Genomic DNA, 55,943 nt, shown 5'->3' on the forward strand with positions numbered 1-55,943 from the left:
AAACGTGTTGGTGATGAAACTGGTGTCTATTGGCAGAGCATGAAGGTAGAGTAAATCCTTGGGGCAGAGTCTGGCAACTTGGGGATGCTGGGGATGATTTGTGGCTGTTTAATTCACTGTTGGAGCCAGCCTGGTGCCCTGCAAGTCCCAGGACTGAAGGAGGCAAAGCCACTTCAGCCTCTTCTGGGCACCTATCAAGAGAAAACAGCCCATTTAAAACCTGGAAACAACAAAATCGATTGTTTCTTGGAATGGGCAAGGCTGAATTACACAATTTGGGAAGTTAAAAGTGGGTGCAAAAGAACAGTACTGATGCTGGGGGTAGAGGAAGATGCTTGGGGGCCAGCACAGCTTGTTTGTGAGGACAGACTACACAGAGAAAATGCTAGTTGACAGACTAAGTATGGAGGTGCGCATGTGCTGCTTGCCACAAAAATTGCAGGGAGGAGGAGGTCAGAGCCATTTTGCTCAGTACACGTGCGGGATGAGGAGCTGCCTTTCAAACCAAGCTGATTTGTAGTGATGATGAATGGGGAGGAATCCCTCTGGGGAGAGGAAGGAGCTTCCTACAGCCAAACTCTATATCAGAGTTTTCATCGTGGAAAACACCAATTAAATTCATCTACAAAGTGACTGGGTTTGTATTGGTGAGCTCCTCTCTGCAGAGAGGGATGAAGGCTACCTGGGGTCTCACCCCACAGCTCTGGGGCCCCAGGCGAAGAAAACACGGCCCAGCGCCAGCACTATTTTGGCCTATGCCACAACCATGTGCTCTGACCCTTTTGGCAAATGAAGTATTTGTTTAAAGCCACAAATGACTGCTTGAAGAAATGATCATTGGATAATGGGTCTTGCTCTGCAACTTGTCTGAGCACGGGGGATGTGTCACCCTAAACCAGAGCAGTTGTGGCCAATTCTAAGTTATATTCTAGAGTGAATTTTTGCTGTCTTGCCGCGCAGGACCTCTGGATGCCAAGTTCTCCAGCCACGCTTGTTGCTTCTCTTTGAGCACATACCCTGAAAGCAATCACTGAGGGTGACTGACATACTCAATACGAATTTGTCGGTCTGCACCACAAGAGGCTTTTTGCGTATAATGTATGCACCACTCACATATATTTTCTATAGAAAATGAATTTTAAGTAGAGAAGAGGCTCCTTCCTGTAAATTAGCAACTAACTAGCAATGTGTGTATGTTGGTATATTTTTCTTTTTTCTGTGTCAGTAAAACTCAGTAGGGAATATGTTTATCCTTCTACAAAGGAACTGTGTTTTTAGTCTTCCACGAAGTAATACTGTATGGACTAAGATCTGGGTCATTTCTGACTCAGCAGAACTTGATGGGGATTTTGCTGACTCCCACAATAGCTGATAATTCCACCATCTAATGCGGCTAATAAACTACCTCAAAAAAGACTAAATACTATATGTAAGAGATCTTTATTAAAAATTTTGTACATCAAAGGATTAACTACTACATTTTAAACAAGAAATAAGATTTTACATATTACAAAAGTTGTTATTAGTTCTTGAATTAGAAATAAATTTTATGAACACTGTACATGATACATCTAACTTGTAAGTGCAGGAATAGGACCGAGTGCCTGAAAAAGATATAACTTAATAAGCAAATGCACTCAATTCTTAGTATACAACATAATATTTCTGGAAAAATAGCATGTTAACTTCTGTCTGAAAATGCCGTATCCTTCTAACCAGTAACTACCAACAGTGTTCTCAGGAGAAAACGCCGACACATTTGCCCTGCAGGGTGATTTTTCCACTTGGAGTTTCTTTCGTTGTTGGAGATATTTTCTTTCTATGGTCTATTTTACTTGGAGAGAGCAGAATGTTATTCCACGGTATGGTTAACACAATCTGCATATAAAAATCTGATGCAAAAGATTTCTCACAAAGTAGCTTTACCTCCAACCCAGATTAGAAAAACCAACTGATAGCACATAAATGTCTACAGATTTTTATTGACTGTTATCTTGTTACAAAGTAGTTAAAAAGAAATATATTTTATCTTACCAGATAACCGTTACTGTGTATCATTCACGCTATATAATTTTTTTCTTTTTGAGATTGTCAGTGTAGCTGCATTAGAATTTAAAATAAAAACAACACAGATCACCTTTTAATTGCATGACCTATTTGGCTAGGAAGGGGGTGTGAAGTTTTACTGGATAGTATGAACATACAAAAGTGTAGTATGTATCTAGTCCAAGAAAGGTAATAAAAAAAGATTTAAATCTTTATACAGAAAGTGACAATGCCCATTTTATACTATGGAACACTTCTACTAATTTTGAATTACAGGTGTAATGTGTGGATTAAAGATACCAACTTACTAAACAAATCTTAAAAAAAAAAAAAGAGAGCAAAATCTATAAATAAAATAGTAAGTGCTTTCTTTAAGATAATATTCTTTGGCTGCTTTAAGTGCCAGTGAAGGGTTACTGAAAACCACTAAAATGCGTAAGGTCCCACTATTATTGTTAGTCTTAACACCGAGCTTGTACGATAATTCAAACTGTTGACTGTTAGCATCTCCAGGTCCACAATGTGTTCTCTTGGTCCTGATAGTGATTTCACCAGTACAAGCATTGCACTTACGGCGCTTGTTTGCTGAAAGAAAAACAACAAAAACGTTTAATTCAGTCAAATCTAAAATGATTCCCGAGCTGCGTCGAGAGAGTGCTTGTGTGTTACCACACTGTAAAAATGTTCTGTCTCAGCACAGAGATACACAATGCAAGTATTCTTTTAACGTTTTTAAATGGCCATGACTAATCTCACACCTGGCTTTGCTGCAGGGAAAACTTTACCTGACTAGGGCTCAGAGGAATAAACTGCACTGCAAAATCTGTTCCTGGTTATGCTGAGTCTCCTAAAGGACAAAAAAAGTGGTAATCTATCCCAGGATGGACTTTGTTTTTAATCCCCATCTATCAGCTTTTAAAATATATAGAGAATAAGTAAAACAAGAGAGACCTAATGTCTTTAACAGTGATGTAGGTTGTTCAGTGGAGGGAAACTTTATCTTGTGGCTCATACTCCAGAAGTCATGCTCCCCTTGTAAACCCAGGGAATTTTTGCAACTGGTATGCCTGCTGCCACCCCCCTCTTGTACTGCTCTGAAGCTTTTTTTCCAGTCTGGGATCACGCTGCTGGGGAACATTGACAGGCCTTGTCTGTGGCGTGCTGCTAGTTTGTTAAACAGCTTTGTAATTTACAGATAATAATAAAAAGGTAAATTCCATCTCTCCCTTCACCTACTACAAATATTTTCTCACTGTGTCAAATAAGTGAGGTATACAGATGAATCCAATCCATCTGCTGCATCTAAGACCCAGCTCAGACTTTTACTAAAACAACAGGAATAACTTCTAAGTAAGCCTTTGTTTACTGCAGTCTCTTGGCAGGAATAAACACATGCTTCCTTATTTAAGGCCTGCGATTCCCTGTTGGGTGGCAACAGAAGCTTGGAATTGTTAGTCTAAAGAAAATCAGCCCAAAGACTAGGTTGGGGTCTAACCCAAACTACAGCTGGAGCGATCTTTTAAGCAAACAACAGTTTGTATTTTGGTGGTAGGTATGGATTTTTGATGTCTAATAAATCCAGGGAAAAGTACAGGATTGTACATTATACCAGAACAAGTCAGATGCCAATGAGTAGTTCCTTGTTCCCACCTTGGGGAAACCTGGTGTAAGCAGGCAATGCCATATCCTGGCACACTTTTTGGATGTATTATCAACCCCCCCCAATCTTCAGATTTTAAGAGAGAGAAAAAAAAAAACCCAACAACAAAAACCCACAAAAATGAAAACATTCCTATTAATATATTTCTGATTAATTTTTTTTTGTGCTGATTCTGTTTTACTGAGTGTAAAGCTACATATGAAGCAAAAGGATTTCCCAGGAATTTAAATATTACAAGTGTCCAAGAAAATTGGATTTCTTCCAGGGAAAAAAAAAAAAATCTTAAAAAGCAGGTGTTATAGATGCTTTCATTCACTTCATTGCATTATACCAACAGGAAATACTGCTATTGTAAGTCATTTGAACTTTTGTGGTTTTTCCGAAATAGTTGCAGCACATTAGGAAAGTAAAGGTTTAAATAAGTCTCAACACAAAACCTATGCAAGTTGGCCTGAACTTATCACTCCAGAAATCCGTACCCCATCGCAAGCTATTATTCTTTACTTTGTCACAAAAAAGAAATTTAATAAAAGTAATTGTACAAGGAATCTTTCTATAATCCTCTCCTAAATATATATATATGGGGTGTTTGTACAGAGAGTGAAAAGCATAGAGGTATCTCATTTGTATCTGACATGGGTGTCACAGGATTACTAAATATTCATGATTGGTACTAGTGTTGTATTCATTTGAAAGAAACAGTTTGATTGTCAGTGTAGAGTTTTCAGGTAGAGAAGTAAAAGGCATTTACTTCCAAGTAAAAACTTGGAAACCAAGCATGTTTGATAAGGAAGTATTAAAAAGTTTATAAACTTTGGGGTGCTGTGATACTCTTACGGGAACATCCGATGGATTTGTGAAGCTGGCAAGGCACTATAACACCTTGGCAGCACCAGTGGTTTTTATACCCTGCTCGAGGTCCAACTCCCACCAATACTCACTCTCAGGTAAAATTCTCCATTTTCGTTTCCAGACTTGATCCGGAATGTGTTAATAGTATTAGGGTAAATAGTGGTTGCCTGAATCTGGAAGATATCGGAGGGCACTGTTCTGTCTGAACGGATGCTCATGTATTTGTACACAACAGAGTAAGGCAGCTCTCTGCAAATGGCATTTGAAACTGGGCAGACACAGCGGCTGAAAAACAAAAATGGATGAAACTGTGATAGTTGCAAACAAATGGTACTTGCTTTCTGTTGTATTTGATCATGTTGCCTGTTGAGGAGGATCCTAAAAAAAAAAAGAGACTAATTATTCTCTTACTTCTCAGATGTAAGGACATAGGGCTCTTGACAAGGATTTCTTGGGTAACAACGAAATCCTCCATGGTAATTCCAGCAAATTTCATCCTCTCTGCATTCATTAGTGGTCTCACACTCATTTATATCTAGGAGGAAGGAAAAGTGACTGTGTCAAAGCAGATAGAAATGAGTTTGCTACAAAACCAAACACAATGTTTTCAAAACAACCAAAAAAAGCCACCTCCTTGTCTGTTGATACCCAATAAGTTTCTGTGTTCTTTACCTGTTTTTCTGGGGCCTGACTAGAAAGGATTTCTCTATACAGAAATGGAATAAATTTGTATATTGAGTGTTAATTAAGTCTAAATGATTTTTTAGTTGACTAAAGATACACATTAACCATACGTAATGCAACTGTAGAAATAGTATAAAGTTTCTAATTAGCAAAGAACGGTTTTGTAGCAGATGTCTTGTAGACAGAGGAAAATGGTTTTGAGAAAGAATTGTGATTTTTTTTTTTTTTTTAATTGCCTGAAGTTTCATGGTCTAACTAAAATGCTTAGTTAATGGCTACATTTTAACTAAAATAGCTTTGAAAGGTATAATGAAAATTTGTATATTCTGCAAAGTAGAGCTTGGGGTTTTTTGCCTGGGAAAATACCTGTGAACGGAGGTAAGAACTGTCAGACTTGTGCTGTATTAATGCTCTGTTATCCTGTCAGTGCCGGAACCCCACTACTGTGTACCTATATGGTCTCCTGAAACTAACACATCACAAAAATAGCTTATTCAAATGTAATCTCTTGGAAGGCAAAAACAGATATCTTTTTTTACATGGTCAAACTAACTACCCCACAATATTCAGTATCAGCTGCTCTTCTTAAGAAGGGAAAGAAAATAATCTGAATTTTATAAAAAATACTAATAAAAAATCAAGTTATTTCCTTATCCCTTCTGTCAATAATTAGCACGCTTATTTATATTTCTAAAAATAATGACTGTTAAATCAGTTTCTGGATTACATAAGCAATGCTTCTTGCACTTTATATGTTGTTCTGCAATATTGTCTAATAAGATGCAGAGACATTTAGCACCAGTGAGGAAAACCCACAAACTTTAAAACTGGCATTCAGTGGCACCTGACCAAAACACTTATTTTGTAAACACAAATTATCGAAGATGCTCAAGTCTTGCATTTTTTTTTTCTCCTGTTACCAGAAGAAGCATATCTTTCCGAAATCCAGCCACAGTAGAAATGAACCTCTATAAAATAGAACATAATATAAAGCCATGTTTAGCCTCTGCAAAAACTGGCCTGATTTTTTTTTTTCCAGAGATGTTTATCTCTGAAACTTAGAGTCACTACCTAGGCATCCAAGACAAGTTTTACCTGAGGGTTCCAAAATCTAAAATTCTGTCCAAGCAGTCGGAAGGACTTAGAGTTTGAGCTCAAGAATTCGAATAACAATTAATATAAGATATGCAATTAATCGTCAAATGCTTTATCAACATATCTTTCGCTAACATAATGGTAATCCTGTCGTGAGATAGATGGCAAGCATTCTTAGTCTTGCCTGAAATGGTGGTGTTAATAATGCAGTATTGAGACTGCTAAGGTGAGGGCACTTACCTTGACATGTTCTGCCTCCTACTACCTGGTATCCTTCGGGGCAGACACATGAGAATTTTCCTGGTTCATTGACACACTGATATTGACATATATAACTTGAGGTTCTGCATTCATCAGTGTCTGCAGAGAGCAAAAAAGCTTAAAGTTATTATATTTTTTTAATATCTACTTAGTTACAGAACTAAATATAATAGCTAAATGCTGGTTCTAACAGGGAAAAAAAAAAAATCCTGTGTAAAAAGAATAAGTTATCAAAAAACTGAGATGTAGTCCTTAAATCCTCAAAGTTGCAAACAGAAGGGCTGGTTGTACTTGTGGTTTATCAATAATCTTCCAAAATGAGAATTTTGGATTTGAGGAAGCAAAAGCTAAATTAGATTTCAGAACAGGTTTGGGAAAATACCTCTTTAAAGAATTTATACTTCCAGTATTCCAAAATGTGATTACTTTCACAAAACCCACATGTGAGATTAGTAAGGCAAAAATACTGCCTTTTGTACTTGTGCCCTACTCTAATGGAGTAGATCTTTGGAAAGAGGGGAAGGCCTCTTTTTGTCTTCAAATAATGTTCAGTGCATACCGTTCCCTCTTGCTTTTTTATTCTTGTGTAACCATCAGTCCCTTGCTAGAGAAGTGCACTATGAAGCAGAATTTAACAGCATATTCCATTAACCAAAAGTTAAATTAAACCTATCAAAACTAGGGAATGGCTTGGAAAATAGCATAGCTCCCTCCTACTACCTCTGAGGCTTGAGCCTTGTTCTTGATTTTATGTCAGGGTTGTCCTTGGAGGCTGCATACTTGCTGCTCCCTGTTCTGTTCACTTGCAAGTAGGATTAGCGTAAGAAGCTTGGAGAGGGAGCATCTGTAATAGCTTTGCTGGCTTGTTTAGGAGGGCAGTGGTAAACCAAAAAGACCTCTTTGGCTCAAAGAGTGGTAGAAAGGATATGGGCTTTAAGGGTGAGATCATCATGTGTCCAAAAGGAGATTAGAGGACCCCTGTGGAGACTCTGGCAGAGGAAATAAAGTGTTGATTGTATAATCATCAGGAGACCTGCTGTTTGTATACACAGGCTTGAAAGCACCTCAAAAGCACAATTGTCGCTTCCTTAAAATCAAAAATTTGATGTTTTATTTTCAGAGGAGCCTACCACCACACAAAATTACACTTGTTTTTGGTTTGCATTCCTTTACGATTCATTTAATGGTCATCAGCATTAGACCACACACAATTCAAGTGCGTTTGTGAAATAAGTATTCAGAAGCCTTATTCTTCCCAGCTGTGATCCGAAATGTAGCAATGTCTGTCCTGTTTTGCACTTTCTATTAAAGAGAGAGACACATATTTATGTGTACCTGAATGCAGCTACAGCTACTAAGGCGTGTATTAGCAACATAAAAAAATGTCTTGAGAGTTTTGGGTACAGATTGCACCCACAGTGTGGCTCCGCTTGAATTATATCCCGTAATTCACAGAAAGACTTCTGGGGAAATAATTAAAGAAAAAAAAAAGGCGTTCTTCCGAGACAAAAAATTGCTTACCTTCACAGTTGATTCTGTCACTGCTTAACTCAAATCCTGGATTACACTGACAGATGAAAGAACCCAGTATATTGTAACACTGTTGTGCACACGGGTTATTGGCATCACATTCATTTATGTCTGAAAGGAAAAATTACAGATTTTCATCTTGTGTAGCTGGTAATTAGGCTGATTAAGTGGATTAGTCCTTAGCCTGGGTCTATTGCTTAGCAGAAGCTCAGTTGACTATATCAATATAGATCTGCAGTCACTGGAACAATGTCAGATCTATGCTTTACATTCTGTGTATAAAAAGAGTATTTTTCCAGGAATGAGAGTTATTCTAATGTGTGATGAATTCTTCCAAAAATGTTTAGTGTGGCTATCAAACTCCGCATTCCAGCGCCTTTTTTCAGGTATGAAATGCCAAGTCTCTATAAATAATTGATCTAAGGAACACATACTGATAAGACCTCTCAGCATGCAGTGGTTAAGATTTATTTGAGCTATTTATTACTCTTAAAATTTGTTCTTTTAAATTCCATTACAATTATAACATGAGCCTTTGAGGCCAATAGAGTTTTGCAATGCTCCAAGGCCTAGACCATGTTGGGGGAAGGTATGTTTCTATGCTAGATTTTTCCATGATGTGCCCATCCTAAGAACATATGTGAGAACATTGTGGTATGAGAAGAGAAGCAATTTTTAATGGGAAGTTTATATAACTGTAATCGCCTCTGGAATCTATAACACTTGTTTTTCATTGGCTGTTGACTAACTGCTGCTGATCTGTCATTCACTCTAGTTTTTAGTGTATTTTCCCTTGTTTTCCTCCCCTGCATGTTTTCCATTCATATTTGTGTTTATCAGATATAACCATTAGTAAAGAGCTGCATTTGGGGAAAAAAAAAATATCTTGAGTTCATGGCTTTTGCAAATGCTTATAAATATCAGTAAGTCACTTACAGATACAACTAAAAACTGACAAAGGCAACTAAGATTAGGCATTCATGAAAATTAAACCAATGAGGGGGATGTTAATCCTCCCTATATGATGAACCTTCTAGTCCTGAAAATGAATGGTAATAGGGAAAAACTGAGTACGAAGCTTTCTTCCTCCTTTTACTTAATTTCTGGCGATAGTGTAAAGAATGTACCTTATGACAATGCTACCAGAGAGAATAAATAAGCTAGCCAAAGCCACAATTCTGTTTTCCTTCTGAGAAATATTGACCCACTTTCAATATATGCAAAATTTGTAACACAAATGTAATCGGTACAGCTGTCATGTATCACTACCACCAGAGGACTGTTGCAGCTGTTAAAGTCTGCCTTGATGCAGCAACCATTAATTTACAAATTTCCTTCTTAAGATTTACTTTACCCAAGTGTCTCATTAAGCTGGGAGGCTAGCAAAACTCAGAGAAGGGGTGTTTTGGTGAAGCACCTCACAAATTTGGAGCTGTCTTACAGATTTGTAAGTGTAATTGAAAGAATACACCTTGTATTTGAGCCATGGAAAGGGTTAAATCAGTAGCAATTTGTCATGTGGTTATGTTGTGTCCATGTGCAATCTTTTATCCTATCATCTGGTGAAAACCAAGAAATGCCTCTGTTACTTCAGTGCTAAGCAGTGTGCCAGGGTGCTTGATAAGATATGGCAATGCTTGGAAGTAATGGTAGAAGCTGGAAAACACAGGCTGATTTTTCTATACATAAAACCTATATTATATACATATATATGTTATAGCTGTAAAAAACTTCTGACAATCTCTGTCACCCATCTCTTGGTTTTTGTTGGTTTTTTAATGGCCGTTCTCTCTGCACTTCAGCAGAAATAGTTTCCTTTTTATTATTACTCTCATTCTTCTGGAACAGAACTTATGATTTCAAACTTAACACCAGTCTTAAAGTTTTACTGGAAGGCTTCCTTTAGTGTTTTACTTCTAAAGGGAGGATCGCTTCTAAAGGGTCACTCTTCCTTAGTGACCCTCGTTTTCATTTTTAACGTTATTTTCTAGATATTCAAATGCAACATTTATAGATGCTTGCTTTCATCAGTACATTTATCATGTGCTGAGGATAACTGCACTTAACTGCAGTGGTATAGTATTGCTTCCCCTGGTTTCCAGTTGCACGAACTGGGAATAGAAGCCAATGCTAACACAAAGTGATCCACGAGAACTGAAAGAATAAATAAATCTAAGCTAGAATAATTAATATAAACCTCCAGGCTTCCAGTTGCCAAAGTAGATGCTCCTCAGAAATCTGCTACGCCAACAAAATAACAGGTTTTCAGTAAGGCTCCAATTTTCTCTTTAGTCCTCCTATACTTCTCAAATCGCTTGCAGGAGAGTCTCAATATAGCAACTGGTATGTCTTATTGGTTGGTGTTTATTTCCTTTAAGTTGGGATGAAGATACTTAAATTTCAGCTGTGGCAAATCATGTGTCGGTATTTGTCTCTAGACCAAGTGAGCTCAGTGCCGAGTGTAAGTACATGCGGAGAAGTTCTTACCTACACAGGTGTGGTTGTTGGATGCTAACTGGAAACCGGCATTGCACTGGCAATAATAGGAACCAGGAGTGTTCACACATCGATGGTGGCAATATGGAGGCAGAGTGCATTCATCGATGTCTGAGTTACCAAAAAAGAGAAATTAGTTCAAATGGAATCATGGCAGTTCACTGTTGCTGTCTTGTGTCCAAAGAAACTACAAAGTTAATTGCATTTGATTAAAAGCAGTAGGGAAAAAAGCTTATGTGAGCTAGGTACTGCTTCTTATGAATATTAATGGAAATACTATTTTTCATTTTCAAGTAAATTGTGTAAAAATATGTTTTATGCGGATTCCAGTCACTGAGATCAATACACATTCCGACTTCATTTTTTTATTCACTTCCAAAGTACTGTTTAGTCTTATTTATTTCGTATAGGTAAAACCCAGAATGTTTTGTTCTACTTTTCAAACAAGATTTCTCCTTATCAAACATAATGCTGATCAACATGGTGAATGTGGCTTGTAGCTCTTATTTTTCCAAAAGTTCACATGTACCACACTTAGCATGTAATAATCTTCTCAACTCCATTAGAAAAAGTCCAAACTTTCTGTGCAAATACAAGGGGAATGGTGAGGATAGAAGATTAACAGGCCTGAAAAGGAACTAGGTGGTTGTGCTTCTGCAGGGATCCCTGAGAAACTGGCTTGCTCCCCCAAGGGGCTGCCATTTCTCCCAGTCCCCTCCCTGCCTCTCCCGCATACCTTTCCATGCGGCAGCACTAGCACCTTCTGGCTGTGCTCTGCCGTGCCAAGTAAGGTGATCAGACTGGCTGAAGTTGGTGCTATCTCAGGCAGTATTAACTTTGCACAGGCTCTGCCTGCAAATTAGCCCTAGTTTTGAGGTGGTGCAGGCTGCCTTTCCAAGTTTCGGCATTCCTAGCGTGCATTGGAGCAGGGTTTTCACCTGCGAACCATACAAAACGTGCAACAGCCCATTCTTTCTCCCTTCATTTTAAAAGGTTTCCTTGCATTCTGGATGGGATACTGCCTCTGTTGTCTGAAAACCACTTTTTTTTAATTATGCCACAATAATGATCATATATGTATGTGCAGCAGCCATTTCTAGTTGTGGCCTGTTTGAGCTTGGTAAAGAAATCCATGCCATGTTCTGTACATGTACACAATGTGAGATTTCAAAGGCTCAACACTCAGACAAATAAGACCAGTTTTCACTGGAACAAAGAAAGGCACTTCCCATATCCATGCCAGATCTTGAGTTTCCTACCTCCAGCTGTTTCCACCATAGATGTGTTTAAAAAGAGGCCAAGACTTGTTTTTAATAATGAGGAAAGTGTTTGTTTTAATATCAAGTGAAAAAATAATCTTTAGAAGTTAACCCTTGCTCTGTCAAATTTACAGTCGCTGTTTGGGACTAAACTTAGAAGTGGAGTGTCTTGGATGGTTCTGAATGAAAAGGCTTACACTGGAAAATTCCTGGCTATCCGTACAGTAGTGATTGTTGCTGTAACTCTTCTGTTACAGAGAGAAATTTGGAAGTAGAAATGGAATAAATTAGGAGGCATGATAGATTTCTTCCCCCCTCAACTTTTACAGGACTAAGATCTTACAAATGCTGTTTAAACACCCGATTATACAATATAGGCAATAAGCAATGCTTTACTTAGGCACTGCATTTGTGCACATAAATGCTTCCAGGATTTGACTCTAATTCAGTGGGACTTTTCCTTGTGGGATTAGGCACATCAGCTCCATGCAGATCTAAGGGCTAAGCATCATCTAATCAATTTGGCCAAATCTTCTGTTTGAAGTAATGCTGGAAAACAATTAATTCTGTTTGCACTCCCATGTTTCAGAAAAGACTAATTTTGCAATATGTGAACAAGCAAATTAAAAAAAAAAATAAGACAAATTATTAGTGAATTTAGATTAAAAATCAGTCAGTTGTTAGAAATGAGTCTTTTTCTCCCGCTACCTTGAAGCCAAAATAGTCTGGAAAAATTTCTTTCAAATTTGAGAAACATTTCCTCCCATATGGAGAACCTCTATCAAGATCTGGCCCCAGGAATGTTTTCTGGCTAAGTTGTTATAAAATCCCCAAAGACAGGCTTTATTCTGAAATGCTGACAGTACTAAGCATAGGGTTGTACTTATAATGTAGGTCAGTGTGTAATACATAACACAGGTGTTATTTTTGGTTTTGACCTATATAGGAGAAGGGGAATTTCACTTTCTACACATCTTCATGTATAGATTTAGATGCATAAATGTATTCACATGTAGGTATAAGGGTGTATCATTCTGCTGCTTTTCTTTTGCATGCTGTAATGCGTTCCGCAAGACTTTTAGTTAATACCATGGGTCTTGACATTAAAAGTGCTATTGCCTAGCAGTAATATACTTTACCTGCTCTAAAAAAATCTAGATAAACCCCAGATATTTAAAAAGAAAAATAAATCAGTGACCTGGCAAAACTATTCCTCTACCTACATTCCAAACTACTCATCCTACTCTTGCACAGAAAACTGAGAAAAATCAGATACATCTGTGTTTACACCAATTTGACAGTTCAGGGCATGATCCACATCTCTTAGGAAGGAGATAAGAATTTTGGGGTTGATTTCTACAGCCCTTGGCTCAGAACCCTAAAGAAGGAGCCATGGCCGGAAATTTAAGTTAGTCTGAACGTATACTGAAACTTCCGCAGTTTCCTTCCTGCAGCTCTTGTTAGGCAGTGACTACCTATAGTCTTTGCAAGGCTTTTGAAAAGCGATTAAAAATAAAAATTAAACACTTTCAAATGCAGTATCCCTAACAAGAAAAATAGGAAAACCTGAAGCTTTGTTGTTCCTGTTCTGCTAGGGACACAGAAAAAGCATTTCTCCTAGGCTGTGTAAGGCCAGTCTTGTGTCTGATAAGAGGTGGTCTTGAATATCAGTTCATGATGTATACATTTGATTCTCTTATTTCATAGTTGTTTTTATCATCTCTGACAAACCTAAAGCTTAAGGCTGGAGTGCCTATAAAAGCAATTCATCCATTGAAATCATGATTAAAGAGGTGAGAAAGGCTGAAGGAGGACTGAAGGAACACAGTGATGGCACTTTTGGATAACATCCCCAAATGAGGATGGAATAGGAAAGATGCAGTGTTTGCACTGCACTTGGATTGGATTTAATTTAATTTAATGCATCCAAGGGTGCCGATAGTTTATTTTGGCACAAAGAATAAACTGTAGTGGTTTATAAGGTGCAAATATCACATACCTGCATTCAGAGTTTCCATCTCTTTCATTTATACTCATAAAACTGCGTACTGAAACTGTGAAAGGGGGCTCTGCAGAGCAGGGATTAGGTCTGTGTGAAGGTAGTGCTTTGTCCTACAGATCTGGAGTCAAGTCTCAGGTCAGTGGAAAGACATGCTTTAGTTTGCCACTGTTAGTAGACTTAGGACTATATCTGGGACATATACAATGACCCCAATACAAACAATAAGCACAATGGGTAACTATTAGGAAAATGAATCTTGTGAAGTGCAACTGCAAGTGTTGATTATACTTAAAATGGTTTCTAGTTCCATGTTTTAGTGATTAATTATTGTGATAGTGATTATTCCATTGCATTTCAAAGTTGTATAGCTATTTTACAGTACACATACTGATACACTTTACCATCAATATAAAGTTTGCAACTGTAGATAAAGTGAGAAAGCTTAGTCTAGAGCAACACTTACCAACGCACTGGTCCCCTCGTTTCTGATAGCCTGGAGGACACTGGCAGCTGAAGGACCCTCTTAAGTTCACACATACTTGGTCAGCTCTACAATTATGGGTTCCAGTTGCACACTCATCTATATCTTTTTATAAAAAAAGCAAAGACAATCTTAGTCATAAAGCGTACTTAAAATATTTAACCTGTTGAAATGTTCTATGCACCTTCAAGCTACCTATAAGTGAAGGCAGCAAAGTTCAAATATACTCCAGAGATGTCATCTCAATGTTTATTCCACTTGCAGGACGTAAAATGTTATCAGGTTTCTAATAGCTTTTAATTCTGATATACTGCATTTGGAAATATTTTCAGATATGGTTATTTTAAACAATCAGATACTTATATTTGTCAAATACCATTAATATTTTGTACTTATCACTATAAAACTATCTGTAAACTTTTTGCAACTTTATCATATTTTTATCAGTTTACTTTTTTGTTTTGGTTTATTTTTTTTCCCCATGGTTTCCAGGTTGTTTGTTGCATCCTGAATTACTCTGGAAAATTTCAGCAAGTGTAGTTCAGCCCTTTTTCAAGAATGAGATGAGGTAGAAATATGTTCTTTTGCTGACACTAAGAAGACTCTAGTGGTCTATTTTGCATGGTTCCCGTGCTCCATACTCTGGAAAGGGACTTGGAACTCGGTATGTGGTGGCCTCTTCATCACGTAGACAGATCTGCCACTTGTCATTCCCATGAAAATTCAGTCAATCTGTTAAAGTCTTTGGAAGCAGTTTAGTAGGTTTGTATTTGAACAGTACAGCTAAAAATGCAAATACTAGACCAATATTTCTCAGTGTAATTCAGGCAGTTTTTTTAGTTCACACTAAATGCAGGTTTATACATGCATAAAACAGCATTTTCATTTTGCCTATTCATTATAACTGCTGGAGGTACTTAATTATAATTAACTGCATGTGCTGACAAATAGGTTGCTTAAAATGGAATTACAATTTGCTTTCTCATCTGAACATCCAAAATGTTGGAGAGCTTTTTATTGTAATCTGATACAGTACAGTGAAAGGACTTTTTAATTTTGGCATTGTACACAATTTGGAGACTCTAGGCTGAATAAACAAATTCCTTAAAACTTATGATCTCTAGTTTACAAATCTCAGCTGACCTTTCTATTTGTATAGGCACTGGGGACGTTAGAACATCACCAGTGGCAGATTCTGGGTGGTGCTTTGGAAAAAATGATGGATTCTTTCTCATAGCAAATGAAAACAATGTTGACCACAAGATTCAATAAAAAATAAACCATCAACAGTTTGAATTAATTCTCAGTGTTTGCCCTTTCCCTGAATGTCCAAATATTTTTACATATATTTTCTCTTTATCTGACATTAAAAATAAAGTCCTCTTATGTTATCCTGCTCTCTGCATTTCTGCATAATATCAGTCCTAAAGCTGCTGTGTTGATGCAGGACTTGCTGACTGCATTGTTCTGTACTGACAGCTGAAAAGCACATTCTCAGGTGTAAAGACTTTCAGGGACTGTAGCTGGCTGCCTCATACCAACCTGACACATCATTAAATGCTTGAGCCAAAGCATGGTGGAGTTCAATGCAAGTCTGTGTGGGGACTTCCCTGGGCTTTGCATGTACTCCTAGTTTCTACAAAAGCTGAAAATAAAAGGGCTTTGGTACTTATACAGTTCAAATCCTTTTTGTTGCAGAGTGTACTGGAACAAAGAAAGTTTATTTGATCTTTGGGAACTTCATATATGATTAAACTTAATGTGAGTTACCTTTCAAGATCGACAGGTAAAAATGGATGAAGTCCTTTTGTTGCCATTTGCATCCACGGCTTGATTTCTGTTTACCTTAATTTCTAAGGAATGGTAAGCTACACCAGCTAAAATGAGGCAAACTAGATTGACTTGTGTACTCCAGGTCTTTAATTTTTCCAATGGTAAGTTTGTTTGAAAGACAATGATTCAAAAGCAGTGTTTGACTGCTAGCTGTCTTCTCAGTTGGAAACTCTTGGAGGATTTGATATTATAGCCATAGAGACTTGTGTTTATAAGAACAGCCTTTTCTGGACGCTTGTTTCAAGGAATCCTTTAGAGCTCTCCTAAGCTGCTTATTCAAGTTAGGACTGGGGGGTTGCATATTAGCTGTTAATGTACGTCCTGTGTGTCTTCTACATGCCATGAAAATGCATATTGGTATGTGGCACATGCTTGAATTTCAGAAGAGTTTTATCAGTGTTGTTACTCTGCATCATCACGGTACTTTTTTGCTTTTGTTGATATGTGAGTCCCTAGGCAAGCTAGGGAAACAGATACATGGAATGTAATATTGATGTGAGTTCTTTAAAAATTCCACTCTTTTTTTTTTTTTTTTGGTGAATGTTATTGAACTGCCTAAGGTGGGAAATGAAGGCAGACAGGGGAGCAGCCTCTAGCCTTCACTGGGGAAGGCTGGTAGGTTGCCGTACCTGGAGCAGTTCTGCTCACATCTGTGCAAAGAAATTGGTAATGTTAGAGTAAGGCTGAATGCCTGAAGATCAAGTTGAAGTGCTTCGAGGAAAACATTGTGGGAGGAGAACAACAGGCACCTAGAAAGGCTTCAGTGCTGGAACATTCAGTTCTGAAATCTCTAGTATTGTGATAATTACAGGAATGTCCACTGTTATGACTTATACAAGGGTGAGGAAGTGAGTGGAAGATTTCAGTGCTAAAAGCAGTGCCAAATGTGAATTGTATCGGTGTGATACCAGAAGCAGCCCAGCCCATGTGGAGTATGGAAAGAAACACTGGTGGATTTATCAATGTGATGTTGCTGCACAAATCTCTGCACCTATGCTTTTGTTATGAGGCCCAAAGAGAAGTCAAACTTCTTGGCACTAATGTGACCTGAATCATCCTCCATTACAGAAACACTTTTTTCTTTCTGTCCTGAGAGTTATTGGAGCAATAGAGGAGTGGAAGTCATAGGAAGGAAGCAACACTGACGCTGGAGGCCTCCTTGGGATGAGGCAGATCAGCTCCATTTTTCTCCGAGCTGGTAGAGTTATGTACCAATACATACACCTGCTTCTCTCCCAATATGGAATAGTATAATCTTATACTGGCATTGCTAATATTGATCTGGCATTCCAACTTACATGTTTGTTCATTGCTCTTGAATGGGGAGACTATCTATCTGCAGTTGGTAAGGGTCTGACTGATCTGAAGCTTCCAGATTGTTTTCCCAGTTACGTCACCTCTGTATGGAAATCAGTAAATCCCAGGTCTTCACTCCATTATTCTAAGAACTTTTTCCAGTTTAAATCAGACTTTTCCAATCCATTAGATTCCTAGCTTGTTTATTATAACCTGCATGATGTCCTCTGATTCTGTGACAGTGATCTGGAAGCTGCATCAATTCCTGCTTTTAGTCTGTACCAAATGCAGTAATACTGGGATGAGATGGTGGTTATATAAAGCATGGGTTTTTCCTTAAATCCTACCATTTCATTCCATTTGATCTTTATTGACAAAATCCCTGGACTTACGTGTGAACTCTAGATGAGGGTATTGGGTTTATTTTGGTTTCTTCCTACTGCAGATGCCTATGACCAGACTGATTTGGTATCTGTGAAGACCCAGCAATCTGGGGCAAGAGTGGGATAGAAACCCCTATGGGAACATCACAGAGCTCACCAGCTTTAATCCTAAGAGCAAGACAAATTTGTCTGACCTTTCCTCTCTAGCACGAATGTTTAATAATGTGTTACGTGCATGTGTATTTATAATAATTAAAAAAATTAAATCAAGACACTCCACTGCACACACTTCTCTCTGGGGAGAGGGTGAGAGAACAAACATGTGACAGATGTTTGTCATGTTGCTTAATGCACTACTGGAAAGCACTCAAGATACCACAGTGATGAGTGCAGTATAAGAAACAGATCTAGAAAGAAAATAGGCTTTTACAAGCTCATTCTTGAGCATCTTTCCTCTGCATCTTTATCGTGATGACACTACATTTGGAAAAGCTTGTTTCTGTTAAGTGTTTCAGCAACTGATGCCATAACTGATGCTTCTACCTTAAGCAAGTATCTTGTAAACTATACCTGAAAACACCTTCAACTCATTCCTCATCAACTTTTGTATTTCATTTCTAGATGTCACATGTACATTTGTTTGCTCAGGTAGGCAATTAAAATTACATTGGTAACCAGTAATGAAAATTTAACATTACTCTTTATTTCTTTGTATTTTCTAATCTCGGCTAACACTTTAAAAGGTTCTGCTGTTCACTACAGATAAACAAGAGCTGTAACTTTGTACTAAATTGTTTAAACAACTTGAATAGTATTTGATTATTGATGCATGAAACCTGTGGAATTTAGATTAATTCTTAAAATAACTGTGTATCTGAGTCTGATCTAAGATGGTGCTCAGATTTTTATTCCCAGTCATTCTCTGGACAGTTAGTCTGTGTAGTTGGAAAACTTCCTTTGAAATAGCCTGGGTGTCCCTAACAATTCTCTTGCAGATCAATCTTTCTTGAAAATGGAGCTGGGTTACCTTCGGTGTCTTGATCACTGTAATAATAGTTGCTGTCACTGCTATAGATCACTGTAACTATAGCTCTAGGTGACCCCCTTCTTGGGGAACAGAGGGTCCAATGTGCTGGCCAGAACCTCCTCTTAGGGAAGTCTGGTACCACCCCGGGGCCTGGGTTAAGGACATCACGAGGAAACTTCCTAGCCTGGTATGGCCCTTGGACTATTACCTATTACTGCTCTTCCATGATAAAGCCGTAATGTGTAGTCCAAGGGCGATCAAAAGAGACTTTGGGGCCTTGGGATGGTTGGTAAGGGAATCTAGAGCACAGGTTATTTTTTTTCTTCGCTCCTTCCGGTTGTGGGCAGTGACATTGGAAGAAACAGATCGGCCCAGTCTCTTCTATGAAGACAGGCTGAGAGAGTTGGGGTGGTTCGTCTTGGAGAAGAGAAGGCTCTGGGGAGACCTTATAGCAGCCTTCCAGTATTTAAAGGGGCCCTACAGGAAAGATAGGGAGGGAGTGTAGCAATAGGATGAGGTGTAATGGTTTTAAACTGAAAGAGGGTAGATTTAGATTAGATATTAAGAAATTCTTTACTCTGAGGGTGGTGAGGCACTGGAACAGGTTGCCCAGAGAAACTGTGGATGCCCCATCCCTGGAAGTGTTCAAGGCCAGGCTGGATGGTGCTTTGAGCAACCTGGTCTAGTGGAAGGTGCCCCTGCCCATGGGGGATGTGTGTGTGTGTGTCAGAACTAGATGATCTTTAAGGTCCCTTACAACTCTAACCGTTTTGTGATTCTATGAACCAGGGATTCTATTAATACATGGCTCTGTGGCTCATGTAACTGACACAATTCTGGGTTTTCCTATAACGAGATGGCCTACATGGCACCAGGTGTCAGGTGGGATTCACCTTTCTCAAAGCAGCAAGAGGGTCTTTGCTCACAAGCTAGCAGGGCTCATTGACAGAGCATTATACTAGGCTCGAAGGGGGAGGGAGACAATATCAGGTTTGCCTGTGACAAGCTGTGGGATGATGTGCCAAGGTTAGAGGGGTGGGGTGCTAGCAAGGCTCTGCAGCTTGTCGCTCTGAGACGTGCTGGCTACACTGCAGCGCACTTGAAGTCTTACAGAGATGAGCCAGAGGCTCCTGAGGTAATAGGAGCCAAGAGGGAAACACCAGTGAAATACCCCGAAGGAATTAAGGGATGTTCCTCTAAGAAGGTGTCCTGAGAGAACTGGCTGAGAAGGTGTCCTGAGAGTCCTGAGGGAACTGGCTGATGTAGTTGCCAAGCCACTCCATGATATTTGAAAATTCGTGGCAGTCAGGTAAGTCCCCGGTGACTGGAAAAAGGGAAACATTGCACCCATTTTTAAAAGGGGTAGAAAGGAGCACCCTGGGAATTACCAACCTGTCAACCTCACCTCTGTGCCTGGGAAGATCATGGAACAGATACTCATGCTAAGGCACGTGGAGGACAGGGACGTGATTCGAGACAGCATGGCTTCACCAAGGGCAAGTCCTGACTGACCAACCTAGTGGACTTCTATGATGGAGTGACTGCATCAGTGGACAAGGGAAGAGCCATGGATGTGGTCTATCTGGACTTCTGCAAGGCCTTTGAAGTGGTCCTCCACAACATCCTCCTCTCTAAAGTGGAGAGGTAAGGATTTGATGGGTGGACTGTTCAGTGGATGAGGAATTGGGTGAATGGCTGCATCCAGAGGGTAGTAGTCAATGGCTTAATATCCAGATGGAGGCTGGTGACAAGTGGTGTTCCTCAGGGGTCTGTATTTGGACCAGTACTGTTAAATAACTTCATTAATGATATAGACAGTGGGATTGAGTGCACTGTCAGAAAGTCTGCGGATAACACCAAGCTGAGTGGTGCAGTTGACACACCTGAGGGATGGGATGCCATCCAGAGGGGCCTGGACAAGCTTGAGAAGTGGGCCCATGTGAACCTCATGAGGTACAATAAGGCCAAGTGCAAGGTCCTGCCCCTGGGTTAGGGCAACCCCTGGTATCGATACGTGCTGGGGAATAAAGGGACTGAGAGCAGCCCTGCTGAGAAGGACTTGGGGGGACTGGTGGATGAAAAGCTGGATGTGAGCTAGAAATGTGCGCTCACAGCCCAGAAAGCCAACTGTATCCTGGGCTGCATCCAAAGAAGCGTGGCTAGAAGGTCAAGGGAGGTGATTCTGCCCCTCTACTCCACTCTGGTGAGACCCCAGCTGGAGTACTGCATCCAGCTCTGGAGCCCCCAACATAAGAAGGACATGGACCTGTTGGAGCAGGTCCAGAGGAGGGCCACAAAAATAATCAGAGGGCTGGAGCACCTCTCCTATGAGGACAGGCTGAGAGAGTTGGGGTTGTTCAGCCTGCAGAAGGCTCTGGGGAGACCTTATTGTGGCTTTCTGTACTTAAAGGGGGCTTGAAAGAAAGATGGGAACAAATGTTTTAGCAGGGCCTGTCATGATAGAACAAGGGGTAGTGGCTTTAAACTAGAGGAGGGTAGGTTTAGACTAGACATAAGGAAGAAATTTATGCTGAGGGTGGTGAATCAGTGGAACAGGTTGCCCAGAGAGGTGGTAGATGCCCCATCCCTGGAAACATTCAAGGTTAGGTTGGACGGGGCTCTGAGCAACCTGATCTAGTTGAAGATGTCCCTGCTTATTGCAGGGGGGGTAGACTTAGATAGCCTTCAAAGGTCCCTTCCAACCCAAGCTATTCTCTGATTCTATTTCATAACTCACCTCAGATAATTATGTAGTCTTTCAATAGGCCACTCAAAAGCAAACTTATCATGGGATTTATTTGTAATTTAAATAACTAGAAAAATTTAACAAAATTTGTGAAATGTATTTGGATTGAGTATTTTTATTTCCATATGGTTTTTTATAGGTTCTATATCCAGAATACTGCACTGAAAGAATGTGACAATTTCAAATTATTAGGGGATCACAAAACTCAAATTCTATGAACAATCTGAATTCAGATCCTTTACGTGTCATGACACACAGTTGTTAATTATATGAACCTCATATTCTGTGTTTCCCACAGGCTTGGGCTCAGTTAAACCTTACCATTCCCAAAATGGGTTACATGGTATGGTTCTCTATCAAGTTGCAATGATTATTGCTATATAAAACTTTAAATTGATGTAAAGAGTCAGAGTCAAGAGAGGAGTAGGGGGAGGAACATTACACTTAAGGACACCGGTCTCTCAATTAAATTACATATAAGCCACACTGGTCTTTCAGAAATGTTTATGGAAGTCCTCAGCTGAACTATGGTAAATATGGCCATCAGACCCCAATGTCGCATCCTAATATAAATACCACCTTTTGTAGCAATCTTCAGGGCTATTCTAGAAAGTTCATTTTAAGACTTTCATATTGATGGCTATTGATAGCAGGTTAAGGTAATGCTCTGATTTGCATAGGCTGCTGTTTGAAGTTTGCTGGGTGCTATGGATATAATGTGAAACCCATGGAGGGCAGCAGAGCTTATTCCTGTATCCCTTCAAAATATAAATCAATTTGCATTTCATAGTTTTAATTCCACAAGCCTCACTAATATTGGTACCCAGTGATTCCCTCACTTTCTAAAAATGTACCTACGTTCCCTCTTGAAGTGATTTACACAATTATGTCCTTCTTTTGCTGACTTTGGCAGCCTGCTCTATATTTCAGCCACTAGTTGTGTACAAAAAAATTTGCCTGACCTGCTTTTTAGCTATAGCTTTCTGTAAATTTAGTGTATGGTTCCCTGTTTTAGAGCTAGTTAATTTTTCTACTTCTCTACTGCAATCCGTTCTGTCAGGCTCTTATCTACATCCATAAAATTCTTTCCTTGTCTCTTTTCTGAGCTACAAACCTGGCTCCATTCCCTTCATGCTGTGACTCATTCTTCCCAAACCCCCTGACTCATGCTGCTTGCTCACTTATGCAACAGCTTAATCTCTGTAATTTTCTTCATATCATTAGGAGAAGTACGTAAATTCATGAGATGCATTTCACCAGTGCTTCAAACTCTTGTAGAGGAAAAAAAAATGCAATCCTTCATCATATTTAAACCACTTGAACCTTTTTGTCTTCTAGCTCGTACCTGTATGTTATGCTCAGGGCTGGAGAACTGTATTTTTAACTCAAGTATATCTTACTCCTGGGACTGAAGTGCTTCTTGCTGTTCACTGGTGCTCAATGTATTGCAATTTACTACTGCACCATCATGCTCTCCTTGTTTATGTATACATTCATCTGTTCAAACAAGTCACAGAACGTTTGTAGTTTGCTTTCTCTATTCTGGTCTGTAGCAATCTTGTAAGCAGAATATTCCACCAGATCAAAAGGAGGGCTTTTAATATGACCTTATGGGATTCAAATTCTTATTTCTGTCCCCACTGAGCAGTATGAATGGACCAGCTTCTGAACGGTTTATAGAAATCTAAACCCAGAATGATTCCATCGATGTCAGTGTTGCACTTGTCATTGACTCCAGTGAAACTGTTCTCCATTTGTTTTGAATGTAAACTATAAATATTTTATTTAATGAGTTTAAATTTTTTGAGTTCTCAGTGTGAGTGAGACCAGAAAATGACTTGTGCTATTTTTCTAATAGATTCATCTGAACTGAAAACACTGCATCTCACGTAAGCAATGGCACCAGTGAGTCTGATATCAGACATACAATAATCTGCATGGTACTGCAGGTATCGTGGACAATTTACTTCAGAATTCTGTAAAACCTTTCACTTTCTATCCACTTCATTAGCTTTCCTTCTTTCTCGAGGACATTTTGTATCGGTATTTTTCAGCAATAGCCAGCTGAAGAAATTGGACCACTATACTTCTTCAATGAGTATGGGCTTACTTTATTTTACCAAATGAAGTATTCTGCTTCTTATTTATGTTTCTTATATTGTTCTTGCAAGTGAAGCCAAGCTCACTGCTATGTCGTTTCCTGGATCCTCCCTGATCCTTTCTTACACATAGGAACAACATTAGCAACCTCCAAATTCCCTGGTTGCCTCCCCAGCCTTAGCAAGCTATCAACAATTTCTGTCAAAGGCTTTTCTATTTCCCCTGCTACTTCCTTCAACATTTGGGATGTTATTCATCTGGGCTGGATGCCCAGACAACTTTTAACTCATTGCTGTTGGGAGGCCACGCTTTGTGGTGGTAAATACCAGCAGAAAATCTGTTATGTAACGCCAGGTCAGTAGGTACCAAAACCCTAAATATTTGGAGAAATTTCTCACTTCTGGAGTGCTAAAACCTGTTAAGATAGAGACCTGCGCTCTAACAGTGCGGTGACTATACAGTAGTGTCATGAGGTAGCATCTGTAATTCTGTACAACTCTGTAGCAGCCCATAAACTCCCTCTTTATTGCTGATTTTTCTCCTTCCCTTTTAAATTTTCCTTTGGCCCTTTCATGTTAAGTATACTGGACTGATTGCCCTGGTAACAAGTTTTCACAGTTGAGCGAAGGTAACCTGCACAAATACTTGTTTGCACAGGAAAAATATATGTAAGAGCCAAGACCTACATTTAAGCAAATATGTGAGGTAGAATGTTTAAATTAATGAGATTTTCATGAAAAACAGCACGACTTCTTTTGGTGTGCCAAAACATTTCCCCTCGCAAATTTGAGAGTACAGCAAAGTAAGCTCCTTGTAGATTTGTCTGTTAATACTCCTGTACATCATGTCACAACAAAATAGAAGTAATGTAAAATATTCATGTAGAAAATGTACCAAAAAAAAAAGTCTAATGCAGTGCAACTTACAGTTCCTTGTGTGGTTTCTTTATTTGGACTGCAAAAGCGTTAGCAACTATCATGAACTTGGGACAGCTACACAACCTCAGTGCCTTCATGAATATGAAGGTACAGAAAAAGCATCTTTCTATCTACTCAACAGAGTTAACAAGGGATCAAGCTGTAATAATCAAGTCTGGACTGCAGTACTTTGTCACAATTATGTATTATCTTTGGTATGTCCAAACTGAATCGACTTATCACATAGAATAGCTAAATAAAGGAGTGAGCCATAGCTTTCAGCACTAGAACATCTCCCACATGTTTGTTTGGGAGTGGCAGGCAGCTGAAAAGGAGAAAAAATAAATGAATGGAGCTTTGAATTGATGCATTACTTCCTTTCCCCTCCACTTTGTCTCCATCTGTGATGCTACCTTCCTTCTCTAGTGCATGCCATGCAGTCTTTAAATTACACTGCAAAAGGTAAATGGCTTTTAATTCTGATATATTTTTTTATTTTTTTTTTTACTTCAAAGACTAAGATGCGGTATGCAACTGAACATGATTCTTCTATCCTGTATCTTAACATAAGATGATACTTACAATTGTTACATTCAGGACAGCATTTCAGTGGTGACAAGGTAAGGATGCTTAACATGAAGCAGCACCCGAGCATGTATTCTGCTCCCATGCCTTCTGCACGGTAGCTGTCCATGCTGGAAATGGTATGGCAAGTTAAAAAGCCTAATGCTGTATTACAGCTTTCTGTGCTGTGCTCTGTACTTTTCCAGGCCCCTACCGGTACAAGTCATGCTTTAACGCAGCGTGTAGGAATGCGCTCTGATAAAAAGGTATACTTGATTAGCAGATCACAACCATAATGAATTAAACAAATGTGACACGTAAAACGCTGTTCAAGTAATACAGTAATGAAAGTGATTATGACAAATATAAAAATGGCATGGCTAATATGACAACAATATTAGTCTGATACAAGGCCACAAAAACTATTCCCGGAAGACATTTAACAATAGTATTTTCTATCCAATGTTACTTCAACATGTATTCTTAAAACACAGGTTTTAATATAGTGTGTCTTTGTGTTTAAAGTTTCTCAAAGCGAAGAGTACTTTTTTTCCCAACAGAAGACCATTAATTATTAGTCTTCCTGCTCATCAAAAAGAAAAATATTCCATGTTTTTGACTGATCTATGTTAATTTAAAATTTGTATTTTTGGCTTTATTTCTGGTGGCACCATAAATGGAGCCATACTTGCTTTCAAGTTACAACCCAATAGTTTAGCACAATGTATCTGCAAGTCTCAGTGCTTCAAAATGTGAGTTGTTATAATGGTAAACGTTTTGATTTACATTGTAATAGCTTATTTTTACTTTCAGTAGAATATTTCCTGCTGTTGTTTTCTTGTGACTTTATGCTAGAGGTCTAACAACTTGTGCTTTTTGGTTCATGCCTGCCTAAGTGAGGATCACCCACCCATGATGACCAATACACTTGGACTATACTCAAAAACAACAAGGGTGGATTAAACTATTCCATTATTGCAGATGAAAGAGTTCTCCCCGACATCTGGCATATCATCTTCAAAACTGATATGGAACATTTCCATAAATTCAGCTTAACATTGTTTTTGTGAGTGTTCCAAAGTATTTTTAACATGAAGAAATAGCATGCAAACTAATTTCCTATTTGAAAGTAAATGTCTTGTTCTTATTTCTAATTCACCCAGTTATTAAAAAAGAAAAAAAAAAATGTACACTTAACTTGAAGCATACTGTTTTGTTTATTTAAGTTAATGGAAAAGCTAGTCAGTGTTTGATGTAAAGCTGCCCCCTTGCTTGAAAGAAAACCAAACAACTGGTTATGAATTATGAATATCTCCTAATAGTTTCCAGAATTATCTGAAGGATGTATTTTTTTTTTTAATTACATACACTTAAAAGTTCCAAGTTCCCTATTCATTTCCATTTTGTTTATTTCTCTCCTTGGAAACCTCATAAGCATTTTCCTTTAGCTAGGCTTGACTGAACAGAATAGTACTGCTACAACCTGTAATATTAGGGAAATAAAGGCCTGAAAGCTCTTTGTGGTTTTTAATTAGGAAGTTGGAGAATAACTCATTAAATCTTTGCGAGCCTTTTCACAGCACTTACACTGGCAGCTGCTTGGTCCCTGCAAAGGGATACACAAACTTCTACCTAAAAAGTGTGCTTCGCAGCACACTTTAAAAATCAACTTTTATTCTGAGACAGCACAGAAAACGGTTCCTGCACAAAATATTGCTTTTCTTGTGTGTTGGCATGGCTTCAACTGTTCTAGTTCTAATCAGACTGTTCCCCTTGTGAGGAACCACCGTGTCTCCTTACAGTGAGGGAGGCATCTCCACGTGGGAGTTGCTGGCAAAGGTACTGCAATGGGGGATGCAGTCTAGGGAAAACCTGGTCTGCCTGGGTGGCACTACCATAGTCTGCATGTCCTTCTGAACAGTAAAAGCAGCCAGTGATCAATTGAACAAAGTTAACGCAGCAAGCAAACCAATCAATGCACTGAGCATAAACTAGGTGATATCCAACCCCAGCCTGAAATAAAATAGCCTGGTTTGGGTTTTTTGGTTTGGTAGTGAATGCATAGCTCAAACTAGCGAAGTGTGCACTGATAAGAAACGTGGCACCTGAAGATATAAGGGCCTTCAGATATAAGGCAAGGGACTTAAAATATTTGATATAGGGACCAATTTTATCAATAAAATCTTATTCTCCTTCAGCCTTTGCAGGCTCAATGAGCAGTTTTAGGAATTACAACTGTAGTTCCCAAGCTGAGAACATTTAAGTTCAAGTCGAGTTCAAAAGCAACTATCAGAAGGAGAAGGCTTATCTAAACGATGATATTGTTTTTAGCACTAATCATCCTATCTGTTGGCAGTACCAACATGCTGCAATCTCCACAGCTCCCTACGTAAATAAGCAGATTCCTGATGCTGTTCCAACTTCAGAAATGCCTTTGAAGGCATTATTTAGTTATGAATTTCTTACATGGTTATGTGATACTTTCAGCGTGTTGCTGTATGTAACCACAGATACCTCATTTTGAAGAAATGTATCTAAAACTTATTTACTTTCAAAGTATAATCGATGGGCATTGGTCTTTATTTTACCTTCTTGTGAAACAAAAAATGCAGTGGTTAAAAAAAAAAAAAAAATCACTTTCACGCCCTCTACAACTTTTGAATGATAGAACAATAAAAGCAAATTATGGCAATAGTACTTAAAGAAACATCAGTTGATTTGGTCCAAAATATACTCTAGGGATGGGAGGGGATTGGAAGAGCTGGGATAGAAAAACACAATGTTCAGGTTGCACAGTTCAAGAAAAGTGAAGTGAAATGGATGTGCAGAAGTTAAGATTCCTGTGGCAATATCAATTTGACCATGCTATAAACAAGTAACAAAACCATCAGGAACAGTATCTTGTAAACTTTTGTTTGTCTGTCTTGCCTTAAGAATTCACATTAGCTGGCTCTCCATTTGAACTTAAATGGAAAATACAATTTTCCATGTAATTCTTAACATGAAGAGGGCTTAAAATGAAGTTTTAAAAATCCTTTGTTTGAAAGAGAATAGATACAAGAGGTGAAGCCAGGCAGGACTGAAAGAGAGGCAGAGGCACCAGGAAAAAAGAAATCTATTCTTTGAGGGTAAAACGAAAAAAAAAAACCAACCCAAAAAAACCACAACAAAACAAAAAAAAACCCCAAAAAACAAAAAACAAAACACCCCAAAAACAGAGGCAGTATGGATTTTTATGAAGGAAGAAAAATGAGCTTCAAAGTTAAAAAAGGTGTATCGTGATAGAGGTGGCTAAGTGGAGGCTAAAGAAAAGAATGGGGGGGGGGAAAAGCAAGGCACTTACATAAGCTAGCTGCTTTTCACTTACAGAAGTAGTGTTCGTTAAACACTTTATTATAATTCAAGACTAGCAGTGAGATCTGGTTAGATCACCAAGGTGTTTTCAATGCTCGATTTTTGACTGGAGAGCTGGTAAGTAACTGCCAATGTCTATGTTTTGCTGCTGTTTTTCTGATTCAAAGGATAATTGGCGCCAATAGAAGAATGCCTAAATAGCAAGTGCTGAGGTGGTACCGTGCACCCTGTGTAGTGCAGAAGAACGTGTCCTGCTGTGGTTGCATGTGTCTGGGACATGGCGAGAGAAAGACAAGCGTCAAAGGGATGCCATGGTGGGCTGTGAGCAATGACGGGACGGACAACAAGGATAACTCAAATAAGTTGAGGGTGTGCAATCTACTGAAGTTTGTAAGTTGGAGTGGTGCTTGGGAAGTATTTGTTGTTCTTTCAAAAACCTGACAAAAGAAATCTTAAAGCTGAAAATTATTATTATTTTTGGCCTCAAACAAAGATTTTTCTGGGGTTTAGCCACATTTTTTTTCTGTGTTTGGGAACAAAAAAGAGAAGACACCAAAAAAATACTTTGTTCTTTCAATGAGCCAGTAATAAATAAAACCTAACGTTTTAAAAAACAGAAGTTTCCTTGGGAAGAGAGCGCTATTTTTTCTTCCAAAATTACTTTGCCTTAAAATTGGGATCAACTCTGCTCTCAGGCTAAGGATCTGTCTTCCCAGATGCCTTTAAGCAATCAAATAGAAGTAGCAATTGGGACAGCTTTCCTCTCTTTTTTTTTTTTTTTTTTTTTTTTTTTTTCTTCCCCCTGGTCTTTGGCTGGGATGTTACATGGGTTTGCCTATGAATAGATGCTGTGCTACCATAGTCCTGGCACTTTTCACTGAAAATGAGATTTCAGCAGTGTTTCCTAGAGTAAGTAGAATACTCCTGAAGTCTGCTTGCAGGGCTGTCGGGATGGTGAAATGCAGTAACCTGCTTTTGTTTGCCTGAGCATGTGATTTTTTTTTTTTTTTTAATACCTTGTGATCTTCACAGACTTCTGGCGAAGCTTAAAAGGTTACTTTAAGAAGGGAGTAGCTATCATTTGTTTAGAAAATAAATAGAAAAAAAGTAGGCCAAATACCAGTAAAGTTCCTGTTTTAAAATATTAAACTAACACACAACATTGCTGGCCTAAAAAGGTCACATGAAGTGGGAGAAAGGATGTATTTAGACTGATTGCCAGGCAGGACGTGGGATCTCTCACTGACTTGGCAGTAGATACTTCAGCTCTATTTGCTATTTGTGCTGTTTGTAATGCTCCTTATTTGCTAAGTTCTTATGTTTGACAAGATCCATGCTTTATTTTCCAGTATTTACATGGTATTAAGCAAGTGTGTAAATCCATTCAGAGAGTAACCAAGGCCTACCCTGCCCCCTTTTTTATGTTTTTTCTTTGATTAGGAGACAGGATGCTCAGAAACCTGGGAAAACTGAATTTTCAAGGGGTTTTCCTTTGGGGTATGCTATCAGACAACAAAGTTATTTGTAACATGTTTAAACTTGCTAAATATGGTGGAATGGGGTCCTTTGCTTCCAAATTTGTCAGTGAGAGTGAAGAAAGAAATGACTACTTAAACTACTATAGGGCTTTTACAACTTCTTTGGAAGAAATCATAAGATTTAATAAAATGTAAGCATCCCTTTCTATGGTCTGACTTTAGGGTACTTGGCTAGCATAAAGTAGGAGACCTAATGCAGCAGCTAAATAATTGCTGCTACATCATTATCACTGCTGGATGAGATGAAGGTGTTTACAAATGAGAGTCTGCCAGGAGAACACAGTCAGCACAAGCTTGATCCAGCTCCAGCTGTAATCAATAGGAACCTTCAACTAAACGAGAGCTTAAAAATCAAACTAACTTTTAAAAATGTATTACACTTCAAATTTTGCTAAATTAAACCTGGAGCTCATCAGAAGTGAGATGCAGAGGGATTCAGTGCCTAACAAAGCCCCTTGTTTTATTCCGTATAGTGCTTGATGGTCATCAAAATTATACTTTCCACTCTGACAACTCAAGCTGACTTTCTTTTTTTTTCCCCTCCCACTTTTATTTTCCTCCTGTTTTTCTTTCCCTATTCCTCTGGGTTCTGCCCTTCTAATTTTTCAAGGCAGAGAATGCGCCTTTGTTTGTGAAGAGCAAAGCAAGTTTATGGCACCCTATTCATTATATTTATGAATCATATCTAACTGAATTTTTCCCATAGCCCAAAGGTGGCTGTTTGCCCAAAGGCACTGCTCTCAGTGCCTGTATTTTCTATTTATAAGGTGTATTTTAGTTTACATCAGAAGCTGAGGGAAAGACTTCTGCTTGATATCACTTCTGCCAAATGAAACCCACAGAGAAACTGTGGCCAAAGGAACTCTGTACAAAAGCTGTCTGGGCTCTGTAATTTTGTTCACATGGGTGCATGGTAGTATACATTAGTTGCCAATAAAAACACTCTAAAATAGATACAGCACTGTGCAAGTCTCGAGACGATCTTAAAATGTACGGAACACAGGTAAGTGAGCACCGGGAGAGAAACACCGTCAAAACACGGTTTGGTGAGAAAATCAGCCTTTGCAAGATGGTCATGAAAGGACAAGAAGTTCCTCTGACAATCCCTTCTACTCTGTACAAGTTGATGAAATTCCTGAAAGAGTCGTTTACAACCGAATTAACGAAAATTGTTGTTTTTGAAACTATTTGTGGTAGTGACAAAGCTCCCCAGAACATGTTGATGTTAGGTAGGCAGTATAGCCAAGGACATTGAGGAATTAACCCTTTCAGTCCTCAAAGGGGGTATACTGGTATTAGCAATTGCTCAATGTCAGGCAAGTCTTTTGGCTCTGGGTCGTTGGCAGGCATGGAAAACACCAGCAGCACGGAGCCTAGTATGCACGTAGGAGATGTACTGTGGGACAATGGTTAGTACAGATGCCCATCCAAACCGGGCTTTTTGCCTGCAGAGACCTGCAGGAATAAATAGGAATCAGCTTTGTAGCTATCATGGGGAAGGGAAGGAACAGGCCCTGACGGATTCACTGGATAAGTCTTTTCATACTTTGTGGCATGGGATGTTTCTCTTGCTCCTGGCTCCAGGAAGAAAGATAAGTGGGAAGCTTTAGCCATCCTTCCTGCAAAGGTAGCGTTGAGGTCCTTCCTTCTCTTAATCTTTTTTTTTTTTTTTTTTTTTCTCAGAAGGTGTTTTGCTTGGTTTTCAGTCTATTCCATTCCCTCTTTAAAAAGGTCCAAGGTCCCAGATTTTTATTTGCTTGCAAATTGAGTGTATGAGATAATTGCTAAGGATATGTAGCCTGTGTGTATCTCGGCATTTCTGAGGGATGCCCAGAACATTATCAGTACATTGCTCAGCGTAACTGTTTCATTGCTTGGTGTCTCAAGCTCTAAGTAGACAGTCATAAAGGTTTGATTAAAATCTAATCTAGCCTTGCCGTAACCATTGCAGAGGTTAACTAATGAGCACAAGCCTACAGGGGAACCTAAGGGCCTCATATGCTGTTGAATACAGGCCAATGTTGGTTGGTCAAAATAAATTTTGCTCGTAAATTCTTGCAGATTTCTCAATTTAGACTTCCATCAAAGTTACTGTAAAAAGCTGTCAATCACACTCAAGGTTTTCATAGATGTCTTGTTGCCTCAAATGCCTTCCAGACGGATTTAATTCTGGTATGATTGCTTGTCCACTCGGCTGTGCAGCTGTGTACTTCAGGGGGAAAAGTCCATGCCATGCTCACTCATTTGCTGGATGGCACAAAAAATGACTAGTGGCTCGTTCATCATGAAGTGCTATCTTCCAGTAACTGATGAGGCAAGAGATGAACTGACAGAAGATGAATATAGGGGAGAGTAATTATATCAAAGTAATTAATGCCAAGAGCAAAGAATAGAATTAAAGAGTAAAGCAAGGAGATACGTACTTAAGTATTAGTGAGATGGTCTGTTTATAGTGGAGGAAAAGTAAACATCTACAAGCACATTAAATCCTTACCAATAGGATAAGGGGGAGAATTGCTTAAATTCTGAAGATAAAGTGTTTTAAAATGAGGTTTTTGATAATTTTACCAATCCTGTTATTTATGCTACTATGACTTTTGTTAGTTTGAATAACCCATAGCGCCGTTTGCAACATTAAGCCTTCTCCCAGGCTAATCAACTTCAAATTTATTGTTTAAGCTAAAGAGGCCTAACATGGTACTTGTATTTCTCTGTGCTGTTAGCTTATAGAAGCCCTCCTCCTGGATAAGGATTCCGCCGTTCTGCTGATACGCTAACTCTGAACCAAAGGACAGTGCCACGTTCAAACAACCTACAGTCTAAGAGAGGAGTGAGTGGAGGATTTCAAAGGATAGCAAGAACCAGCCTGGCAGGTAATGACATTTGTGGCCTGTAAACGTTTTTTTTCGAAAGCTTTTGCAAAATACAAGTTTTCCAGACAGGGACTACTGAAGAGGAGGGGAAGTTTTTTAACAGACTGTAAACATGTAGGCTTATGCCTATGGCATAGGCATACCCGTGCCTATGGCAGGGGGGTTGGAACTCAATGATCTTCAAGGTCCTTTCCAGCTTAAACCATTCTTTGATTAAGTAACTTGAACACTTTCGTATATAGCACCTAACCGACTCCATTGATTTAAAGGCTGGTTTTAATTAATCAGATGCTACCAATAAATATGCAAAGCACTGGTGGAAGACCAATGACAAAACTGGTTGCTAGCAGTTAGCTGAACATCCTCTGTAGCTAGATCTTTATCTAAACTTATTTGGGATCTAACAGAGTATTTGTATGCTTTGGAGACTTCATGGACAGGCAAAAAGATTAATATGAAAGGAAAAAAAATACAATGTCTCAGGTAATAACAAGATAGGATCTTCTGAACCGATTTTAAAGTTTCAAAAACACCTCAGAGAAATGAAAACTAAGTCATGAAAGTTCTTATATCCTATTATTTTCAAAAGGACTTGGAAGTGTTCAGTGTGTTTTAGGATCAAGTCCAAATGATTTTTAAGGAGTTAGGTCTCATTTTCAATGAAAGGAAAATAAAAAGGAAGCACAGCATAATAGATAAGTAATGGTTGAATACATATTAAACCCAGAAATCTTTTCAAAGCAAAGAACAATGATCTCTTATCTACAGAACAGTCAGTAAATAGGTTAATTCTGCATATTGACCTAAAACTCTTGGGCTTAATTTATTATTACTCTTATTTGTGCAGTAATTTTTATTTACCCCATAAGGCTTCATACTTATTACATGTACTGTGCTTGCCCAAAATGTCCAGTAGTAGAGAGCAAAACCTTTCAAGCCAGAAAATGAATCTGAGAAGATCATGGAAAGAAGTCTCTGTGACCATACAGCTACATGTCATTCTGTCCCAAACCAGTCATGTCCACTGCATCGTTCTGCTCCTCATAATGAGGAAAATGTATCTGATTTTCAGATCATAACAATTTTTGCAATTCAGTTTCTAGAAGCGATAAGATTTTATACAGAGGATACTGAGGAGATGAGCCAGGCATCACTCCCTACAGAAGTGGCATGAAATATGTAATTAGTAAAAGCGACAGTATTTTTTTTTTTTTTTAATCTGGCACTGTAAACTGTTCACAATCCTATTTAGAGTCACCATAAATCATAAACTGTAAAGTATCTAGTTTCCTAAAGGAGCAGCTTTACTTCATTGACATTTTGACACTTACGTTGCAACGTTGCTAATTGTATAGTAATTTATCCAGGATCACAGCGTGAATTGCTGTTTTCAGTCAGTTTTTGGCACTTGTTGCCAGTTTAAGTAAAGAAAGGAGGAAGAGAGAATAAAGAATTAGACACAAGATGATATGAAGAGTATCTAAAAGGGACAGCAGTGCTAGATGTGAGACAAGCTGGCATACTCAGCAGAATTATCTGAAAACTATGTCCCAGCAACGTAACTGCAAGCTGAGTAAACAGCACCGTTCCTTCAGATCAAGGCTACTCCCTCCTATACTTTGAAGCATTTCCTACCCACCCGTGAACACGCTCGGTCTGCTCTTGGTATTGCAGGCTTGCTCTGGCAAGTTTTTTAGTAAGGGTTTTTAAAATAAAAGTTCCTAGCAGCAAGGTAAAGGACTAATTTGGGACAGCATTAAGTAATTGTGTAAATTTAGGCATGTGCAAAGGTTTGAGTGAAATTGCTGGGATGCAAGCATGTGGTTTAAATGCTGCAACTCGGCTAAATGTGTCTTAATATGACACCTCAAAGTATATGCAGTGGGTTTGTTTATTAAAATCAGTCTTGATATACTTTCAGTACTTTAAGAAGTTTGGTGGGCACTACCTACGAATAAAGGCTTATTCAGAGCTTTGCACACTAAGTAGCAGAGACACTGATGTGTGAAACTACATTTTTTTCCTAGTTTGTGGATACACATTGATATTCCTTTTATTTGTTTGGTTTTTTACACTCTGAAACCGAAAAAGCTGCAGAGATTCACTTGTGGCAAGAGTTGGGCCACAGGACGCTGGGAGCTAGCTTGTCTGCTTTCTGTGAAAATGTTTGTGCCACTCAGGGCTGCCCCAGAATTGTGCGACCTTCCCTTACGGAAAGCGCTTCCTCACCTTCACCCTTTGTAAGAAAACAACCAGTCTTTCACATAAATACAGCACGGTTTTATAATAATTTCAGTTCTGAAAAGTATGGTAGGAAATACTCAGTGGCATGTGAAATCCAATAAGGTATATATTTTTTTTTTTAATTTTGTTGAAGAAAATAAAGAAGGAATGCAAGCCAAATGTTTGAAAGTATGAAGATGGAAGGCTTTCTCAGGTGAGCACTCTTGCTGTATCTGTGGATACAGTGCCTTCCAGAAGGAAACTTTCACTGGCACTGTCTCTGTGCTACAGGCAAATGAAATAATAAATAATTCTAAATAGTTTGATAAGTAAAACTGAGGGACCAATGCAAATGAGCTTGAAAAATGAAGGGGAGGGGGAAAAAAAAAAGAAAAAGACGGTATCTTGAGCACATCTCTTTTGTCTGTCTCTATCAAGCTAGGGTGAATTGAAAGGAGGGGTTCTGACTGGATATAAGGAAAAACCTTTTTCACCATTAGGGCAGTTAAGAAGTGGAACAGGTTGCCCAGAAAGGTTGTGCGGTCTCCATCCACAGGGGTTTTCAAGACCTTATTGGATAAATCTCCCTGGTCTGAGGGTCTGATGAACCTGGTCTGATCTCAGAGCTGACCCGGCTTTGAGCAGGACGTTGGACTAGAGACCTCCTGAGATCCTTCTCACTTGAATTCTTCTGCGATGCTGTAAATATACTCTAAGCTATTAACCTGAATGGAGAACTGTACTACCTTTCTTTCCTCTGACTTTTTACAGATAGTGTTCTTCAGGCAGTAGTTGAGTCAAGTGAGGTTTCTGATTAAAATGTTTATGGAGGCTGAGTCACAAAACTTTTTTTTATGCAACCTAAGCACCAAACTAAATAAATTCAGGACAGCTGTGAACTGAGAGGAAAACAAACCTGTAAGTAAGCCATTTGGTCATCACTGGGCTAAATTGTGAAATTAGTGCTAAGAATAGCTAACAATGGAACATAAGCATTTAATTTTTCAAATTAAGGACAAATGATAGGAATGGAAAAACCTGCATATTGTCATTCCAGTTTTTAAGGGCTGTTGTCTACCCAGCCCATCCCAGTTGCATCCCAATGGGACAGTAATGCTGTCTTGAATCTGAATTTGTGTGACAGAGACGGTTCTGTAACTTTATGCTATAAAGCTGGGGTGCGTGTTAGTTGGTGCGTTGCGTGAGCTTCTGTGGTGTTATGCAAAGATGGTCTCGAGCTGGTCCCGGCAGATCCCATGGCTATCCTGCTTGGAATGTTATGGCCAAATTAAAAAAAAAAAAAAAAAAAAAAATTTCTGTCGCCTTTTTGCTATTTTTCATATTTCTAGACGTTTAGGATCGTTCTTTCTGGCTGAACCCCCTGAGTGGCCATTCAGTCTGTGAAAATCCCAACTGGTCCCTTTGGTCTCTTCAATATTTTGCTTTCAGCCTACTGATCATAGCTGTCGTAGGAGTGTGACTCCACCCTGAGGACAAGGCGCTGTGAAATGACTCCTTAGTCCCTGTTTGGTCACAGATGAGGCATGTGTATGGAGCCCCCGGGGCTCCCACAGCATCTATGAGCCAGAATTTGCTGAGGCCAGTTTTTGGCTAGGTTGGACGTGACAGATACTAAAATAAAGAATCAAACGCAAAGAATGATACAAGCTGCTGCTGCTGCTTTTTTCCCAAATACAACACTAAACACAGCAATAGTGTTGAGTAGAGGGTGTGCTTGTTATGGTATGCAAGTGCATGTACCACTAAGCTGTTCAGAGCAGGACAGATTTCATTCTACGTGCATATGTTGTCCAGAAGAATGAAGCCAGTCAGAAGTCAGTCCCCTAGAAGCTGTGGCAGTACAAAATGATGTCACTGAATTTCAGTATTGCATGCTTTTCCCCACAATAGCAAGCTGTGATTCCTATGATGAAAATATTCTAATATTGATATTTTATTTCTTTTTGATATAAAAATGTTTAAAATTGCATTTGATAACAACCAGATCAAATTATTCATACATTACTTTGTCAGAATTACAGAAACTTTTGTCTGAATTTCCCAGTGGCTTTAAGTTTCAAGAAAGCTGTACAGGGTTGCGTGCTCTAAAAACAGTCTCAACCTTCTGCAGCTTGTGGGGCAGGGAATGGTTCCATTGCAATACTGAACATCTGATGTCCACCAGCCCAATTAATCAAAGCTTTGGGGAATAGGCATTATGCTTAATCAACAGGTAGCAGTCACCAAATGCAGAAAGATGGAACATGTAATACACTATCCTTTCTCAAAGTGGGCAGCATGAGATACCTCAGAAGGGCACAGATACTGCCAATCTACTTTCCAACAATTAACCTCATCCTGACATTCTTTAATAATTAATGATTGCCTTAAACTTATAAATTAGGTTTGGTATCCCTTTCAAAAGTTGCTCTTTTTTAACTTGTGATCTCGCTGTATAAAATGTCCAGACCTTTGTCTAATTAAGTTCTTAAGTTGTTGGCCCCACTCACATCGTACAGCAGTGAGTTCAGGAAGCATGTCCTTTTCTGCGGTCCTCCAACTATACTACCTTTCAGCATCATAAATGAAGTTTTCAATTGTTATGTTTTAAAGTGGGAAACAGCAGTTGCAAGTCCACTTTCTCCAACCCCTTCACTACTTCTGTATGGTTTTGCCATGCTTATCTCTTTTCTCAGTTGTTAAAATCTCTCACCCCCTAACTTTTGCTTTCTCCTGCGGTGAGCCGCTCCTATTGCGCAATATTCCCCTTGAAATGGGCTGAGCAGTATCACAAACAGCCGCACTCCTTTTGAGCTGTTTCATAGGTAAGAAAATCAAGCAAGCGAACTGTGTCTGCATCACGAACAGCCACTTGCATAGCTCTGGCTTCTCTGCTAGCTGGGGAATCCCCCAGGAAGCTTTCACGAGGGTGGAGAAAGCAGAGACAAGATCAAGACTAGTGCTCTAAAGCTGTGCTTAGGGGAAGAGGGCTGAGGGTGTTCGAGGGTGTTGCTGGGTGGATCTCCTTGGCTAGTTTCTGGTTTTGGCTTTATTACATGGCTGTGCTTTCAATTTATTTCAAAGGTGCCTGGAGCCTTATAAATCTGCATACATAGTAAGGAAGAGATTCCCTTAACGGTGAATACTGAAATTTGAGTGTAATCATAATGGAGGGTACGTTTTGATTTAAATACATAATGAAAAAACCTTTTCATAAGGATATCTTCTAGAAATGGGGAATTTTCCCATTTACAGGCATATAGAGCCACAGTTTCCGATAAATTAATATTTTATTTTGGAACACATGCAAAAAAGCAGCCCCATCCCCAAAATCATAATTTTCCACATGCTGAATAATAGATTAAAACTTATGAAAATATTTTCTGGATTGTTTAAATAATGGTCCAATGGTGTTTACAATGGGAAAAATGCGTGGTTTTCTCCTGCACCCAACTTTTGCAGCGCGCAAACCATATCAGGAGGATGATTATAACTCTCTTCCAACTCAGGCTCATTGGTGCTGTAATGCTCTCCTACTTGTGCAAACCCCAAAAGCCCAAGGGGTGCTCAGTCAATACAAGGTTGTTGACTTAAGCCTATCATTTTTATCTGCTTGTACAGTGCTTTCTCCATGAGATAAAAAATACTGGGCCTAGAAGTGTCGGCAATATCTTAGGGTCTTGAAACCATCCTGAAATTCTTTTCTACTCAAGTAACATACAAGGAGCAGGTTGGAAAGAAAATCTGTCTTGATCATTCAAATTAAGCCAGATAACATTGAGGAAGATCTAGATGCAGAGTCAATACAAGTGGGATGGCTTTAGGTAAGAATGTTTTTTCTTTAACCCTGGGAAATGGGAATGACTTTTGGATTCTGCACACTTTCCTGATTTAATCTCTGACAACTTCTATGAGGAATAAAGTAAGGTATCTTCCACAGCCTATGGGGGCAGATCAGTGGGTGCTCCAAAGCATTGCTTATTACTGATGTGACTATGCACTAACTGCAGCACTGCCTATTGAAAGATTACTGCTTTTAAATAGCCCTAAGCATGACAGGCAATACATTGTTTTATCTGGTTCACCTTTATCGTCTACAAGCTATGTGGAGAACTTGTTCCTGATAAGGGAAGTCCCTCGAGAACAAATTCATCTACTAAGAAAGTGCTTTAAATACTACAAGTTACAAAAGTACAAGTAAGATCTGTTAATGCAGGTGCAAAACAAAACAGTTTCAAAATTGATGTAGAACTCTAACTATTTTTTTAAGGCACTTGACAAAGATATCTATTTCTTGAAATGATGCTATCTTTATCAACTTTGAACCTTCTCCAAATACTGAACTGTGTGTGTTGCTTCTAAATGTGTATTTAATTCCAGCTCTTTTCTAATGCAGCCCAGATACCCAAAATTCTCCACAGAGTAAGCCTAGACAAGAAAGAGATTGCTTTTTCCATCTTTCTGCTCAATATAGCTTTATAAGATAGGTCAAGTCAGCTAAAATCACACTTAAATTTCTGCTCATTTTGCCATGTTTTATTCTTTTCCTCTATGCAACTCTGTTGTTAAATGTTAGCTTATTGGCAACCCCTTTAAAACCATACAGAAAATTTCTACCTGTCAAAAGTCCCTGCATTTTCCATTTTTAACTACTTCTGTTAGAACAGGCAGTTGTTACAGTATTGATAAGGATTTCTTTTTAAATTGTTAATATGCAGTAATTGATTGTCCATTTTACAGTTTTTCTGGCATCATGGTGTTTTTTTTTCATCCTGTAATGTTTTATGTTTCTGCCCAGCTTTCTTTACCTCTTCTGAATTTTAATTATTGAAAAAGAAACTTCTAAATCTTTGTATAAACACCAGTTTTACATAGCAGTCTGACTTATCTGTTTAATATCTTCATCACAATGACATATAGACAGTGGGATTGAGTGCACTGTCAGAAAGTCTGCGGATAACACCAAGCTGGTGGTGCAGTTGACACACCCGAGGGATGGGATGCCATCCAGAGGGGCCTGGACAAGCTTGAGAAGTGGGCCCATGTGAACCTCATGAGGTACAACAAGGCCAAGTGCAAGGTCCTGCCCCTGGGTTAGGGCAACCCCTGGTATCGATACGTGCTGGGGAATAAAGGGACTGAGAGCAGCCCTGCTGAGAAGGACTTGGGGGGACTGGTGGATGAAAAGCTGGATGTGAGCTAGAAATGTGCGCTCACAGCCCAGAAAGCCAACTGTATCCTGGGCTGCATCCAAAGAAGCGTGGCTAGAAGGTCAAGGGAGGTGATTCTGCCCCGAGGGCTGGAACACCACCTGTGAGGACAGGCTGAGAGAGTTGGGGTTGTTCAGCCTGCAGAAGGCTCTGGGGAGACCTTATTGTGGCCTTTCTGTACTTAAAGGGAGCTTGAAAGAAAGATGGGAACAAATGTTTTAGCAGGGCCTGTCATGATAGAACAAGGGGTAGTGGCTTTAAACTAGAGGAGGGTAGGTTTAGACTAGACATAAGGAAGAAATTTATGCTGAGGGTGGTGAATCAGTGGAACAGGTTGCCCAGAGAGGTGGTAGATGCCCCATCCCTGGAAACATTCAAGGTTAGGTTGGACAGGGCTCTGAGCAACCTGATCTAGCTGAAGATGTCCCTGCTTATTGCAGGGGGGTGGACTTAGATAGTCTTCAAAGGTCCCTTCCAACCCAAACTATTCTCTTATTATCAAAGTTTTTCTTTTGGTGCAAGTTACAGCTGGTAGTGGAATTTAGGTGTCAATAGTATCGAAGTAGCTGAGATCACTATTTAGTTGGAGGCCAGTAGAAGGCCAATTCTCCTTTATAAAGACCATCTATTTGAAAGAAAAGATTCATGAGCAGACAGCAGCCAATAACTTTGAAAACTCAGGCTGAAGATTTTACTAGTGTTGATAGACAAAACCAAAACCCTTCCTGAAGCCATTCAGGCTTGAAACTTTAAAATCGCTGTACTCTCCATTGCTTTCACTATCTATTGAAGTTTGAGTGCACACATTATGACCAGTTACCTGTTAACAGAAATCCCACCCATGCACACATATGCCTATAAAAATCCTTGAACGAGTTCTGTTTGTACTCATGAAACTACGTAGAACATCTGTTCAGGCATGGACTAAACCCACTCAAGGGCAATGTCAGATTTGCTTATATCATATCACACTGGGTCATGCATTAGATTAGAAGTTTACTTCAGATTAAATTCACCTTGTAAAAGAAAGCTCAGCCATGTCTTCTTTTTAAATTTAAATAGGCTTACATGATGCCTAGATCTGTCCACTCAAAGGCATGAATTGTTTTTAATCAGGGTTTAGTAAGGACAGATTCAGAGCTTCCCGAAGTAAATATCTTTGGGAGATACACCTTCATATGTTTAACCCTTTATCATCCTATTTAAGAATTAGAATTTTACTTACTTCTGTCATTAGCAATCTACAGTCATTGCCACTATCCTTGACCAAACAAGTACTATTTTTCCCCACCATCTGAAAACTAGTGTTTCGCCAGTAAGAAATGAAAGAAAACTGTGTAAAAAAAAAAAAAAAAAAAAACAAAAAAAAAAAAAAAACAAAAAAAAACACCCCAAAAAAACCCAACCAAACAAACAAAAAAACCACCCCAAAACAAAAACAGAAAACCAAAAAACAACACTCCCCCACCCCTCCAAAAAAAAACACCTAAAACTCAACACCGGAACAAAAACACCACAAAAAAAAAAAAAAAAACAAACCAAAATCAAACAAGGAATTCCACCAAAAAACCCAAAACAACAAACAACCCCCCACCTTCTGCAGAATAGTCATATGACATATTTCAGGTAACAGCAATAGATAAGGGTCTACTGAATATCTAGTTCTGAGAATGCCTAATTAAGAGATCGGGATACATTATGCCAAAAAAGGTCTAATTAATTTCTGAGCCTCATGAACTTTCTCTTATCACTGTAGCTTAGTGCATAACATGTGCTGTTTTCTTATAACTTCAAAGTTACAGGTTTTACCATTTAATTGTACGTAACAAAGATAAGGCATTTCTCCCACTATAATTAAAACAGAACCAACTTTTAACGTGATTTCAGATCAACAGATAAAACAAATGTGAATGAGCATAAAAGTTATTTTATAATAACTACATGTATGCTGAACTACTTCATAGTTTTGTAATTTTCAAATCCCTCTTGTATTTTTAGTAAAGTTAAAATGTAAATGAAAGAAGGTACAAGCAGGATTCTTGTGCATTTAGTATGTTCCTTCAGGTTAAATTTTGCTTTATATTTGATTATGGCAAATAGCTTTCTCTCTAAAACTATTGCTTTCTGGCCGCTGTGAAAAACCTTAGCAAATTAAAGATGAAAACAGAAGTAATCTTTGTGAAATTTCATGCTTTTTATCCCTGAACCTCATATGGCTGATTACCTATTCCATTATTCTTGTCACATGCAGAGAGAAAAGATCTTACTGGCCAATTTCAGATCTTTCGATCTTGTGGATAGAAGCAATTGATCTTTGACAGGTATGTGGCAAACTTCCCTTTCATAAGAACCCTTCAGCTGAAAGGAAGCTTAAATCTTGTGTGAAGTATTATAGAACATGTATAAACGAGGATGGTCCTGAAAAAATAGCTCAAAAAGTATCACAGAAGGAAAATGAGAATAAATATTCTTGAAGTATAATGAAAGGAGATGGCCAAGCTCAACTTATATGAAGCCCATAAACAAAAAGTAAAAGCTCCTACTCAGTTAACGCACACAAAGAACAAAGGGGTTGCCATGACAAAGTGCTGTACAAGAATAGTTGACTATACCACAAAATATGCAGACTGTTTAAGATGCAACCTGGTAAGGTAAGCTCAAAAATTACTCTTGTGGTTTCCACCAGACCGAAAATTTCTCACTAGTATGGCGTCTTATTACACTATGTTGTCATTGTAATGGAAAATGGCAAAATAGCAAGCCTAAACAACATGCTGAATGAATTCAAGTAATGGTGGAGACAGGTTAGCTTGGCTATAGTTCAGCAGATGCTCTTCCTTAGTAGAGGATATGCAAAGGAACACAGGCATCACTAGGTGATACAGTGGAGAATCAAACAGACCACTTCTGTATTTGTGGGAAGCTTTGTTCTTCCTCTAGGGCTGTTTTGGCACACACAGAAAGGGAAATACAAACAGTAGCTATCAGCTTCCTTTGCCAGCATGAAAACAAAATGAAGAAAATCACTTGGAAAGAGAATAAAATAAGGAAAATAACAGTTTTCAACTTTGGCTCTTAAACTCTTAAACTAGTTTTCCGGCTTGCTAAATTAGTGTCCCATCATTGGAGATGCTCAAGAAGTGTCTCGGGCCTTTAAAAAGTGTGTGTCTGTAATGCTGCGATCCTTTAGAAATGGTCCTAGGGTTAGAGAAGATGACTTAGTAACCCAAACTTCAAAAATGAAAATAAAACACAGATAAGAGCATTTCCATCATATACTAAGTAATCTGAAGCAGGAGTCAGGTTTGAAAACAGAAAAAAAGTGTTCATTGAGAGAAAATTACCTTGAGCAAATAATTGGAGAAAGGAGGAGCACACAACCTTTCTCAGCAGGTTAAAGAACTACAGTGCAGTAGTCCGGGATGAAATAACTGCAGATCTGCTCAAAGCAAACACATTGAGAACATTGCTATCATTCTTTCATGCAAGTATGGCAGAAAGAATCTATCCACAAAGTGGCAACGGTATCATTGTGAAATTATCTGAGAAGGGTTCTGTGAGTAGCTGCCAGCATACTCTCACACTGCTATTACTGCTAAGGAAACTTTCTGTATCACTGCAACTCTGTAGACCACAATTCATTCACAGCAGGTAGTGAAACAGGGAGCAAAAGTGAGCCCGTACTCTCACAAATCACGCTTTATGTTATTTGATGCTACTGAATGCAACAGATGAGAACTATCATTCCTTGTAGGGTCTACTGGCTTTTAAGGTGCTTGTGTTTGCAACAGATACAGGGAATTCCTTGAAGGGATAAATAAATACTCTGTGCCTTTTAATGGGGTGCTAAGTATACTGGGATGCCCAGTCAGGATCAGACATAAGCACATTCTTTCCCTGTGCTATTCCTGATTGCATTATGAAAAAGACCTCCAGCTTAGTGAACGAAATTCTGAAGGAGGACACATGGCTGGAGGTTTGGACTTTCTTCAGGCCATGTGCCTTCTGAATACATTTGGCTACGTTTTGTCTGTCAAAACATTAGCCTCCTTAGAGCTACTAAACAAAAAGGCTTTACAGTCAACAAATTAAAGCCGAAAGTATGACAGTCGATGTGACTACTGTATGATCCTACCTTTCTTGAATAAGAAGCCATGAGAACTGCTAATGAGTTTATTTAAACTTGAAGTCTAGTGCTTGCCTGTATAATCACAATTCGAGAAGCTAAGGTAAATACAACTTTCGGAAGCTTGCCTGAATCTAGGACGCTTCACGTAATTAGCATATGGTATGAATCTCTAGCTGCAATGTACTGAGCATATTCCTGCAGGGGTCAGAATAATGGAAAAGCAGTAAGTAACTAAGGGAAGTGAAGCAGCTGCTAGTATTTATGCTTTTGATGGATGTTCACAGTAAAATGGTCAGACAGAACAGAGAATATCTATCCAAGGTCTTGACATGACACTCACAGCTGTGCAAATAGCACAGATGGGAAGATGATTCAGAGTGGCCAAATTTTGAAAATGCCCAAAACCAGGCCCTCGGAACAAGATTTTTTGTGTGACCTCCCCCCGGTCCCTCAAGGCTATTAAAGAGATGCTTCAGAAAGGGCTCTTCGCAGCAAAACACAGCGGTTTCACAGATTAACAGCTTGAACAATTGCTTCAGGATGGGCTGATGAAAGATTATCTCTGCATGATGTACCCAAATGTACAAGAAATTAATTGGCATCAATGAACACTCAGTACAGAGAGCTGTGAAAGTGTCAGCTTGTATTCTTCTGTGGATTCTCCTAGACCTGCAAAATTCCTACAGCTTTTCCAAGTAATTAGCATTCAAATGGCATGTGTAACCAGGTCAGTCTCTTAGGGTGGCTACTGCTGGCAATGAGCATTCTCCACTTGCTGAAGTACTGCCGCAAACATATGTATATATGAACTATGCCTGAGTAAGCACTTTGATGAACTAATGGCATCCTAAACCAGATAACTAGACCTTATTTTTCCTACCGCAGCCTCTCTCTTCACCCTTTCCTCAAACTAGGCAGGTCTTGTGTTGTTGAGAGAAACAACTCTGGAACTAAACTTGTCGCAACTCGGGCTCTTTTAAAAGTAGTCCTGAAAGCATTACTCCTTAAATACAAGAAGAGGGAAAACTTGATGCTGCGCTCTTCTAACTACAGGCACTATTTTACAAAAGGGTGTCTAACAAACATTTCTGGGGCCAGCCCATGAAACTATTGTAGATGTATGTTAGGTTACGTGATCTTCATGCTTTTCACTGCTGAAAATATCTTATAAAAGATACGGGTCCACAAATAGTGTGGACCCATAAGAACAGATCAGACACGCTGGTGTAGAGGCTCCAGTGTCCCAGTATATGCATTTCTGAGGGTCTCTGGGCTCTGTCTAGTCTCGTCCTGGAACCTGAATGCTCATTAGTGGCTGTGGTGAATTAGCAGCCACAACAGCCTGCAGTGCACTTCAGGTTTAGTTTCATCTGAATGGGATCTGGTGTGCACGTTCCAAGACCGCTCAGTGAGGCAAATCAAAGCGCGTTAAGCAGAGCTCATTAGGAGGTGCATTTCAGAAGTGCAGTCTGCACCCCAGCCAAAATGTCAATGAAGAGCATTCTGCCCGAGGCACACCCAGGCTCTCCAACCTGAACCAGTTCTGCAAAGGGCCAGGCTGAGTGCACCTGCGCTTACCCCATTTTTATGTCCTTTATACACTAGTTGGACATCCCTGATATATACACATATTTAATATTACGAGATTTCTGTATGGAAAACAACACATCATGAACTGCTCCCTCTTGTCCCTCACTCCTTTAAAAAAAAAAAAAAAAAAGAAAAAGAGGAATCTAGAGGTGCAAAATTTAGGCTTATATGATTTATTTACACAAAGTTAACTTACTGAGGTGAAAGCCTAGATTGAGTGTGGTAAGTTACTTTGAAAAGTACTGGAAAACTTAACAAAACAGCCCCCTAATCCCTACCAATGAAGGCATCCCTAAAATGATTTTGTGGGGGAAAAACATCCACAGCACGAAAAACAACCACAGCACAAAAAACAAGTTCTTTCCTCCTCTCACAGAGGATGAAAAAAGTGATGGACATCCACCAAGTCTAGGCAGAACTGTCTAAAAAACCATGTCTCTCTTTCCCATATAAGAAAGCATTGGTATCTTTTACCACAATCTCTCTCTCCCCTGTATTTTACAGTCACAGTAGCACAAAGGGTTATAAAGAGAGAAATATAGGAAGCTGATCTAGCTGAGGAGCAAAAAAAACTTGGCTTACTTTATTGCCAGCACGATAGGAAGACAAAAAAAGAGTTCTTTTCCCTTCTCAAGTTTACAGGTTATTTGGTACCTTTGCTTGGCCTTTTTTTTTCATTCAAGTGTCGTTAACATTCTAGGAAAAGCTAGTAGTTTCTTGCAGACTAGATTTGACAAAATTAAATTAATTGGGTGGTTTTCTTTTGACATCAATAGGAGCAGACTCAAATCACAGAGCGCCTAATACAATTCAGTCTTGGATGTAGGCAACAGAGTGCAGCTATTTATGTTTTTTTTTTTTTATGAGGCAAAAAGTGTCTGTGAATGTTAGCCAACTCAGTAATTTGCTTAAAAATATTTCTTACTTCGTTTTTTGCTCTTCCCCAATTTGAGTGAGACACTCACATTGAGAAGTGAGAACATTTGAGCGGCTTCCTGAAAGTGCTGGCAGGTGCCACATATGGGAATCTACCTGAGTGCCCAATTCAGCAGCCCTTTCAGTTAAAGGCACATTTAGAAGTGGCTGCGAAGTGTGAACTTACTATGCAAAGACAGGGAGACGTGGGATTAGTTAAGGTCATAAACTCAGAATTTAAGATACCATTAAAGCCTTTAAATTGAAGCACAAACCTCAGTGCTCTGTACGCATTCTACATAAGAGATCTTCGTCCAGAATAACCTCCCCTCATCTCTTCATCGGTTTTGGGGGTTCCTGGCACTTACTGCTCACATACAGTATCTTAAGGATTTCCCCAGAAATTTTTGCTACCCATACTTCTAACATCAACACAGTTATACAAGAACGTGTTTCTAATCTTTAGTAATTATAAAAATGATCTATATTATAGGAAACTGCAGTCATTTCCATGGAGTTGCCTTCTGCAAGACTGCGCTTTGCTATCAACCTGCCACGCGTGCTATTTGTGCATTACATGGTCTCCAATAAGTGACAGCACACGTTGCAGACAGAAAGCTCTCAACACTGATAAATATCATATTTGTCACTTGTTTTCTTCAGGTCAGAAGTTAAGAAGGTATTAAGGATCTCTTGTAACCCAGGCATATGACCATGTTTTGATAGATTAAGAAGTGCAGAGAATCACGCACTTCAATGTTTCTCGTTCCCGTCACTAGAAATAAGGTCTGGCCAGGCTGCATCATGCTTTACCTAACGATGAAGCTTAACGCGTCACTGAAGCCTCTTAAAGTCCAACAGGACCAGTGTCATTTATGCATGTTTATTCCAAGCACAGAAACCAACATGAGCGTGTTTGGCCTATCATACCCTCACTATTTAACGTTTAAAAAAAGGAGTGGACATTTGTATTAAAACAGAAGGCCCCTCATGCTCTAGTATGATGTCAATAATACAGCTCCTCAGAGTATGTTATTGTTTTAAAACAGAGGTCTCTGCACTTTCACATTGGTTATAAAATACTTAGTGCTGCTGGACTGGAAGGAAAATGTCATACATCTGCAAACAATTAGAAGGAGCTGGACTTCATATTTGATTTACTAAACAATAAAACAAGCTTAAGTGTGACTATATGTGTAAGTTACACTCCCTAGGAGCCTCATGCACTTATCATAGCAAAGTCTTTTAACCATAATTAAATAAATCCACAGCGGGACCATTGCTGATCAAGATTATCTTTTATAAGATATTTTCAGCAGTGAAAAGCATGAAGATCATGAAGTTGAACGCATGCTTTAAGTGCTCCAAAAGTCTTTTATCCTTTCTTTCAAGCACACTGTCCACTACCCTTTTTCCAGCTGGAATTCATTCAGTACAATACATTTCAGCTTTTAAACACTAGTATTTCTATGTTTTCTGCATTTAGATTGAAATTTTGGCATGAGGAAATTAGTAGCAAAACTCTGATTCAGTCCAGCCAAAGATTTCACCATAGTTTGTGCGTCTGCTAGTTAAAAAGTTCTGGTACTATAACAACAGTTAGTTGTTGTTATAAATTAACCTAAGATTTGTGAATCGAATATAAATATTTACTTGCAAGTTTCAGGAAGCCAGAGCATGGAGTAAAATAACAGTAGTGTATGTCCACCAATCTTCTTCTCAACAAAACAAAAATCTCAACCCTTTGTCAGTTTCTAAGTTAACCCTAATTCTCAACCTTTATTTGGAATATAAAGTATTGGTGCTACATGTTTTTAAACTTTCCTATGCTATCCCCGATTTATACACCTAAAGCCATTGTAGCAAAAAGCGATGTTCGTGTTTGGAAATTTTCTAGCATTACTTGCAATTTTTATAAAACAATAGTCTTGTTACACGTTGAAGTTGAAGCAGTTTATTGCAATTCACCAGCGAAGACGAATGCCAGCCACAGTAATGCAGCATCACCTGGAGGAGTCTGGTATTCTGTTCCTGGTTCTGCTGCTACTTTGCCAAGTTAAACTAAGGAAAAAAAACATTTGCCATCCTTGGTATCGATTTTCCTTTGATAACCCTGAGTGTTCACTTGGGGTTAAGGGGATCGCGGCACTGACCCCCTGCGGTAGGTTCTTTACTTGACACTCTTAAATTAGAGTGACAGAAGCGTTGAACATTAGCAGATAAGCCAGAAATGCAACTCTGAGGCTTTGCCTACAAAAATAACTTATCCAGTCTCCATGATGATTACTATGCTTCAGAATGACAGGGAATTTACTTATGAGTGATAAATAATGTTCTGTATACATGAATACCAGGGAGGAAGGGACTACCACTGTATATTACAGCTTGCCCTGATTATAGTCACTCAAGTACTATTTTATATGATTATACTGCTAAAGGCCACAAAGTGGAAAAGATGAACCATGGGGTCAAGTTTTGCTCTATGTTTGCACGAGTATCCCACTAACGTTCATAAACCTGGTTTTCAAGCACAAGGAGTAGAATATATTTTTATGAAAGAAAACAAAACAGTGGACGAAACATTTGTTACTTCAGCAAGTATAAGAGTAAACTATTTATATAAAATAATAAATGAAACGGTCTTAGTTTACAGTAGTGCTTTTGAGTCCGGTTCCTGAATGCATACAATTAACATTGCTAATACCCTGAGAATTTTGGCACTGTGTGTGGTGTATGTACACTCAGATGAAAGCTCTTCATTGCCATAGTTTCAGAGACTGGCTAGACTATGACTGGAAGTAAGCTGGCAGGGTCTGCGTAGAACTACTTGCATGGAGATCAGAAGAGCACAAGCTGTTCAGATGTTTGGTTCCTACTGCTTGATCATACATAATAAAAACACTGTAGTGTTCTGCATTACAAGCTGGTCTGAACAAAAGTTCACACGGTTGTTAATTTTTGTTCCATTCCGCATTCACTTACTGAAAAATACATAGTTTTGTAAATCTTTAGAGATCAGCTGTAATATGGCTTGCTTTACCTACTTTTTTCAGAGCACTGCCTCTCCTGGACATACTTAATACAATACAAAGTGTTTGACTAAAGTTGCTTACTCGTATTAAGTTGGTGGTTAGGTTTTTTTTGTTTGTTTGTTTGTTTTTCAGGATCTACAGACAACAGAATTAATTCGACTCATTAACCTGAAATACACGGAAGATACTGTAAGGCTGCAACAAACTGTAAGTTCTGTTACCTTGAATAACAACAACATGCATGTATTTTATTTACATATCTTAAGGAAGCATGTACATGTCCAGTTTAATGGTGCAACAATATATGCTATTAAATGCACGAGTTACAGTCAGTCATTTTCTAGGCATTAGATTTGCTATCACATACACTCCAAATATACCGAAAGTAAAACATACGTCAGCTTGCTTACCTTGGCACACGTTGTGATCGCTTTGTTCATACCCAGCTGCACACTGAATTTGATGAGTTGGGTTTGGAGGGGCACGGTGAGGATCAGCTGGAGTCCGTCGAATTACGTTGTTTCGACCACTAGTGGATTCAGCTGCTGCTTCTTCTCGCTCATTTACAATAATTTGCGCTGTTCTAGGTAGACAGAGGTATCCTCCATAGTGGTTAACACATTTCATCCCACCTTTACATGCATCTGGGACTATTTCACATTCATCAATATCTGTGGTTAGCAACAACACAAGTCATGCTTTTAACATTTGAACCTTCTGCAACAGCCATTAACACAACGCAATGAGACATGCAAGCACACCTCCTTGTCCAGGAGTGTGTAATGATAATACTTAAAGAACACCAATGGCAAGTCAGTCTTTGAAAATTACTGTACCTTTGCACCGTTGCCTGACAGGATCCCATTCATAGCCATCTGTGCATTGCTATACAGAAAAAAAAAAAAAAAATTAGGATACTCAGGATTCTTTATTTTGGAAAAATAATCAAGTGTATTTCAATTAACTCAAACTTTGACATTAAGGGAAATGCAATGTTTGCATACCTTGGTAAGCTAGAAAAATGGCTGTCGGTACAGAATTGCTGTGCAGGAGCAACAAGAAGCATATACAGAGAGAACCTCTATCTCAGGAAGTTCCTAAGATATGGTTTGCTGTGAGCAAGTAGGTTTTATTGGGGCTGGGAAACAAAGTGAGAAAGGCATCACTTTCTCCTTGCTTTGTTCCTATTTGCTGTTTTAAAACGTCTGTCATTTGCTGGATCTGGGTATAAAGAAACCTCTGGACTGACCCAGCTTGTTCACTGCCTTCCAACAGGTGAACATCTTTCTTTCCTGCAGCCAGTTTCCCAGAGGGACTGATGGGCCTCTATGCCCCTGTACTTCATCCTCTCTCCCACTAGCACTCTAGCAACAGGGAAGGATCCCATGACAGTTGGAAATTCATTCACATGCTTTTTAATCACATGACTCCAGGAACTGCAGTCTAGGAAGAACAATTTATATTGTGAGACATACAATAAACGGTTAGAGTTTATAACAGCAGGACTACTTATATAAATAAGACTTTGTAAAATTCAAACAAGACTATACTGAGCAACTATTCATATCAACGCAGACTAGTAACTTCAGGAAGAATCTTAAATATTCTGCCCTGCAGTTAGGTAGGCACCTTCATTATTCCTCTGCCCAAAAGCATTAAACTGTCTGGAGGGCAGTAATTTTAATCACAAGTGACAGTTACAGAAACTGATTAGCAAAGTATCACAATGCCACCAACTGCAGCAGACGCATTTAAAATATCAATGAGTCAACTGAGCTGTACTATGTAGGTGCATATTCACGCTATGCTGCTTAGGATATTACTTTAATGGCCCTATAGAAAAAAAGAATCGAGTCAGCTAATGTAGTCACAGTCAAGCAAGCTAAATCTTGTTGCAACTCCTCTGCTGCAGAGGAACTATACGAATGACAAATTTGACCTTCCAATGCCAAGATCCACTTGTTCCACGTACTATCCATATACTGTTATTTTGAGTAACTTGTTACTAACGGACACTGACTCAGCATTAGGACTGAAAATATTTTCTTCGTTTGCAGGCGACACCAGCCATCTGCCAAATGTAGCGACGAGTTTTAACTTTAGAGGCTTTTTCTTCCAAAGAGGTAAGTGGACAGCAAATTATATTACAATTCTCAATCTCTAAAGGAATGACTACACGCTGAGTTGACAACACCAAAGTTACTGTAGCTATGAAAACACGAACCCAAAGGAAAACAGCTAATTCATGCATTTACTGAATCACCCAATTCCTGTTAATGCACAACAGAAGTACTGTCTATTTAACTGTAAGGAGCCAAGTCCATCTATTACTGCAGCTGAAGGGACTTTTACAATAGAAAAGAATTTGGCCCTAAATGAATACAATGAATGCATGAGAAACAGTAGCATCCTAGGAGTAAAATTTCCAAAAATTACTTAATAAAAAAAATGTAATTTTATATTATTAGAGTCTAATGACTGCCGAAGCACCTAAACACTAAGATCTCTTTGAAAATGGAGTATAGGAAACCAAATCCTGTATGCATGCTAGAAATTTTCCATTGCCATAAACAGAATTGTGTAGGCTTATCAGAAAACGCTACTTAATTTTTTAAGAGAACATATAATAAATGTGGAAGAAGAGGGGTGGGTAGGATCCCTGTGTCAGTCTGGATTTTCAAAAGGTACTTAGATCTTCAGTTTCCACTTATATATAGGGACTTAAAAATCACAGAAGCCTCTAAATAGAAGTACTCCCAACCTTCAGAAATCTATTGCTTCTAAAGCCCAGTGTTAAAGTATTTTATGACAGACTTCCTGATGCTCACTTGAGGCTTCTCATTCTACAACAAGGTCCAACTCTGCAATATTTACTTGCTTGAGCCATCCCACTGACTTCAGTGGGATTACTTGTATAAGACACAATCTCAGTCTTTGGCTGTGGTTCTCTAACTTTTTGCATGTGTGCAGAATTTTCTGCTTGTGTGGCATTGCGCTAGGCTGTATGGATATTCAGAGGTCCACCCATATGAAGCAAGTTGCAGGGATTACAACTATAATCAGATGTGAAAATGTGGGTTTTTCCCCAGCCCAAGCCGATGTAATTGCCACTCCTTCCATGACATGCATTATGCAAGCCAAAGACTGAACACAAGCAGATAAAAAAAAAAAAAAAGCAGCCTTATAAAAAGGCCTTTAAATCTATTACCCTATCACTTGGTTACAAGCAGAACCCATTTCCAGTATTCCTGTACAATTTTATCAAGCTATGCAAAACCACTGCTCAAAACCAGCTCAGAAACTAACAGCCCTATGATCACTCCAGGACTTAGATGCTTCATTAACAGCACTGAATTTTGAAGTACTTACATTTTGTTAAAAACAGCTTGAAATATCCAAAAGAAAACACAAAAGAATGTTTGACCTAATTATCTGTCAAACTCCATATATTTCAAATAAAGGTCCTAGGGACCCTGTCTTTATGAAAAGGGATTAAAAAAAATATTAAACCCTCAAAGTTTTGCTCAGCTCATCAAGCTGAGTACATAGATAAGCTTTTCAGAACAGGCAGTTGTAGCCCATTTTGCTCAATCTTGTCAACTTCAACTTTAGAACACTGTTTCAGTGCAGGAACAGCTTATTTTATGGTTAACGTTCAAACTCAAAAGAACTTTGCGTTGCATGCTATACATTGGCAAGAAATTTGGTTTTTCTTAAGGGTCATTTAGAAAAGAATCCCTGCAAAGCAGCAATTATCTCGAACTCTCTTAAACCTTACCGTGTACGTTATGGTTTCCTCAGTTTCCTGCGAATGTACTGTAATAAGAATGAGAGCAGCCAAGAACATAGCTGTCAACATCGTGAACCTTGAAAGAAAGAAAGAAAAAAAAAAAAAAAAACAACAAAAAAACAAACAAAGAAAGCGGGAATATTTTTAAGGGTCTCCTTGGCTGGAGGGGGCAGTCGGCGCCTCCGGGACCGGGTCCTGCCTCCCGCCCGGCCCCTACCTGGGGGAAGCGGCCGGGACGCGGCCCCTTTTCTCCTGCGAGAAGCGGGGTGAGGTTTGGCTGTGCTTCCAGTCCCCTGTATTTTATCCAGCTGAAGGCGGGGGGGGTGGGGGGGCGGAATAATAAGTAAATGGAGTTTAAAATAACACAGCGCTTAATGCCGCACCGGACTGGAAGCGCCGCGCTACGGAGCGGCGCCGGGCGAGGAGCGGGCAGTGTGACCGCCCCTGCCCATCCCACGTTTTTGGGGTGGCAAAGCGATTTTTGGGTAAAAGCTCACCGTCCGCAAGGAGGTGGGGGGGCGGGGGGGGGAGGGGGAGAACCCGGGAGGGACGCGCCGCGGAATCCACCTCCCCGCGGGGAGACGGCACCGGCGGCTCCCGCCGGGCACCTGCCCGGCCCCGGACAGCGGCCCCCCGTCCCGAGGGGCAGCGGGGCACGCAGCCGCCCCGCGCTGCCCGCACCTACCTGCGGCGGGGTCGGTGCGGGCGACGGCGGCTGCTGCTGCTGCTCCCGACGGCGCGTTACCGCGACGGCTCGGCCCCCTCCGTCCCGTCAGCTCTGCTGCGGTGCCGGCGCCCGCTCGCTCTCCTTTCCCCCCCTCCCCGTGGGCCTTCAGCTAAATAGAAACGGTCCCGGCTCTTACCGGAGCCTCCGGACGCCCCCTACCGACCCCGCGGCGGCCGGAGCCCTTCGGCGGGGCGGGGCACGGCACGGCCCTTCGCCGCTCCCCGCTCCCGCCCGCCGCTGGCCCGCGCGCCCCGAGGCGGGGCAGGTGCGGGGCCCCGCCGCCATGTTGGGTCTGTGAGGGGAGGGTCGGCGGGACCCCCGGCGGCGTCCTGAGGGGCAGCCGTAGCCAAAGCCACCGGAGGTGTCTTGCGGGGAAGGGATGCGAGTCCCTCCCGCCATCCCATCCCGGCTGTGAGGGGAGGGCTGCCGAAGCCCGCAAGAGCCGCTCTCCCGCACACCGGGCACCGTCGCTGCCTGCAAGTGCAGGGCGACTGACGTTTTGGGGACCGTCTTGGGTCGCGCACGTCAGGCTTCGAATCTTGGCAACTACCGAAGGAGCCCCGTGAGGCCCAGGTGGGAAGGAGGGAACTGATGCGGCACTTGCTAATTTACCTTATATAGATTATAGCAGGCCTATAGTAATGTTAACGTGTACAGTGTAGCATATGGCACGGTTTGTCCTGGTGTAGGAAATAGGGCTGTGGTCCCAGCAGCACTGAGGCGAGGTGGCTGCCTTGCTCCATGGTGAATGAGCTTCACTATCTTCTTACCCGAGCTTTTGATGAACTACCTCATGCTGAATGCTGGTCGTGCTCCTTGGAGCATGTTTTGAAAGCCCATGTATAAATACTGCTTTTTTTTCCTTTTTTTTCAATGTAAGCTGAATTGTGACTTTGCAAGCAATAGTTTATCTGGGTAGGCAAGCTATTTGAAATTTAAAATAGGAAGACTGCTGTGTTTTCCTGCCCATTCTGAATTTGGTAAATAAAAACCACGAGGAGCCCTTCATAGGGGAACCCCTGTTCCTTTCGGCACCACGTGACTTCAGCAATCACTGCTTTTAAGAGCTGCTTCTGTATATGAAAGGCCATTATTTCCCTATGCAGTGGGAATGTTACTGGACTGAAGGGAGGATGAGGAGGTGTTAGATTTAGAAACTCTCATAGGTGGCACGGTTATGGTGAGGAGCAATGCGCCAGGCAACTTTCTACAGAGGGATAAGCTGGATCTTTGTTCAGGTCCCCGATTTTGTTTCTGGGGGCACTGTGCTGTAGTAGTGCAGCTCTGCTCTATTCCTCTACTTTAGTTGAACACGAAGTCCTTAATTCTT

General features: G+C 39.6%; 1 protein-coding gene across 1 annotated transcript; it reads right to left on the reverse strand.

Moving 5' to 3' along the window:
• Positions 1-1,421: 1,421 nt before the first annotated feature.
• Positions 1,422-54,705, reverse strand: EFEMP1 (EGF containing fibulin extracellular matrix protein 1). Its single transcript, XM_082481862.1, has 11 exons — positions 54,572-54,705; positions 53,875-53,962; positions 50,933-50,981; positions 50,507-50,767; positions 14,349-14,471; positions 10,616-10,735; positions 8,120-8,239; positions 6,578-6,697; positions 4,970-5,093; positions 4,648-4,843; positions 1,422-2,631 (listed from the first exon to the last, which is right to left on the reverse strand). Exons 2-11 carry the CDS (start codon positions 53,953-53,955, stop codon positions 2,473-2,475), a joined length of 1,353 nt encoding a protein of 450 aa, XP_082337988.1. The 5' UTR covers positions 53,956-53,962; positions 54,572-54,705; the 3' UTR covers positions 1,422-2,472.
• Positions 54,706-55,943: the final 1,238 nt, after the last annotated feature.

This window comes from Vanellus vanellus, assembly GCF_965231255.1.
Source record: "Vanellus vanellus genome assembly, chromosome: 3".
NCBI classification, from domain to species: Eukaryota; Metazoa; Chordata; class Aves; order Charadriiformes; family Charadriidae; genus Vanellus; species Vanellus vanellus.

Bases quoted from the DNA above. Each gene is read 5' to 3' on its own strand.
- EFEMP1 (XM_082481862.1), bottom strand. From the start codon at position 53,955: ATGTTGACAGCTATGTTCTTGGCTGCTCTCATTCTTATTACAGTACAT. The intron at 50,768-50,932 runs GTACAGTAATTT...TGCTAACCACAG, and splicing joins TGTCAGGCAACGGTGCAAAG to ATATTGATGAATGTGAAATA. The intron at 10,736-14,348 runs GTAAGTGTTGCT...TTGGTAACTCAG, and splicing joins ACGAGGGGACCAGTGCGTTG to ACATCGATGAATGCACTCTG.